This window comes from Anticarsia gemmatalis, chromosome 12, assembly GCF_050436995.1.
Source record: "Anticarsia gemmatalis isolate Benzon Research Colony breed Stoneville strain chromosome 12, ilAntGemm2 primary, whole genome shotgun sequence".
Taxonomy (NCBI): Eukaryota; Metazoa; Arthropoda; class Insecta; order Lepidoptera; family Erebidae; genus Anticarsia; species Anticarsia gemmatalis.
This window is the reverse complement of record NC_134756.1, coordinates 10794721-10866809: the sequence shown is the minus strand read 5'-3', so window position 1 is coordinate 10866809 and position 72089 is coordinate 10794721. Positions and strand designations below refer to the sequence as shown.

The window sequence follows — 72089 nt, the reverse complement described above, 5'->3', positions numbered from 1 at the left end:
TGAATAAATCTTTTGCTTTGTAAGAATTTGTGAAAGTGTCATAAAGCCAACCAAGAAATATTAGTGTCAGTAGTACCATCAGGAGGCAACTCAATGAGACTTTTGGGATAAACCTGTTCTTATGACGGATTTAAATTGACGAAATAACTAGAATTTGAATCTGAACAGTGCCCCCGCCAATGCTTATAAATCAGACAGAAACTATGTTTCGAGTGATTGATGCTAATTAAAGCTCATTTCGGCGTTGAACGTAAATCGTGCCCGATTTCAGTTCAGGCTCGCATATTTGGTCGATCTATTGTGAAATCATGCACAAACTAATTGCTGCATTCCACGTGCTTTGATGCACTAGATTGGGTTATATTTAGTGTACAGTATGCGATGTTTCAAGCATTGATTGAATTGCTTTTTCGATAGGTACTTTGTTCAATTTGGTATTGAGATAGTCTGGCACAAAATGCAGCGCAATTAATCATCAAACTTACAATAAATTCATTTTCACATTACTTTTCCACGCGACATGTAGATTTTTTTTGTATGCTACAATTTCGGCAAAGTTTTGTGTGTGTATATGACAGTGAACATACCAACCATTATAAAAAATTGTACAAAAACAACACCTTTGTTAAAGTTTTATTCACAGTTAGAATCAATCGCGAACTCAAATTAAAATGCTACATAAATTTTATATTTAAAATAATAATAGATATATTAATTAGCATCCCTTTGCTTGAACGTCAGAGTCAAATCACCTCTACCGATCATTCGTCGCGATGGTTCAATATAAGCTGTTAGTTCACCCTTCCCTTTTTCAAATGGAAACAAACTAGGGAATTCTTGTTCAAATGTCATATTATTCAAACTGTATTTGCCCTGAAACAAGTTACGGCTGGCATTAGAGTCTTACCATACCAAAATGTGGGACCTTCGATCAAGGCCATTATTATTAGTCGATGAACGATTGATCAAATCATTAGTAAATTATAATTAGTAAATAAAATAAAATAAAGTTACCGACTTGTTCTTCTTATCGTATGGTTAGTGGTCAACCTAGTGTCAAAGTTGTTCTAGTCGCCCGAAGGCTTTTTACATGGCTTAACCACTGTTATCGTAGTAGATAACAGCCGGGACCGACTTTTAACGTGCCCTCCGAAACACGGAGACGCCCATATCAAATACCACAATGCGGTCACCTATCTATGGAGTGACCGCGCCAAAGGTTGCTTAACCCACAGATCGTTTACCGACCGGTGAGCGCAACTGGCTATGGGCGCCTCACGTTACCGACTGAGTTTTATTTATTGGTTCATTCTATCGATCGATAGTCGATCAATTTGTGTGGTTACACCCTAACACATTTTATAAAGTAATGCGGTAAATCTTCCAAAATTCATATTTTTCGCAATAGTGGATATAAATACGAATTGTTACTTACTGGTGGTACGGGACATGTTTTGACTCCAGCATTTCTCACTATAACACCAATCAACGGATCTTTCAGTATCAAATCACAAAGTTTGAATTCCATCTCTATAAACGATCTTCTATACTCATTGTGTAACAACTGATAGAAAGTAACGTGCACCTAAAATAAAAAGTATTTTATCGCGTTATGATTTACTTTTGCATAGTAGAACTTTGTGTCAACCATTTTCTTCAGTCATTTTCTTTACTCAACCAACCAATGAACACATTTTTCTTAAGAGAGCAAATAAAAATTATTAATAATACACACATAACTTCAAAAAGTCAAGGGTTCGAGCCGTCGAAGAACTTATAACTTATACCACTCGGCTATCACTGCTTATTGCTTAGTGCACACTTGCTATTAAATGAATATAAAATTATTTGTCCAACTAATTATTTGTTTCTTTTTCTTCTTGTCGTATGGTTAGTGGTCAACGTTGTGTCAAAGTTGTTTAGGCCGCCCGGAGGCCTTTGACGTGACTTAACGACTGTTATCTTTGACTGTCGTAAGATGCAGGTTCGACGGCTTTACGTGTTCTCCGAGGCACGAATGTCCTCAATCTTCATTTCCTAACATTATTTCATTTCTGAGATTTTTTTTACAGAAAACTCAGACAAGAAGTCAGAAGCTTTCTGGTCCGACTCGGGTTTCGGAACTGAGGACTCTTGCGCGGCATTCGCATACACTACAGACTGCAGTTAATGATAGCACTATTCTAATAAAGTAAATAATGATTATACTCCTTACCGATACATTATTCCCCACATATTTTTTGAGGTTCAACGCTATATTAGCCATATAGTCACTTTTCCTTCCCGGCCGTCTCACTTGAAACACTATATCGCTTAACCAGTCTTTATCATAGTATGTTATTGAAGGTACACCCGGTATTACTTTCAATATTCTGAAACACTGGAAATTGGAAAATCTTGTTAGATGCCTGCAAACTGAACTGATACAAAAATATATTATCGACATGTTATATTTCCATTTATTTTATAGGCACAAAGCTTGTTTCTCTCACTAGCAGAAACATATTAATGTTTTTAAAAAATACGTCGCCATGTCTGAATAGATATCAAAATAGAATATTGACAGATCTGTTCAACGCGCCATCAGACATTTAACCATTGGTTGAGAAGCTAGCCGTCAGCAAGCAGATAGTTTATAGCCCAGATGTGAATTACACACATTAGCACAAAAGATATATATATTTCTAAATATAAATTGAAAATCTGTGAATCTTAATTCATTACTCAATATATTTCAATACTTTCAAAAAAACTAATATAAATTTAGTACATTCAGATATACATAACTTACATGAAAACCGCCAAAAATAAGTAATATTGCTGCAATAGTAAATAACCATTTCATATTTTACGTCCAAAAGATTTTAAACTGGTGATTAATAAAATAATATGAACTATAAAACAGTAACTGTAGGTTTGGAGCCCTTAAATACCTTCATCTATTCTATCACAAAGGCAATCGGTCAAGTCTCATTAAGCTAATTATAATGATCAATTGTGGAAAAAATAAAACACAATAATCGTCAATATACTACTATAAAAGTAGGTAAAATAATCGTATGAAATATCATTTAAAACATCAAGTTTATACTCCGGCAAATAGCTAGTAAAATTATAGATGTTTGTGTTCAAATATTTTATTGAAAAGGCTTAATTGCCCGGATATACTTTTTGGATAATGAACTAGTGTGGAAAAATTCTAATCATGTTTTTAATATATTTGATATACTAGCCTCAACCCGTTGCTATTACGAGTATATCACAATTCTATTAGAGGTACAATATAGCAACTATCGCCACTTAGCCTTATGAAAATACATGATTAAAGGAAAAGAAAATAAAAAAGATGCGCTATTTTTTAAAACGACGATTGATTTTAGTGTACGTTTACCGAATGTTCGATTTTACTTTTTCTTGTGTTTCTTGGTGTTTGAAAATATACTCAAATAGAAATAACAGGGAACATGCACATTTTTATCATCTTATCTCAATAATTCTCATTTTAATCTTCATTAAAGTAATGCCGTAGTTCCTGAGTCATTAACATGCTTCACGTTTGATTTATTGCATGTTCCCTATAAAGCACTTTGATAAGTTTGCCTTTTTATTAGAAACATAATTGTTACTATGGGGCTGACTTAAGCTGAAAGTTAAGGATTCTCATTAAACAATAATAAGCAAAACAAAAACTGAATTACAGTATCTTTACTTTTACTTCCATATCAACGATCTTATTAAAAACACTAAAAGCTTTTTCTTTTCTTCTCTATATTACTCTCTGCTTGAATGTTAATGTAATATCAAGCTTAAGAATGCATCTTTGTGAGGATTCTTCTAATACAGTAAACTCGCACTTTCCCTTCTCAAAAGGAAACATGCTCGGGAACTCCTTTTCAAACGTCAAGTTCACTAATTGATACCTGTCCTGAAATGCAATCCGATATATAAATAAAAAAGTATATGTTTTTAATATTTACAATAATGTTATATAACACCGATTGAACTTTTTTGTCCGTCTGTTGTTCTGTTTATTATGTCAAACGTAAACTTTATAACTATATAATCACTTTAAAATAGAATTTTACGCCAGTCACATGAATACTAAGAACAAATAGTGGAGTCATCATAAACGCAAGTGAAAACGTGGAACATACGTGTTTAGTATATAGTAAGTATATTCTTGCCTCTTCTATATTTTATTTAAACATTCAAATTCACTTTTCAAATCAAAGTTTTCTATCGTAACTAATAAGGTGGTCAAACCGATGACGGTGGCTTACCGGCTTCAATGGACAGCTATCGACTCCAACTTTTCTTGCTATACTACCAAGTAGCTGATCTTTAAGAATTAGGTCGCAAAGTTTGAAATGTAACTCTACAAAAGATCTCCTGTATTCATTGTGTAGATATTCAAAGAAAACATAGTGTATCTGTAAAATAGAACTTATCGCTGTAAGTCTCAGAATGGTTTCTATAAATAAATTAACAAGTCAAGCGCAATATAGTCTGTGCATTGAAAAATTCGTGAAAAACTTCAATATAAATATTTAAATAAATAATAATAAATATTTTTGGACAACTCACACACGGTCATTTGATTCCAAACTAAGCAGAGCTTGTACTATGGTAACCGAATAACTGATAAACATACTTATATACTTCTAAACATATACTTATATAGATAATTTGACAACCATTCTCGGAACAAATACTCGTGCTCATCACACAAAGATTTGTCCCGGGTAGGATTCGAACCCACCACACGCGGCGCTACGGTTGTTGCGGCGAGGTGACCGCTTAAACCACTGCGCCAAACGTGCAGTTAAAGTTAAAGTATTTATTTATTAATTGACTCCCAATAATCCGTTTGGACACTGCATTCGTCACATGTTTTCTACTACCAAAATAAAAAAAACATGTGCGCATGGTGCCATTTTTGCGTTGGAAATGTTTGCATTTTAAAGAAGTTTTAATCTCCACTTATTATGAAAAATTAACAATTATTCAATTTTTAGAGAAGTGATTTTTAAGCGAGAAAAATCATCCACCGGTTTTGTACAATACTAGGGTATAAAGCAGAGTCCAACTACTTACCGAAATATTATTGCCAGCATATTTTTTTGTAGTAAATGCGAAATTTGTAACATAATCAGACTGTCGTCTGTAGCGTCTTACTTGAAACGTAACATCGTCAATAAATTCTTTATCATAATATTTTATTGAAGGAACTCCCGGTATAACTTTTAATACTCTGAGACACTGCAATTTGAAGAAGACAACGTAAATATCTGGAAAAACTTGTTATTCGATTGTTCATAAAAAAATCTGCTCGTGCAAAATTTCTTAGATATTAAAATTATCTTGAAGACTTGATTCCCAAAAAGCATAGAAGCAAGGAAGGCAGCCTGTTGCAAAAAAATAACAGCCAAATCTCCTTATAGCAGTTTTTCAAGGGCGAAAACATGTTGTGTTCTTAATGTGGGGTAAGAACAAGAGAAAAATAAGAAAACGAATTGACAAATTGAATTCAGAAATAATTAGGATTAATCAATGACATGACGTGTAGTTATAAAAGTAGTACTCACATGTAAATTTACAAATAATAAAGTCAATAATAATGAAAGTAATAATTTCATATTTTATAGTTAAGGGCTATAAAACTGTTTATAGATTTCATAGATTACTGTTAAATAACCCAAGCTATATAAATTTTACCTTAAATAGAGATACAATATTTTATCATCAAGGCCATCAAAAGACCATTATGTGAATTAATTGTATTGAGAAACGATCAAAATAGTTTAATGTACGGATAAAATTGTAGAATTTAATTTATAGAATAAATATGTTTTGACATTCAACAACTAAGGAAAATCATACAGATTAATAGTCGTACGTCAAATACTACAAGGCTTTCAAATGAGTTCAACACTTAGAAATATCGAATTCTCCGTATATATTAACAATATATTATTAAATATTATTAACACGAGGGGAATCTGCATTAGCGTTAACTTTATGCAACAAACAGCACGTTCAATTATGCATTGTGATAAAATCTTGTACCTTTTGAGCAAGGAGTTCTTCAAGGCAGTCATTTCGTCCCCCAAGCATTTTTCAACTGAGTTCATTGGCAATCAGGTCACATCAAGAATAAATATGTAAATGTAATTATATTTATGTTTTCATATAATTGCAATATAATTTTTTGGACATATGTATATATATCTTTTTTCCTATTTAAAGACAACTCTTGCTGTAACAATTGCTCTTGTGTCGCAAGGAGTTTTATAAACATACATGCAACGGACACAAAGTACAACCAGATCCGAAACAACTCTTTATGGATCGCACAAATATATAATTTCCATGTGGGAATCGAACCTAGGACCTTTCGCCTCGCACCTGGCAATGGTAGTGGCGTGGCGACCTAAACCATTGCGCCACGGAGTAATGTCCTCTTGGCTTATATTTAACTTCTGTGGCCAGTTTCATTAAAACCAACTGTGAGGGACTTTGTTATAGTGTCCTTTTGAACTGCAGAGTAGTTTCGTAGAAACTAACGCATCAAGGGAATGTTTAAGAGAAATAGATTTAATTAATTTATATTATGTTATCAATTATCATAATATTATGTAACATTTTATGGGTTTTAATTTCCGTATAATATGTGATAAGAGTATCAATACAACCTTTAACTGCGTTAGCAATTATGGGGTCGGAAATAAAACATTTTATTTCATTAGAAATTGTTACAAATACACCACTTTTATTTATAAAACACTACAAATATTCTTAACATGTAAGGCAAATATATTTCAAGACTTTAACATTTAATTTGTACTATTATTTGTACACAATATATACATATTATATACTCCAGTCCCAAACCAAAGTATCATTCAAATAATTCTCTTTGTACAAATTTCATGGTAAGGTCGCCCTTGCCAACTAATTCACGTTTCTTTAAGTCTGCGTACACAGTAAGTTCACCCTTGCCATGCTCAAAAGGGAACAGATTCGGGAATGGTAGTTCTACTGACACATTATACAAGCGGTATTTTCCCTGAAAAATAAAAAAAATATTTAATTCATGGTAAAGATTACTACTTCTAAGGCACATTTGGGAGAATATGCGACTACCACGCAGAAGACCCAGGTTGGGATACTAGGACGGGTCAAAAAAGCCTGTTTTGAGGTTTTCTGTTAAAAACATCTCAGAGACTGCCTGGAGTTAGGAAGTTGAAGTCGTAGATCTCCGTGCCTCGGAGTGTACGTAAACATAGGGTCCTGCGCCTGACCACTCACTGATCGTATCGTTTAAGCTATCCCACCGGACTATGAGAGTAAGGTAATAAAGAGTGTCCCTGTGTATTATGTAGACACGTGAGTACTATGAACAAAATCCTGCATAGTTCGCTGGTTTCAATAAAACTGGCCACCGAAGCCAAATAGCTGCCAAGAAGACAATATTGTACGGTAAAAAAATAACGTACCAATGTGTACCATAACACGTAAAGTCGCAATTCAATTATAAGTAGCAATATGACAGAAATGTGGCACGTATTCTTAAAAAAGGTTATTGACCTACCGGCTTCACAGGACATGTGTTAAAACCCAGAAAATTTCTGGCCACGTTACCAAGTAATTGGTCTCTGAGAATAAGGTCACATAGTTTATGATTCATCTCAATAAACGATCTTCTATATTCGTTGTGCAGGTATTCGTAGAAAACCACATGGAACTGTAAAAAAAATCATATCAATCAGAGGCAAATAAATTTTACAGAATTTACCTATGTTATTTTTAATTATAAGAAATAATAATAATCTAACGAATGCCACTTCAGTGTCACTATCACATAGTACTAAGCGTTTTTTTGCCTATTATTAACCCACTGTTGGGCAAGGTTCTTCTTGCAAATAGAGGTTAAGTCTTAAGTAATTTATCATTTTTTCACTGCTAACTAAAATTTTATACTTAAATAAAAATGAAACGTAGATATTAAACCAACTTACCGATATATTATTCCCAGCATATACTTTGGAGGTGAATTCAAAGTTCACGACATAGTCAGATTTTCTTCCATAGCGTCTTACTTGAAATAATATATCATCAACATAATCTTTATTATAATATTCTACTGTAGGAACCCCAGGTATTATTTTCAACATCCTCAGGCACTGTAAGTACGTAAAAAATCTAATTGCATATTGAAAACAAATAGCTTTTACAAATTTTAAGAACAATTAAGTACGATTTTTTTATAATTTATTACAGGTAATACTTACATATGAGACTTCAAAAATCAAAACTAGTATCGAAATTTTAAACATAGTGGGCGTCATGGTTTTCACTTCCTAGTCAGGTACATTTATTTTAAAAGGAATGGGTAAATGTGAGCTACTTTGTCAAAAAATATGCCCAATTAAATACCGTAACGGATATCAATATCGATTTATCTAACAATAATATGTTCTAGTTAAATATGTTTAACAACCGATACAAAGCTAGCAAGTACTTAAGCTATTGTTACAATCATTTATATATATAAATACATGCAATTTGAATGTAGAGGTAAACACAAATAGATAAGCAATAAGTTATACCCTTAGCAAATAAGAATAATTTATTGTAACTTTCCTATCACATTAGTCATAGTGATTGTAATGATAGATGTAAGTGTATGATAGAAAAAAGTTTGAGTTATACATATGATCTGAGTAATGGATTGAAAAGAGTAAATATACTTGGAATTTGACGAAGTATTGTTAGATTTTCGTAATTTTAAGATAATTATAATATAAATTATATATGTTCTGCAATAACTGAAACTTTGAGAGTATGACCTATATTAGTGAGGGAACTATCATAATATACATCTTAAATACAATTATTTTTAGCATTAGCATATCCGTTTCATGATTCAGAAATATGTATAATTTATTTCAAAACAATAAAGTAGGTGATCATAGCTCATATTCTATTAAAAAGTAAAGCTCCAATCAACTTTAAAATTGTACGTATGTACCTAGTTGACTCAGATAATCATACTTTGTTATAATAATATGAATTATTTGTATAAAATGCTATCGGTCAATCTCTGTGAGTACTCCTACTACCACAGATAGTTATTTTTTCATATCAATTAAGATTACAATCGAAAATACAAAATGTTTCATACAAATACAGTATTGTTTACATTTAGAACCAATGCCCAATTATGTTAACGTTCGTTATAGCAATTTATTTATCATTATATACTTCAACAATGTATGTGGTTTGAACGAGAGAAAACAAATATTTTACATATTTTGTCAGTGATTTGTATAAAATTATTATGATGGCAAAAAAGTACTTTATACTCAAGTTTTCAATTTGCCAGTTACACCAATCTATTTTTGGACATAAACAATATTCCTATCCCCTCGTAAGCTAAAGCATTTGTTGTAGATGTTACAGTCATATTGTCCTAGATAGTTCGTTTTTGTTTAAAGTTAGAAAGCCAAAAAATATTTTTGTCGTTTATAAGTAATACAAGTCTTAGTCTCTCTTACCATTTATTTAGTCATAATTTGGTTCTACACCGTCTAATTATTAATATTATAGGTAAAAACATTTTTTATGTAAATAATGACAATAGAAAGAATTATAATTTGAGTAAAAAATCTTATCTCAGAGGTTTAAAAATATTGTGACATAAATAAGGGCCGAAATTTAACCTTGTGCCACTCCCAATATATTTGATGTTTCAAAGAATCTTAGTATGTTGACTTATCAAAAGCGGTACTATTATATCAAATATGGAGTTGATTTTGTATTAGCAACTTTGTTATCTATACAGTTATCGTTTTCAAGTTTAAATCTTTCAAGTTAAACGCTATCGAAGGCTTTGACGAGTTCACAAACCGACCGTACAGATTTATAGGGCGAGGAACTTCAATGACTAAAGATTTAAAATTATGTGAGACAGTAAAAGACACAATTGTAATAATGTTTATTGATACATAACACTTAATATTAATTCCCGAAAACCTGATAAATGCAAAACCGAATGTGAATCCTGAATATAATAATAACTGAATATTAAATTACCTCACTTTTTTTTGAAGGATTATAACAGAATACATTTTATTTGATAATTTTAAAAATAAATATTATCTAAAACTCAGATATATCACATGCATATTTTCATCTCTAATAAAAATATAATAATTTTATTATTATATTTCAGTTATGTACTTTATGTTTTAGGTTTTGAATGTTGGATTCTCAGCATTAAATCGCAAGTAGCTACCCATTCGTTTGCTGAATCGCTTCTTACTTTGCCAACAGCTTTAGCTTTTTCGAATGGAATGTCAAAGCCGAAATCTGAGGGTATTGTCATATTTGCCAACGTCATCTGACCCTGGAAATTATCATCATCTTCATATATTGTTGACAACATAATTATTATAACTTTAGCAAAATTTTATACACAGTACCGGTTGACAAGCTTGTACGTCTGTGTGAAAGTCGATCTTATTTGCACCATCAAGCAGAAGAGTACAAGATACTTGAACTAGTATATAGTATGTACATACATACATATGTCAAAAATGTAGAAAAAATAGTAACGTATTGTTATAGGGTAATACTTTCTACTTTTTCTTGAAACTTCAAGTTCTACTTGCAAAATTTCGTCAAAACTGGTTCACTGGTTTAATTATGCAAGCATGATATACAAACACACTTCCTGTTATATAAAGCGTAGATAATAGTCATACATACCGGTTGAATAGGACATTCAGTAAAACCTCTTTTGGTGAGGAGAGGACCAAATATTTTATCTTTTTTAATCAAGTCGCATAATTTGTAATGAAACTCAATGTAAGTTTTGATGTACTGGTTGTATTTGCTACTGTGCTCGAAGAGGGTCAAGTGAAACTGTTTGAAAAGAAAATATTATTATTAGGCGCATCTGTAGTATATGCAACTGCTGCAAAACTTGGGAGCTCAAATCACGGGGCGTGCCAAAAAAATATTCTCGAGCTATTCTCTAAAGTAAATTTTAAAGATAGCTGAGAGTTAGCTAACCAATGCTTTAAACCTCTATGCTTTAGAGAGCACAAGCCGACGGACTAAGCAACTTTCGTTACATATTATTGCTGTAGAAATATGCCATGGACTCTTCCATTATTTGCTATATAAATATAATGGGTTTAGTTGTTTCGCTATGATATTACGTATTTATCAATTACATTGTATGTCTTTTCTAGCTACTGATCTGTATTCTGTGTTCTACATCACACTTCCACGCAGAATCTTGATATATATTTTTTAATACTACTGATTCCGGTTATTATCAATGATATTGTCAACTTACCGATACATTATTTCCAAAGGGGACTTTAAGAATCCCCATCAAATTAAATACATAGTCTCCTCTCTTGCTAGATCTTCGGACAGCACACACAACGTTTTCAAGGAATTTATCGTTGACGTATGTCAGTGTTGTACGCTCCGGTATCAATTTTAAACACTGTAATAATAGTAGTTTAGAGGTGGTACCTCTTAGGCTGGAAGATAACATTTGGTTTCAGGTTCACGAATCTGAATCCCTAATCTAGAAACCTAATTCCGAAACCAAACGTTTGAAACCAGCCTTACGGTTAAATACCAAAAGATTCATGAGATTTTCTTATTAGAGAAATGTAATGACACTAAGTACAATATAAGTATGAATTACAGATATTTTGACAATGGCAAATCTTTCAAATGCTATTATCCCCAGACCTGACCTGATCCAATAATTTGGTCACGGGCTACTAAAGTCCCGAACATGCTTCAGGTTAAGATGATATTATGTTTGTTAGCGATTACGTCACCTATACCTATTGAAAAAAGTATTACTAAACTTTTTAAACTTCGTAAAAAGATACAAACTTACATTCAAATAACTGATACTGAAATATATTGTAAGCAGGCAGACAATTGTACTCGCGGCCATTTTAAACGAATGTTAAATATAGAATATAATATTTCGTTTAAATCATACTCATTAACATTTCATAAAAGATGTTTTGTGAGATAAATATAAATGATTGTTAACAATTGGTCTGAATATATCCATGTAAAGGCTCGTGCACACTGCGCGTACGAGTCATTTAAATAAAATTTACTAACCTTTGAATGTTTAAGTATCTACATTTACCTCGGAACAAAGAAAATTATTCAGATCGGGCGGATATTATCTATCTTAGTTGACAACTATTTGAAAGCCACTATGCGGTACCTTGTTTATGTTTGCACGAAACCAAATATTGCGGCGATACAGAGCGTTGAAAAGTCGCATGACGTCACATTCTAGAAAAAAATGTGTGACGTCATTAGCCCCCACTCCGTAACTTTTTTTTACACATGCTAATTTATATTATTCTTAGAAATGTGCCTAATATTTTTTAATTATTTATCTGACTGACAGAATTATTAGAATTTCTGTATTGTTTTACGTAGGAAACATATAAACTATTAAAGTTAAGTTCAGTGCAGCACTGAGAGGAAGAATTGGTAGTTAAATTCATTGTTGTTCTACTGAACTGGTTTCTATACCTATTATGATTGCACTAAACATAGTAGAATTTGATGATGCCGACACAACATTTCTAGAATTTAAATAAAACACAGACAAATTGATATCCTAATTTTATGCTAGAACACGATGGAAAGAATGTTTATGTTGCCAGGCGCTTTATGTAGAAACCGTTTATTAGGTTATAGGGAGAGTTACAATCTTCTACATATCGAATCATTTGACGTATATTGTTGTTTTTAAAATGAGTAAAATTCTTCTCTTTTAACTAATAATTCAAATAGGTATGCAATATATGTACAAACAAACTTTATTTTTGTTGATATCAGAAAAGCGATTAATAATACATTCAGTTTCTGGGTGTAATCTTTGAAAAGTTGCATATAATTTTAAAACAGCATATGCAGTTATGATGTACGTTTTGTGTAGACAAGATCTTTTTAAAGTATTCCCTGTCATTTCTCTCATCTACTTACGGCACGTTCATATCTGACGGAAAATGCGTCGCGTAAAGTTAAAACATAGAAATAGATATTAACACATTTAATGTATAATAGAATTAACGCGAACACGCATTTTACCTTAAAATGCCTAACGTTTCGGCGCAGGTTACACTCGCCGTGGTCGCAACCTTACACATTTAACCGATGATGCATTGGTGCTGAGCTCATACTAATTCGCCCGCCGCATTCTTTTTTCAGATGTGAACGTGCCCTAAGCAGATGTGAGAATTTACAGGGAATTCTTTAAAAAAAACTATTCTTGATAAAACGCATATGCTAAAATATACGCAACCGACTCTTATGCTTTATTCTTCTCCCGTACAACCTTAAATATGATTTCACAAGTAAGTATCAATTCGTTTGTTTTTTCAGTTCTCAGTTGACCTTCAGCTTTGCCTTTCTCGAATGGAATTTCAAAAGAGAAGTCTGCAGACATTGTCATATTTGAAACCTTTATAAAGCCCTGAAAAAAAATGTATTTATTATTTATCTTTTCGTGATAAAAGTTAGATTTTATCTTTAGAAGTACGAGATTTGGGCAGGAAATTCGTCATGAAGATGCTGACAAGGTTATGTTCGTAGGAAGTGCTAAGTTGTCTTAATAGGGTAAGATAGGTACATAATATATGTTATGATCGCGATGAAGAAAGCTTTAGAATGTATCTATGTAATGTGATATTAATGATGATGCTGTATCAGCCTGCCAAAGTTAAAACCACTTCCCGTGGGACTGATTTAAATTTTGATATTATTAGGCCATATAAACTGTTTTTTTATTTAAAAAAGACAACTCCGGCACTAAGAATTGAGATTGTGTCGCTGGGACATCAGACACAAAGTACAACTAGACTCGAAATAATTATTTGTAGATCGCACATAATATATAATTGTTGCGTATGGGAATCGAAACTACGACCTCCCATCGCAATCGTAGCGGCGTAGTGACTTAAATCACTGCTCCACGGAAGCAGTGAAGTAAACGTATAATATAAATCAGGGATTCCCAACCTTTTCTTAGTCCGGGACCACTTTATATTATTCTTGTTAGCAGGGGCCACTATGTAACTATGTTAAAAATAAAGTGTAATAATCATCCTGAAAATTTAAAATTTTAAAGTCATTTCATTCCAGTGGTCCGCGGACCACTGCCACTGGTTGGGAACCACTGATATAAATGTAAAATGTTAGAATCATTATATTTACCGCTGGTACAGGGCATTGTGTGAGTCCGTGATTTCTAAGGATAGCCCCAAACAGTTGGTCGTGGAAGATCATATCGCACAGCCTTAAGTGGAACTCGATAAAGGTCTTGACATACTGGTTGTATCTTGAACTGTGCTCGTAAACAATCACGTGAAACTGAAAAAATAAATAGATAATATACTCATCTTAATTCTACAATAATATTTTTGAAAAAGTTTATTTATTATCTATACCAATATTATAAATCTGAAGAATTTGTTTGTTTGATTGTTTGTTTGTTTGTTTGTTTGAACGCGCTAATCTCGGGAACTACTGGTCCGATTTGAAAAATTCGAACGACCAATAGGAGCATAGTACCAGTGAAAAATGTTACAAAAACGGGGAAAATTATGATTCTCTTATGTGATGCAAGCGAAGTTGCGCGGGTCAGCTAGTTTTTTAATATATTTGAAAAAGGGTAATACACTTGCAAAGTAAAGGAGAGTTTACAGAGAGTAGGTACAGAATGTTCGTTATTAATAATTTCAAACGTTTTGTGAACCTTTTTGTTATTATATACCTTTTATGTGCGTGTGTGTCACGTACATACATCCTCAATAACCATGAAATTTTGTTAACTAAAACTAAATTTTGGAACAAATTTAACCGTAGGCTCTAGATGGATTGAAAACAAAATTATATCTATTTAGTAGGTAGCACCTCGGTTGGTTACATTATGGAACAACTATTTCAGGAAGCATAGCTTCTAATCTGATATACAATTAGCAGACCTGGTCTACTAATTGTATATTAGATTATAATATAAAGATATAGAATTTAGAATATCAACTTACAGAAACATTATTTCCGAAAGGTACATTAATAGTGCCACACATATTGAACACATAGTCTCCTCGCTTGCTAGACCTTCGCACGTTGACAGCCGCGTCGCTGTAATACTTATTGTTTAAATAAGTTAAAGTCGCACGCTCTGGTATCATTTTGTAACACTGTAATTATAAAATATCATAATAATAATGTTATTAATGCCACCATATTCAGGATTCTCTGTCCTTGCACTCTCGCTTCTATATAAGATTAAGAACAGTGATACATGTGCATAAAGCTAAAGAGTATTAGAAATTGCAATAGGGATAATGATATGATAAGTAATATTTGAGTTTAGTTTCTTGCCGCTTCAATATGCAACGGTAGATTTAGTATTAAAACAAATTTTAAAAATATTTTTAAGAAAATCATAAAATAAATTTATAAAATCTTGAATTCCAATACAACGTTAATTGGTATGTTCAATAGGCTAATGGTTTTTGCTGGGAAATAAAGAATATTATCGAATTTTACACTTACGTTCAAACTGTTAAAACCCAAATATGCAATCAATAACCACAAAATAGTGTTCATGGCCATTTCAAACGGATGCTAGAGTCTATTAAAACTATTTGAAATATACATTTTCATTTATAATACTGGACTGGTACCAATAAATAAAGCAATGATATGATCTATTATAAAGGTAGATATAACCAATGAGTTTTATGTTACGTAATTTAGATGAGGGGTTATGAGTTTATATTTTTTGAATAATATAAATTAATATCATTAGACCTCTCGTCGTCGTTTGATTCCAAACTAGGCGGAGCTTATATTATGGTAACAATATGACTGATTAACTTACTTATGTACTACTAAACAGATGCTTCAATAGTAAAATTAACAACTGGGCTCAAAATAGATACTCATGCACATCACACAAATATTTGTCCTGGGTGGGATTTGAACCCACTACACACGGCGCTACGGACATTGCGGTAAGGTAACTACGTTAACTACAGTTTATTTTTACATTAGTAGTTTTATTACATATTGTTTATAACATCATGCCATCATGTGTACACGTAGCTGAATGGAACACACCTTGCGTTTCGCCAACGTTCTCATATATTTTTCTACCAAAAAGGTTCACACCGAACCACAAATTCTATTTGAACACTTTTTAACATCAACATAAACAATAACAATGACAATGAACATCAAAACTAAAAATGACAGCTTCAATAACAACAACAAAAGTTTTTCTATATTTCGGAAAATGCCCAAATGGTTCGGAAAATGGTTGAACGTGATCGAAAAGTGGGAGCAACGGCAATTTCTTGAATATTTTTTCTTCTGCATTCCTCTTGATACCGGTGCGTTGATTATAGCTATATTCGGCATAATCTATGGATCCTTTGGTGTGGCATTCGTGTGTTCATTTTCAATACATTTTAAGGAGTATGAAGCCGTTTACGTGAATAGATTGGACTTACTTATCTACTTACTTGCAGCGTTCGTTTCATTAATCGTAGTTTTTATATCAAGTCTACTTTTGCTAATCGGAGTGTTAAATGAAACCGAAGACCTTGTTTTTATATACATAAGGTGTGTTCTTAGTCACCTTTTTATTATATGGGTGGCTACATTATGTACTCTTATTTACTGTTTATCATTCGAAGCCTGTTTCCAAGGTGGAGGTGTTGGATACTCAATAGTGTCTTGTATAATATGTGTATATTATACATTATTCTGGATATATATAGCAGTGGTTGTGAACAGTTATTATATTGATTTTTATCGCTTTTAATTATATGTTGTTATCGGTGAGTTTGTTTATACTTTACTTTGCTTATACTTAATGGTGTCTTTATAACGGCCAGACCTTCGGCTAGACCGTTATATTCTGCCGTTTAGTGGTAGTTGATTTACCTATCCGGACTTCAGAGGGCACGACAAAAGTCTGTCCTGGATGTTGTCAATAAACATAACAACCTACAGCCTTAAGGCTTTCATGAGGCTTTAAAATGATTTAGACATGCATTAGAGATTCTTCTTCTATCCGAGGTAATAATTGATTTTCTAAACAGTGTTTTAAGCTGACGGATGACTTATATACTGTCTGACCATAACCCTGTGATATACCAGGACTTAAAATGTTCAGTAACAGCAGCAATAGTGCGGAGTGTCTAATAAAGTACAACCACTAAAATGAAAATAGGTGGAAATAAAAATTAATATTTATTACGTGAAATGTCGCTTTTTCGCTATTTCTTAATTTGTTCACGTCGACAAGTTTCTGAGTCCTTAAGGAATTCGACTTGAGAAAGAATATTTTTATTACCTGGTATTGTGTGGTATCAAATTATTCGTTACAAAAAATATATAAAGAAATTGTTTTGTATCTCTGGAGTCCATCTTTGTCAGTCTGTCAACAATTCTTAAATATCACTGATCAATTTAGGTTCGTGACAAATTTTAGAAACTTTTTCTTGTATAATCAAATAATATAAGTAATAACAATCGTTTGGAAAAGTACCCGGTGGCAACATGGCAATAAGATCGCCCTCTACATGGGACCGACATTTTTGATGGCGAAATGAAGATGTATTTCATATACTTCTGTCTACGCCTCCGGGTAAAACAGATGTGATATTATGTAGGTATATAAAAATAAATTTAACCCATTAATGTCCCACTGCTGGGCAAGGGTCTTCTCCTATAATGAGGGAGGGGTTCGGCCTTGAGTCCACCACGCTGGCTAATAGCGGGTTGGGGACTTTGCATGCCCTCAATAAATGTATTAAACAAATTTTAGGCATGCAAGGTTTCCTCACGATGTTTTCCTTCACCGTTGGAGCATGTGATAATTATTTCTAATACACACAACTTCGAAAAGTCATTGGTGTGTTGCCTCGGGTTCGAACCTGCGACCACTTGAGTGAGAGGTGTCAACCACTCGGCTATCACTGCTTCTAGGTATATAATATGAATAAATATAAAATAAGTGCCTTAGTTTGATACATAGGTTGAATAAACTGCTATTTGCTTTTTCCGATCTATGTTGGAACATTTTCAATAGTTGTAGTGATAGTAGCCTAAGGTTTGGCTTCATGTTTGCTATTTGGCAACGCTTACCTCTATCACATGGGACCAACATTATGACTGGTAAAACAGAGTGCATTCTTAATACACATCTGCTTACATCTTCTAGTAAAACACAGGTGAAATAATTTTAAATCGTCATCATTGACCTGTATTTTATTGATTGCAGATAATAAAAGTAAAAAGCAAGGACAACCAGAATAAGGGAGAAGTTAGGCCATGAGTCCATCACGCTAGCCAAGTACAATTTGGGGACTTTGCATATCTTCAAGATTGTTCCTAAATAACTCTTGTGGTGTTTAAGGTCACCACGCTCCCACCAGAGCATAGAGAGATCGTGGGTTCGATTCCCTCACGAAACAAATGTTTGTGCGATCCACAAATGGTTATTTCGGGTCTTTTGCTTTGCGTCCGTTGTTTGTAAATTTGTAAAAGTCCCTGCGACACAAGAGCAATTCTTAGTGCGGCAGTTGTCTTTTAAAAAAAAGAAAAAGAAGAAGAAATTATGTATAAGATGTATGCACAAATTTCCGAAACCCTTGCAGCTAGTCAGAAATAAATAAATAAACAAGTACTGTAGATTTAACTAAACCTTGTCTAGTAGCAACGCCTTGGCTAAATGCCCATGTTTCAGTGATATATCGCGACTACCGCCCGGTGTAAATGCAAGCCGGAACTTAAACTTACACCGGACTAGCGAGAACATTCAATGTTGTTGAGAACAAGACTTCGAGAATGTGTTTAATAGAAAATATACTCTCGTAACTATTAAAATTTCGCGTTTCATGTTTAGTTTTCGCGTTTTATGTTGGTTTAGGTCCCCACGCCGCTACCAATGCGTCTAGAGGTCGTAGGTTCGATTCCCACACGGGACAATTATTTGTACGACCCATAAATAAATAATTGTTTCGGGTCTAGTTGTACTTTGTGTCCGTTGTTTGTATGATTGTAAAAGTCTACGCGACACAAGAGCAATTCTTAATTCGGATGCTGTCTTAAAAAAGTAGTCACAGCCGAGTCACAGGCCGATTGGTATAAGTTGTCACCTCCCACTGTTGTTGACGATTTAAACTCGAAGCAACACATCGAATGCTTTTTGTGTATAAGAAATAATCATCACTTGCTTAAACGGTGAAGTTATATTGCAACGGGTCCTAAACGCCATTGAAAAATCGAGTATGTATTATAATAAAGCTAAATCAAGCGGGTCCCCTTTCAAACCTAGACCCAATAAAACAAGGTAAGTAAATAAACTTAAATCACAATAAACCTCTTCACAAGCGGTTTCATTGTTCAGCGGCTTATCCGAGCGTTCAAACAAAACCCATATGGACCGTTAAACACCTATCAAGCAAATCCTTTAGTATTAAAGTATCTCGCGATACTATAGACCGACAACGGCAACAACTTAATAGAGAACGTAGTATGCAAAGTTTACTGGTAGCAGACGTATTCAGAATTTAGAACATCAGTGACCCGAGTGAGTGTGTCATGGTGGTTGGAGAAACCGAATTATGAAGGTGGATCAACATTCGTCCGCCTCATAAACACGAAGTCCTGTCATTGCTGTTCCAGTCAGCCTGCGACCACAGCGAGTGCAACCTACGCCAAAACGTCAGACATTTTAAGTTAAAATGCGTGTTCGCGTTGATTCCCGTCTTATATTATATACTAGCTTTCTCGCGCAACTTTGCTTGCGTCAAGTAAGACAGAATGAGTCAAAGTTTTCTCCGTTTTTGTAACATTTTTTACTGGTACTCTGCTCCTATTGGTCGTAGCGTGATGGTATATAGCCTATAGCTTTGCTCGATAAATAGGCTATCTAACACTGAAAGAATTTTTAAAATCAGACCAGTAGTTTCTAAGATTAGCGCGTTCAAACAAGCAGCTTCTTTAGCTTTATAATATTAATAAGTATAGATAGTATAGATTAGACATAACATGCAACGCGACAGTTTAAAAGTTATGACCAGTGACCCGCTTATGCAGCAGACATTAGTTTGTTTCATACAGCTTCTTAATCTTGAATTACATGAAACTAATAACTTTTACAAAGAAGAGTCTAGAGAAAAAAAAATTTTATTACTCAGTAGGTACTATATTTTTGAAAATATCCAAAAAAAATCCGTCTTTTTCGAAACCATTCACTACCCTCCCATCAGACGTGTAATATGAAATTTACTCAATAAGCAAATCTCATATCATCACGGTGGCAGGCAATTTCCTACAATTTATATAAATTCAATCACTGATATTATCACTTAAGCCAATGTGTCTGGGGTACAGTCATGAGCAAAAGTAAGCATACACTGTCACATTTTCAATAGTACTATTTTTTGTATGAATATTACAGATCGATGATTGCTATTGGTCTGTAATAACTACACCAAGATTTTTAAATTACTATGTGGTCAATATAATGTGGTCATTTTACGCTTCTCGTTGACATAGACGCTGTCGAAAATATAGCATTGAATAGACATTTTTGTCGTTGACTGTATTATTTATTCGTTAGGTGTCCATAATTTTACATATTACTACTGAAACTTCTGTCTGGCTAGGTTGCGGTCTGCTCAGTTTAAAATTGCTGGTAAAATTTCATTAGCCGTATTTTTTATAGCTGTATGTTTTTGGCTTACAATAGTTGCTATTATCGTAAAATCATTCTTTGCATACCAACAACGGTATAATATTTTTATATAAAACTAGCGGACCCGACAGACATTGTCGTGTCTACACGTCTTTAATTTGAAAATTTTAAACTGTTTTTAATAATCTAAACCATTCTCGGATCCCCTTGAATACACACATAAAAATTCATCAAAATCGGTCCAGTCGTTTAAGAGAAGTTCAGTGACATACACACTTACAGAAGAATTATATACATAAAGATATGTGTAGCTCTGAATACCTAGAACTATGGACGATAGTGTTTAAGCTTCGATTGTCAGATCGGGCGAGGTGCTAACTGTTTACATTCAATAGTAGCTCGAAGTCCATCCCCTTTTGCGTGAGTCCCGTATTTTATTCCAAAAACTATTTACCAATAAACGGTTTCTATATTTTTTTTGTCTCCGTATGAACAACAGACAAATTAACGTTATACTAAAAGCTAGTTTGGATTTCCTGCAGTTCACTAATTAATTGTTGAACCCTCAATGAATATTATCATTGACATGAAATTCGTTTCCCTACTTCAAACAACATTTGTCATTAATATTATGAGTTTGCTAACACATTTATTCTTCTTATAAAAGACACTAGGAATTGCTCTTGTGTCGCGGGGACTTTTACAAATACACAAACAACGGACACCAAGCACAACCAGACCCAAAAAAAAATATTTCTGCTATTTACAAATAATTGTTTTGGGGTCTGGTTACTAAGTTGTATTATTTGTAGATAGCACAAATAAATTGTTTCGGGTAATAATATATTATTAATTCTATAAAAAAAAAACAAGAATACTGTACATGATTTATTTAAATGCCGTGGTTTATGTCATGTGTTTCTGAAGTTTGCTTACGATCACGCTGCACAATCTTCCGAGCATGGCTGGGGCCTCAACAAAACCTTCAATGTATGGATAACTATAACATCGTGGCACAATACAGCTGAAAGTCAACGAAAAAGATTAAATAATCTCTGTAATAAGCGCGGTCTTGGGTTCAATTCCCGGGTCAGGTATAGTATATAGTATATAGGCTTTTCTTATTTTTAGTAAAATATTTTCAATTTTAGCCAGGAGTAGCCCGGAGTTTGGTAACGTGCTTAGTATATAGCAAAAGCTCATCTCCATGTTAATGTATATGGCGAAATGTGGATACACGTTATACATACATATGGCTTCGAGTATAACGAGCGTTATATAATAATAAGTTTAAAAAATAAGTACTTACTGAATATAGAAAAAGCTAATATCGCGTACAACAAAGCTAGAACGAAATGCATAGTTGTAACTCCCACGCGAATAAAAAAGATACACCCGGTGAGACCGATTAGAGTATTTTGAGCAGCTATCAAGAGAATGAAAAACAAAGACATTTGTAGAGCCATGGGTTTTCTCTGCAACAAAAAAAGATGCATATTATTATCGGAGCTGCAAGCGTGAGAACTACGTAATATACGGTATTTTTAGGTTTTCGCACCCAAATGGTAAAAACGGAACCCAATTACTAAGCTTCACTGTCTGTCCGTCTGCCACCAGGCTGTATCTCATAAACCGTAATAGCTAGGAAGCTGAAATTTTGACAAATTATGTATTCCGTTGCCGTAATGAATAATATAAAATAAAAATATGGAGGGGGTCCCCAGGGAGTACAATGAACGTGTGTTTTTCGTATTTTTTGGGTACGAAATCCTTATTGCGCGAGTCAAACTAGGACTCTCTCCCCTCTCACTCGGACTAAAACCTCGAAACTGCCCTAGTGTTAATAATTCCTATAATCCCTTTTGACTATTAACTATCGGTAGACAGGCTCAAGTAGCAGTGGTGATTTTTGACCGACGGAATACATTTCGATGCATTGTATGTTGTATTTTTATAATTCTCAAATGAATCTTATGTAACTTTGTAGCCGTCTAGAAGTCCAAAACAAAAAGTTAAACATTAAGCAAGTTTGTTTTTTTAACAAAATCTGTCTTCAGAATAATGTCTCAAAAACTCCACAACTCTTTTTGATGAAAAACCTCAGTGATATTTTATGATAAGTCGGTGTATTGATATTGTATTGTTAACGATCTCATGCCTCGAGGCAAATTGGTGGCGTTCAAAGGAAACTAACACATATTTTCTTTTGTGACCTACAAGCCGCGGGCACCTACAAAAGGTGCTTTTATCATAAAATCGAAATCCTTTAAATGTCTTTTGCCGATATTCGAGTTCTATGACGAAAGTCACAAGGTTTTATTGTCAAAGCTTAGACGAATATTCGAGAAATCAATATGAAAGTTGATAACAAATTGTTACGAAGAAATTTGAAAGTGTTTTTTATTATATAGGTACTTGATTTTGATAAAATTATCACAATGGTAAATATGTTTTATTGTTTTAGCAGCAAAAAAAGGCAACAAAAGCAAAACAAGTTTATTCATTTTATAAGATTAATTGCCGTTGCAATCGATTTGAAAACGACTATAGACGTTGGCGAAATTTCGGTAGTAGTCTTATTACAATTTAATGGAATTAATATTATTATTACAAATTCTACGATGGAGTAGTCATATGCTTGAACCTAGTAACAAGGTCGGTGTTGCACAAATGACGTCTCTGTCATCTAACATCATTGATATTTCGCTCTTTGCGCAGAGGCTCTTTATTATAGTCCAACAACTTAGTAGAGAGACTTGTGTGTAAGGTTCGCGGCTGACGCATATGAACAAAATTCAGTATTTAGAATATCATTAATAAGCAGGCGTATTCTGATATTTTGAAAATACACAGTATACGCATAATATAACAGAATTATTAATTATAGTCTAGATTAATCATACAGATTCTCTTCTAAATTGTCTCTACTAACTGGCGCTAACCATACTTGGTTATACTTACTTCGAGAGCACCCATAAACAATAACACAGCAGTAAACAGTTGAAGCGGTATCACGACAAGGATCAAACCAACAATGATCGAAGCCACCGTGCCTTTGCTTACCGCCTTAGAAACGAAGTATAGTACCAGGTACAAGAATATCGACATCTGAAACAATAAATAGAGGAGCTCGTGGTTATAGTCGGTCTAATCGGTCTCTGAGGTTAAGCTACGTTTTCCGAGGTTGTTTTGTGGATGGGTGACCATCTTATACATGTCGAGTTCCTTCGTGTTTCGGTAGACACGTTAAATTTTGGGTCCAGGCTGTCATTTTTGAAGGTCTTTAACAGTCGTTACCAGTAGTCAAAAGCTTGAAGGCAACCAGTCTTACCGAGGGGTACTGTGGTATAACCAAGGTAACTGGGTTATGGAGGTCTGATAGGCAATCGCTCCATTAAAATCTTGGTATGCTAGATACCAGCTTCCGGTAACACTGGAAGTCGACTCTAACATATACCTACATAGTTAGAAGAAAAGCTAGGCTGATGAAACAATAAAGTATAGATGTATATTTGGTTACTTACAACACAATCGACAATTCATAACGTTATAAAATCTAAATAATACTTAAAATTTAATTATTTTCTCACTTTCACAAGTATGCCCTAACTAAATGAAGGAAGAGAGGATTGAGGTTAAGCTTTTATTCTACACTGGCCACGTTGAGATTTAGGACTTTCATCGCTGCAAGAACTGTATAGAACTATCAGGCTGTGGAGTTTCATCACGATGTTTTCTTCCACTGTTATAACAAGCGATAATTGTTTACACATAAGACCAAAAAGTCTTTGAAGTAGGAAGGGATAGATCAGAAACGAAGTAAATAAAGAAACTTACACATTTAAGCCAAGCAATGCAAATAACAGCGTCTCTTAATGATCTTATTTTAAGGCAAATTTCTTCAGGGCCTAAAGGCCTCAATTCTGCACATACATACATATTTTCAAAATGTATATTAATGTATTATATCATAATAAATTGATTGTTTCCTCTTCTTTATGTTATTTATCGATGATTTTTAATATCATTTATTTTTTACAAAGATTTGTGAGATTGTTATGATTTGTGACATAATGACAACCATAGATTATGCTATCTTCATAGATCCAAACAACAGAAGCATAGACTAAATAATACCAGCCTACAACTACTTATTAGCACAAAAGGTGAAATGCAAAGATAATTTAAAATTTAATCTCACGAAATTACTAACACAAGATGAAGGGTCATGTCATACTATTTCATTGAAAAACGCTGTCGCCAAACTCAGCCGATGACATTTAATACATCGAAAAATAAAAAGGAATACTCTTTTTTTAATTACTAATTAAAATGAGCAGCCATATTTCAATGACATTTGAGTCGTATTTTGCGCGAATACTTTGTACTTTAAGTCCGAATTCTGTCTACGTGTTTTTAGTACCATCTCTTAGGTTGATACTTGGGTAGGTCTAGCTAATCATACTTACATATAGCGCGCGTGCCACGCCCACATGCCCACTATTCTTGTGTTAGTTATTCCGTGGTTAATCTCATAAGAGGCTAAAAAGAAAATAGAAAAATAAACCAATTCTTTGAATTCAATTAAATATTTTTCTGTAGTAAAAACTGTACCGTCAGCTTATTTTATCACACAGTACTAATAAAAAGCAAAAGTTTCTATAGCGTTAGCAATTTGCATCGCTTAAAAACTCGCCACCTGGACTCTTGAACTAATTAAAGTTAAACCGAACTGAAACTTCTCAACTCGTACTTCGTGAGGCCAGTTGTGGTTTAAACAGAAAGCTTTATACAATAAACAGTCAAATAAACTCAAGTTTTTCGAAAACGGATTGGTATTTACTAAGCAAGTTGACTTTTATATTTAAAACTAGCTAACCCGGCGAACGTTGTTTTGCCATATATATTAAAGGAAAAAAAATAGTGTCACTTAGGGGGATGAATAATAGATGTTGGCCGATTCTCAGACCTACTCAATATGCTCACAAAATTTCATGAGAATCGGTCAAGCCGTTACGGAGGAGTATGGCAACGAAACTGTGACGCGAGAATTTTATATATTAGATTGGTATTTACTAAGCAATTTTGGCTACGTTTTTAACTAAAGCAATAATAATAAGGTATTGCCTTATTATTATTGCTTTAGTTAAAGTTAAAAGCTAAAATAATAGGTAAGGCCTATTTCTTAAATTTACCGCTTCTTATTTTCGAATTGCTGCCTATGTATGTAGAAGTCTGTTAATGCACTTACTCATCTTAGATAATTTAAATACACGGTATTTAAGCATTTGTTTAGAAGAAGTCTATGTATAGGTCTTCAACTTAGTCACACTCATAAAAAAATCTCGCCTTATGTAATTGTAAAGCTTTTCGGCTATATTATCATAGCCGAAAAGCTTTACAGGTAGAGGTTAAAATTTATGATATCTTAAGTATTATATAGGTATATAGAAACTTTCAATCTATTTAGCATTCCTACTAATATCGTAAATCGGTACAATTGTATGGATAGATACATAATGTAGCTTTCGTGAAAAAGTTATTGCATGGATTTTCGAACATTATGATTAAGAGAGAGAAGGGATAGATATTTGATATTTTTATATCTAAAGAGCAAAAATATAACACAAAAATTCTTAGCCTCCGACGCAAACGTTTCAATCACTAAGGTTATTTTTATTACAAGTACCCGAGCTCTGAGCCTATAATATTTTTACCACAATTTCGCTTTCCGTTCGGATGCTCTGAGCGCTTATGGGCTCCAATTTAATTTACGATATAGAGATGTAACAAACAGAAATAAATATGTTATTTGACCAGTAAATTTGTTTTAATGGCTCGATGTTTATAATTACATTGGTTCCTAAAGATTTCTATCAACTTAGTAAGAATACTGAAAGGATTAGATGCGAATTGATTCTTAGTACTGATGTCAACAAAATATCTCTGAAATTGCAAACATTGCGATTTCTTTTCGCAAAATAGTTTTACACACATATGGATGAAATGGAAGTAAAGCTTAAATAAATAAACTTGCAACTTTAATATTAATTAGAGAATTGGCAACACTGCTCCTTTTATTACGGGGAATAACGTCTCTGTATAATTCCACTCGCTCCATTGCACACTATCTTTGTTTACATTATATTTAAAAGGGCATGTACACATCCTGACCCAATTTCGGTCAGTCATAGAATCTACCTGTCAAAAATAATTACTTACATTACTCCATTCCTCCGCGCGGACTTTACTTCTACTTTACAAACAAACTCTTTAGCTTAGTATTAAGTTTTTGCAAACAGGACCGACTTCGACCGAATTCCATTTCTATTGATATTTTGATCCTGACGATCCCATATAAACGTTGTCCCAAAAATCAGAAACATAGTAAAAAAAGGTTTTTTAGTTTACTTGTTAAAATTTATGCGTGTATATATATTTAGTGATTCATTTTTATTTGTGTATGTAACTGGAGGTGACAGGAGAATAAAAAAGTGATAGATAAATAGCAGGTGAGGTAATTTTCTGATAGATTTGTGTCCGAAGTAAAAAACCTGAAGTCGTTCGTTCGTTCGGCTTTCGCTCGTAATACCTGTGACAATATTTCTAAAACCCGATGCTACATACGTCGTAATTATACACTAATAACTATTTCTATGAATGCTAGTATTTCATCTTAAAGCTTTATAAAAATATATCGTAAACACATATTGGTGCATACATTTATTGTTAAAAATTCCAAGATGAAACGAAGAAAGGGTCAATGATGCATGAATATATTTCTTTGGGGCTGGCGTTTAAAGGAAAAGACTCATAGGTAGTGGATAGAGCAAAGTTGCTGAGTCCAAAACCGTTAGACAGTGTATAATCTCTATAAAATTGTAGCATAATGATCCAATTCGTACATAGTTGCATAGTTGCAAAGTGTCTTTTTGATGACCTTTAAAAATATACTAGGCATCACCTGCAGTTTTACTCACAAATCTGACTGGGGTTTTTGAACGGGTGTAGAAAAAAAAAACAACGAAAATTAAGTGCAATATTTTTGGTGCTTAATAGTTAAACTTATCATTACTTAAGCCGCCTCCCACGAAAGTTAGTGATCGCTAGTAAATTATAAATAAATATGTATAACACGTTACTGTCTCACTGCTGGGAGGGGGGTTAGGCCTTCAGTCCACCACGCTGGTCAAGTTCGGGTTGGGGAATATATTATATATTAAGAATCGTGAAGGAAACCAAGCAGGCTTGAGAGTTCTAAAAGGGAGTTCTTAAACAAAGTCCAGACCTTAGCTAGCGTGGTTTTAAGGAACTATTCCTGATTCTGGAAGAGGTTCGTAGCTCACAGTGGGACAGTTATGCTTCGTTTCTATTATTTGTTAGTTTATTCCTAAAATATGGAATTCAATTATTTGATAAGTAGTAAAATTTGGCGTCCCTTGATTTAGACATGGAGAGTAACTCGGTCAAACATTTTTTTTGCCTCGATATTAGGTTCCAGTTTGAAATTAAGAAATCGCAAAGGCGTTCGAGTGATTTGAACAGCTTTACTCGGTTAAAGTCAAGTTCAGTTGAAAGTTGTCAAGATCTGGTAAACAACTGTATAGGTGCCATTACGGTGAGTCGTTAATACGACAGTCATAGATTAGATTCGAACTTGAAACCACAGGCACAAGACTAACCCCCGGTTTCTGAGGTACATTTAGCGGTAGTTTATCTATTCAATAGTGTTAAAACTCATATAAAAAAAACGCAATTATACAGATAAACTACCGTTAAATGTACTCAGAAACCTGGGGTAAGGCGGTCAAAGATGTTCTTGTTCTTCGGTCTCTGCCTACCCCTGCCCCGAAAATGCCGTGATATTATGTATGTATGTCGACAAGAATATCTTAACGCATACAGAGAGCCATTTTATTTTTATATATATACTTTTTATTGTTTACAATGCAATGAATGGATAGTAGGTTATCGTATCGTATAAAATAATTATAATATATGTAGCTTACGAAGCGTAATAAGTTCAAAAAGGTAATTAAGCAAGTATTTTATTGCTCAATTATTTATCTAGCTAGGTATTTCCCGTGATTTCTCTCAATAATATAGTAATAAATAAGATTTTTTATATACTTTTTGCATAAAAGTATGTATATTAAACCAAAACGAGATTGAAAAGTCATGTTTCTCAATACTTTCGTTTTAACCACTTACGGACGATTAGACTTAGGACGATTGTTAGAATTTTCTTCATTTATTTATACACAGTACAGGGCACTACAACATTTTCTTATAAAATGTCATTTACCCGTCCTAGAAGTTAAACACGGGGAGTGCACAAACCCACATTTCATATACCTGTATATTTTTTTAAAATGCTGACAATATGTAAAAATCTGAAAGTGTACCACTAATGTTATATTATATGGTACTTAACCTACAGGCTGTTTGCATGGCTACATTATTTTACGCATGTTATACCCTAAGATGTATGAAATATACCCACATTTCGCCATTAAGAATGTTAGTAAGTTAGTTAGCGAGTCTATTGTCATATCACGTTATCATACTCCGGGTTACTATTGAGATATATTCTGATATAAATCAGAAAATTCCAAAAGTCTTTTGCTCGATATCGAAGCCGAAACTTCATGTTTAGCAGTCAAAACACTACCACGGCACATAGGCAATGATAACAGGATGTTGATAAAACTTTGCCAGTTGCGAGAAAGGACACAGGATCATTGTATTAATTTATATTATCACTTGTATATAGTACATAACGTTATTTTTATCATTATAATAAGGCAACCTTTGACATTTGCTGATTAATAACTTACAGGATGTTTCTTTAAATATAATCTTGAGTAACTTCCATTCTTTACTATAACTTAGAGCAGTGGTAGCCGAATGGTTTAAATTGGTACCACCCATACAAGTTCACGGTTCGTACCCGAGGCAACACGCCAATGACTTTTAGAAGTTATGTGTTTTAGAAATAATAGTCACTTGTTCCAACGTTGAAAACATCGTGATGCCTGAGAGTTCTTTCGAACAGTTCTAGAGGGTAAGCAAACCCCCCAAAATAATAATCCGTAGAATATTTCTCAATAATAGCCCAGAGTTTGGTAACGTGCCCAGGATATAGCAAGAAGCTCGCCCCCTATTACACATTACACTATTAATGTTATATATTACACTATTCGCTATTAACATTCTTAATAGCGAAGTGTATTTTAAACACCTCTGTCTACGCCGTCGGGAATAATCAGCATGATTATTAGCAATACTATATAATATAATAATATGTACTTATAACCTATCCGCGCGGACAAATCCTCTGACCGCCTCCCTTGGCGCAGTGGTTTAGGTCACCACGCCGCTACCATTGCGTCGGGAGGTCGTGGGCTCGATTCCTACTCGGGCAATTATTCGTGCGATCCACAAATAATTGTTTCAGGTCTGGTTGTACTTTGTGTCCGTTTTTTGTATGTTTGTAAAAGTCGCCGCGACACAAGAGCAAATCTAAGAGCGGGAGTTGTCTTAAAAAAAAAGAAAGAAAGCCGCAAGCAGAAGTTAGTGCATTAGAAACTTTTAAGCACCATGTAGAACGCATATTGTCGATCTAAGTAAATATGAGATACATTGTTTGTATATAAAGGACAGCTCTAGTTACGCATGTTCATTTCAGTCTTGGGACTTACGAGTATATACTGCAGTCATGAAGTGCTTTTTCAAATTGATTTTTTTGATTGGTGAGTGTACCTTTTTTATTTTATTTCGTATTTATTATATACATTTATATATAAGCACTTGCCCTCGGCTCCGTCCGTGTGGTCTATAGTTATATTATAGTTATAGTAAAACTACACGCAAAAAATAGTATTTTAATGGTCTGTGTTTCTAGAACATAGCTTATATTCTGCCAAGTTTCATCAAAATGAATTCAATACTTTAGGCGTGATTGAGTAATAAACGTCCATGCTATTTCAGTGTTTTACTGATAATGTATTTATGTTATTAGTTTCTATATAAAAAAATATTGTTTGCCTACTACTGTATCAAATTGTTTATCTAAATAAATTCCATATTTTATGCAAACATTTGATAACTTCTTTCATATTCGCAATTCAACTAAAAAGTATAGAAAGACGCGCATAGTTGCATTATTTTTCACTCAGTCATTGCATAACCTCTGAAGAATTTCTTTTATTTCTGTTTTGCAGGTATTTTACCACTAACTTTAGCTCGTCGTGTTCAATTTTACCGAAAAGATTACACATACATTGAAGAATTCGACGCATTTTACAAATTACATTGGGATTTATTCGGGGCATCATGGAACTCGGCTTTCCTAGCGTGTGATGACGAGGAGGCTACTCTTTTCTACCCAAAAATAAAAGGCGAATGGAATCTTGTTAGAAATTTGACGAACAATATGGCTGAAACTCCTAACGTTACTGATATATTTGTCGGGCTACATGACGAGTTTGGTGTTGGAGAATTTGTGACAGTAGACGGTAAGTCTTTTTACTTAAATTCGTCATTAACATAATTTTTTCACCTTTTAGATTTATTTTATCATTTTCACTTATTTTTCTACTCTTTGCTATGGTATACTTAAGTAGCTTCTCTCCCGTTATACCTATAGGCAAAGGTGTTATAAACACACCCACGGTTTGCCGTTTACATTGTTAATTCCATGTAATAGAGAGCGAGTCTACTGTCAAACACTGTATGATATTAGTTTTCAAATATACGTAAATTAGGGGTTCCATTAGACCAGCATCATACAGCAGCCCAGACCACAAAGCCAGTCAAAATAATATATCTGATTTAAAATACGAATTTGTTTAAAGGGCATCCTACACCATCTCCATTATCGTTGGAGGAAACAGGTGGCCATTTAATGTTTCCAGGAGGTAACTGTGTGATGTTAAATATTGAGACTGGGATGTACCGAACGGGCTCTTGTGTTCGTGACCCTGATCACCCTTTACCGTTCGTCTGCAAGAAGGTCGAAACCGAGTTTTGCCCCACTGTTGATAGAGGTAAGTTATCTTCGTTTAAATTACAATTGTCTTTTACTTAAACCATCTCTATTCCTTTGGACTGTGCTAGTAAAAAATGTATCTTACTAGTTTAAATTCTCGAATAGTCTGAAAGAATATTCGAGAATTACCATGGCGTAACTATATCTGAAGTAACCACTGAATCCATGTGCTCAATATGCGTGTACCTATAAATAATACTAATCAGTCCTGTAAGTTTGCTTCCAAAAAGGTACATATACAGATACTCCACCGAAATAAATACTTACTTTTTAAAATTATGTATAATGAAAAATTGAGAGCTCAATTATTGTTCTCAGACTTAATTCAACATTTGAATCACAGGCCTGCACTGAGTAGAAGCTAATTCTAATACAAAATTACTTTTAGGTTACAAATACGTGAAGTCTTTAAAGAAATGTTACAAAGTCAATGAAAGACCAAAGATGTGGGACGAAGCTATGCGGACTTGTTACATGGAAGGGGGCATATTAACCGTAATACAAAATGAAGAAGAAGCAAACACAATCAGGAAAATGATGAAGGGCGACAGCCATTATTTCGTTGGCATTCGAAGGATATTATCTAGAGGAGAATATTACACAGTAAAAGGTGAGAGCATTTTGTCATTTTTAACCCTTTGGATAAATAAGTCCGCTTGTAATTATAGCCCGCGCAGAGGTGTTCAGTTGAATCAAAAAGTGATTCCCTTCGCCCGATCTCTCGACTCTCCAGATATATCGGATACATTGTACTTGTGTATTGTGCGCCTACACTTGGCCACCATAAAACTTTTATAACTTATTAGAGTAAAAGACCAAATTACACGCGACCGCTGCGCGTCTTCTACTTAATTATAAAACTTCTATTTGTTTTGTTTTCTACAGGTCAGCAACGAGACATGGTGTTTCAAAATGAAAGACGAGACCGATACAATGAAGCAGAAGAACAAAATGCTGACTGTGGCGCGATGTACAATACATACACAATGACAACTGACTGCGGAACTAGACTCCCCTTCATATGTGAAATGGAAGTCAAAGACTAATTATGTCAATATTGTTTAATTACCAGCAATAAAAATAGAACATACATTTTCTTTTTAACATGCAGTTTGATTATGATTTTATTTTTGTGGTCCACACAATTAATGAATATAAATAGTCCTATGAAACACCGAGGAAAGACGCCCTAGGCTATTTTTCCGTTACTGAGTGTGATAGACAACGCACAACCGAAACTACTGAGCTTAGAAAGTTGAAATTGTGTACGAAGATTCCTTAGAAAAACTATAGGGGAGCACTTAGAGGCTTTTTGGAAATAATTATATTAGAATATAGAAAGGGCAATTATAAACAACTCAGCGTCACTGGCGTACATTTAAAAAAAAAATTACTCTTTGGCATAGAATCGATAAAAAATTTCATACACCTCTGCCTACAGCTTTGGGTATAATAGGATTGATATTAAGTATGTATGTATGTATTAGGTCGGGGACAAAGTCTTTTCGCATTATAGCATGTATGAACTTGTCATAAAATCTCTTTGTCTTCAAGAATCACAAATGAGTCCACGATTCATTAGGTTTCTTTCGGTGAGCTCGTGAGGTACCGAAATATCGAGCGTTTTTGTATAGAGAAAAGATTTTATTACAAGTTCATACATATTCTAATGCGAAAAGACTTTTTCCCCGACCTAATATGATACACTGATAATATACCTATTTAAAAGAAAAATATACACAAATCAAATGAATTACCGAAATGTATGTTCTCGCAACACTTTTGAACAACTGAAGTAAAAATGATTATTCTATTTTTAATGTATGTGACTGTCGGGAGAAGGTTTCTATGGGATCAAAGTTCCCACGAGAATGAAATCAACGGATAAAAATTTAACTAAATTACTTAAACTAAACTTAGTCGGGCAGTCCTCTAGTATAATAAAATATTATGTCAATTCTACAGTCAAAAACAAGAGTACCCGCTATAAATTAACTGAAATGAATAAAATAAAATCTCTTCGAAGTCAACTTTTTAAAATTTCTCACTTAATTGAATACCAATCGTATCGAAAACTTTAATTTAGTGCCGAATATCATTAAAATAATTCAGTAATTGCTTTTTGGAAATTCAGTTTATTATTCGTTACTTACTTTCTATCAAAGCACCTTATGATTAATCAAACTTTTATTACAAGTTCTGGAACTTAATTGTAGCAGTTTTCACAAAATAGAAAAGTTTTAACCGATTTCAAAAAATAATCAGGTGTACAAATCAAAACGACTATTAATGAGTAATTGATTTTTACTCGTAAAATGTCGTTATAATAACTGAATTTACCACTGGCTCGGAAAGAGAGTAGAGCCTCATGAGCAAGAAACTCACGGCCACTCTTTTCAATCGCCAATAGATTTACAATGTGGTTGATACAATAACTGCTCATGCGAGGTGCTGCCAACAGTCAGCGATATAAACTAAACGTCGATTATGTGGTATTAGAAACATATTGTAATTATACCGAATGTTGGGAGCAACGACTAACGTGTGATAATAAGAATGTAGGCACTAGGGCAGCAAGTGAGCACATTCGTTGTGAAGAATAACATTAATAAAAAAGAAACTGAGAGATTTCATTGTTATCATCAAGTCACGTATCTATACTAATATTATAAAGCTGAAGAGTTTGTTTGTTTGTTTGTTTGTTTGTTTGTTTGTTTGTTTGTTTGTTTGTTTGAACGCGCTAATCTCGGGAACTACTGGTCCGATTTGAAAAATTCTTTCAGTGTTAGATAGCCCATTTATTGAGGAAGGTTATAGGCTATATATCATCACGCTACGACCAATAGGAGCAGAGTATCAGTGAAAAATGTTACAAAAACGGGGAAAATTATGATTCTCATGTGACGCAAGCGAAGTTGCGCGGGTCAGCTAGTAATGTATAATATGTATGCCTCACTAATTGGCCATATTTTATATTTAGACCGACTACTGAGTGTATATAATTTATGTAATCTGATAATTTTATGAAGAAAATATTTGCCTTTTCTACACAAATTTAATGTCAAGTAAAAATCAATGGCTATGCGGTTACTTTAGATATGTGTGAAGAAACTAACTTAAACGTTCAAGGTAAAATTAATGTTCCCTTTAATTCCTATATAGCCAGCCCTATTCTGTAATGTGAATTCTTAACCGTATTGTGTCAGTGCAGCCGACATCTTCTTGTTTAGTTACACGGGATCCTGCACTCTGAATAATGAGAAAACTTTCTGTATATTGTGTTGAACAAGTGCATGCATCAAGTGGGACGAACTCAGCTATAACTTGAAAACTACTAAGATTAGTAGCATTCAATCCTTCGTTACTTCTAATGTTGATGGTGAGAGTTCTACTTCGGCTGTCTTACTAATAAACGCTAAGCTCTGATTAGTTTCTTAAATAAAAAGACAACTCCCGCTCTAAGAATTGCTCTTGTGTCGCGGGGACTTTTACAAACATACAAACAACGGACACAAAGTACAACCAGACCCGAAACAATTATTTGTGGATCGCACAAATAATATAATTGCTCCGTGTGGGAATCGAACCCACGACCTCCCGATTGCAGTGGTATCGGCGTGGTGACCTAAACCACTGCGCCACGGAGGCAGTCAAGAGTTACAGTTACACATTGATTTTTATTTTTACTCATATACTAATGCGATGCTGGTTGAAAGTGAAAAACCATTGTGTAACTAATAAAGCTGTCCTAAAATATTGCTTTGACATATTTACTGTTATAAAACACTAGCTGACCCGCGCAACTTCGCTTGCGTCACGTAAGAGAAAATGGGTCATAATTTTCCCCGTTTTTGTAACATTTTTCGTTACTACTCCTCTCCTAATTGTCGTAGCGTGATGATATAGAGCCTATAGCCTTCCTCAATAAATGGGCTATCTAACAGTGTAAGATTTTTTTAAATCGGACCAGTAGTTCCTGAGATTAGCGCGTTCAAACAAACAAACAAACAAACAAACAAACAAACAAACAAACAAACAAACAATCAAACAATCAAACAATCAAACAATCAAACAATCAAACAAACAAACTCTTCAGCTTTATAATATTAGTATAGATAACATGTTCATTAATTATATCCTTGTCCTTGTATGGAAGCTAAGCATCCAAACCCGCGTTTGGCCATGATTCCGTCTCATTCATCCCCAGAGCAAAACCTTGCCCAAGCAGGTAGTAGTTTAATGAGTTTAGTCTAAAACTGACATATTTGAATATTATGAGTAATCAGTCCCAAAAGGTGATGATACTGATACTAGTTAGTGAGATCCTGCCCACATTTAGCCTTAAATAATCTTCATTAACCTAATTACAAGGGACCTACTTTACAACCAAGTTCACGCAATTCCTTCGATGATAATGATTGTTTTTGCTCAATATACTTTTACAGCAAAGATAAAGTTGACAAGCGAATTTCTTTGATTACCAAAACCAAGGCACAATGTTCTTCAGAAAGTCATTACAGCCTACGTTGACGTCATTATATAGACAAAAGACCACACGAGTCTACATAATGGGGACAGAAATAAAATTGTATTCGTTTCCGATAAGTGAATGTAAAGGATCATACACATTAGTTGTTTACAAAGGCCACACTTGATTAAGACGTCCAGACCATAATAATATTTCTTTTACAGATTGCTGGTAACCAAGAATTGCATGGATAATAAAAACAAAAGAAAACTCATTAATAAAAATCGAAAAGTATAATGTGTAATCTCAGTAGCTCGATTCTTTACTACTATCGACTACCGACTAGCTATAGAGAAATTTTACACGAAAATCTGTTTAGCGCCTCTAGCGAACTCCGTAAGAACTGGCAGTACATTTCAAAATGTCAAATCTCTACTGGACAGTACTGGTTAAACAAAATTGGGCTGCAGAACCCCCTGACTAGCATTTAATTCTTTTTTTTTTAATATATTCGCCTGATGGACAAAATGCCTGCATGATAATTATTTACCATGCGTGTGCAATTTGTTCACTTATATACAAGCACCTTAATAGTCGCGTTTTCGTACAATTCAGCAAAATACTCGTTGAATTTTCAAGTAGAATATTTTTATTGGAATCGTTATGACTACTTGTGCTCGAATTGGTAAGTGGAACAAGGAGAGTCGGCCGATTGAACAAGTATCGTAGCTGAGACGTGGAGCGCTAAGTGTAGAATAAACTTATGAACCTAAATATTCTTTTTTTTATAACCCATTACTGTCCCACTGGAAGCCAAGGGTCTCCTCCCAAACGAGGGGAAGGGGTTAGGCCTTGAGTCCACCACGCTGGCCAAGTGCGGGTTGGGGACTTTGCATGCCCTCAATAAATGTATCAAACAAGTTTTGGGCATGCCAGGTTTCCTCAAGATGTTTTCCTTCACCTTTAGGGCAAGTGATAATTAAAAATAAATATTTTATTTTTAATCGTCACATAGAAGTGAATAAGGTCATAATTTTCCCCGATTTTCTAACATTTTTCGTTGCTACTCCGCTCCTAATGGTCGTAGCGTAATGTTATATAGCCTATAGCCATCCTCGAAAAATGCGCTATCTAACACTGAAAGAATTTTTCAAATCGGACCAGTAGATCCTGAGATTAGCGCGTTCAAACAAAAAAACAAACAAACATTTCAGCTTTATAATATTAGTATAGAAGTATAGATTGGACAACTCACACACGGTCATATGATTACCCAAATAATAATGAAACATACTGCGAGCCGCGTTCGTTGGGTTCGAATACCACCCGGGATAGATCTTTGTGTGATGAGCTCGAGTATTTGTTCTGAGCCTGGAAGGTAATGTATCTATATAAGTATGTATTTAGAAGTAAAAAAGTATGTTTATCAGTTATCTAGTTACCACAGTACACTGCTTAGTTTGGAATCAAATGACCGTGTGTGAGTTGTCCGATGATATCTAATATATAAAATTCTCGCGTCACAGTGTTCGTTGCCATACTCCTCCGAAACGGCTTGATCGATTCTTATGAAATTTCGTGAGCATAATAATATTGAGTATGTCTGAGAATCGAATCGATCAACATCTACTTTTCATACCCCTAAGTAACACTATTTTTTTTAATTTATATGGCAAAACAACGTCTGCAGGCTCAGCTAGTTATTTATTTAAATTATGTCTGTCCAAATTTAATTCGGGACTCAAATAACTTAAGACTTCGGTTATAAGCACTCAATCAGTCTGAAAGCACAAAAGGCATGTCCAAAATTGAAATCTAATATCGATATATTACGCACTCCTCGTCATACCAATTTGATACAGAACCAATAATTTGATATTGTAATTTCACTCTGCATTAGCACCGTATCAATGACGATCGTGTTGCAGACAGTATCGAACAAAATAATTCAGGATTACTTCAAACTGCCTAGAAAGAGTCGACTTAAGAAAGAGGCTTATAATTCGAACATTTTTTTTGGGTTATTGTTGAATATAATTATTGTAATTTTTTTGTTGAATTCTTACTTACTTACTATATTTCTAGTATAATTGTAAATATTTTATTTTGGTTTAGTTTGGTATTTACCTCGTTAATATAAAATGATGTAGTCAGCTGAATAAAAAAAATTATATCTTTACTTAATATTTTTATTCGCGAATGATTTAATCATAAAATAAGAATAACTAGATAGATTTTAGATAAATTCCGAAACGGTTCTCGATATGTAAAGTATATTCAATAATTAAGGTCGGTATTTGAATGGGAAGTTAACAAGAATTCTCAAAAAGATCTTCGCTAATTCTAGGACGTTTTCAGGCAACTTTATAAGAATCATTTAAATTGAATGATAATGTAAACTTTCGCGTTGCCTGTTTAATATATAATAGAATACGGCAATTAACGCAAATATTCGTATAACCTGCGCCAAAACGTAAGGCATTCCGAGGTAAAATTGCTTGTTTGCGAATTCCCGTATTCTATGATATATTAAACATGATAAAGTATTTAAATTATCAAATGTCGTGTTTTAATAATCTACCTACAACACGAACGTCGAAGTTGATTGATGTTAACCGTTACCGAATATTAGGTTACCAACTTCAACTGAGTTAGATACTGATACCCAGTGATTATACAGAAGTTTCGGTACACCCTATCAAGGTATAGTAATACTAGTTGCTTAGAACTTCACTACGAAAAGGTTCTATTTACCCTCAACTGATTTTCGGAAGATGAGTTTCGTAGATTTGAAGTTGACGTTGTAGTTTCCTCGGATAACATGTTTTTACCCGACTGTGGCAGACAGAGGAGTGTAATGTGTTTTTTGTTGACTGATTTAGCGACGTTTTTTGGTGACATTGACTTGTGTAAATGTTATTGTTTCATAACTGCTGATTACGAGGTCTAGGGTTTGATTTGTTAATCATATAGTAATTAAAACTCTCATAGCTATATTAGAACAGTAATCAAAAATATCCATTTTACTATTCACGAAAAAAATATTCCTATGTGTTTTTCTGTTCATGGGTGGTTTGTATCCCAAATATTAGAGTTTACAAGAAAAAGCCCGTAAGAATACCTTTGTTATCCCTTGTAAAGGCGTGCCAGTCAACCGCATGCACATATTATGACATAAATATATATAAAAATGCAAAATATTACCCCATATCTTACAAAAAAGAATATTTGTAAAAGCTACAAAAAAAATAATCAATTTTTATTCACTATTGCTATATAAAAGAACACAGGCGCAATAAAATGAAACGCAACAACTTACAAATAACGCCTACTATAAAAGTCATCGCAAGCCGCGGCTGTGTTCTCGTTGCTATAAGAATTAACACAGGCGCAATTTTCAACCGTGTGTTTATTTAAGCCGAGACGGAGCTAGATGGCTGAGATAAGAGAGATGTAGAGAAGCCTCTAACTAACCTGGGTTAAGGCAATGACTCTTCATGCTAGCTTGCTATTAGGTGCACCCATTATTTGTGCTTTAGAGGATTGTATTTTAAATCAACATTATTTTTGGGTGAATTCTTTTAGAGCGAACGTTTACCACATTCAAACTGTTCTAAACTAGTATCTAAGTTTGTCAAGTATAATCTTTCATCCATTACTTTAAACACGATCCTGAATACCAAAGCGTCAAGAGGTCGTGGCTTCAATTCCCACACGGAGCAATTACTTGTGCGATCTACAAATAGTTGTTTCGGGACTGGTTGTATTTTGCTTGTACTTATATTTGAAAGTCCTTGCGACGCAAGAGCAATTCTTAGTGCGGGGTTGTCTTTTATAAAAAAAAACAGAAGATGCTCTAAATACTTTTTAATCCGGCCCAAAACATAGTCACCCTTCTCTCGTGTGACTACACACTAGCTATTATCTATTCCGTACACGTGGTCGTGTTTCATGAGTTAATACCTTCAGTGAGTGTGCCTCTCAGAGGAGTCGACGTGGTCGATTTAGTTAATCGGGTCGGCCCGGCCGTGGTCAGCTACGTATCTTTGCTAATAGCTAATAAATCTGTTATGCGATGAAGAAGGGTTCAGCCTGCATTACTTGGCTTTATGCTTGTTGATCTTACAATTGCGACCTATTTGGGCTCGTTTGTTTGTCGTGTGTTTAGTGATCTACCTAGTGTCAAAAGTTGTTCAAGCCGTCCTAAGGTCTTTGACATGGCTAAACGACTGTTATCTTACTGACAACTACCGGGATCGACTTTTTACGTGGCCTACTTTGGTAGAGTAATATTGTGCAGGAAGTTTAAGAGTCATAATTATGTTATAGGTATTATTTAACCTTGTAATCTTGATATTTTGAGCTGGTACTTAGTTCATACCATCTGGCCCAGCTAAAAAAGGAAGCCGAGTAATGAAATATATAAAAAAGAATTATTGCCTGTGTATTGATAGCATAATATAATTTGACGAAATTTAGGTTCTTAAACTGAAATACCATGACATGCTTGTCTGTTACTCACCATCACACTGCATAATTTCAATGAAATGGTTATATTATGTATATGTTTAATCGTAAAGGCCGCAATACATAAGTAAACGATGTTAATTGATACATTAATATAATATTGAACTATTAAAAACCGTTTACCGCGGATTTTATTCCAAATAGAGCTACTGACTCTAAAATCCGGGTTTCCAAATAGTTCGATCCGCCAGTATAACAAATTGGAATAAAAACATCCAAACAGTTCGACTATCGAACTTCTGGTAGGAATAGATGGAATAAACGTTAAAAACATTGACCGAAGTGGCTTGAAACAATTTTGGAAAATAAGTAATATTTACTTTACTTGAAAAAGTATTTATAAATACTTCCAAAAACATTTTAAATCTTTAACATTATGAATAAATGAGTGTCATCAAAATCTCATTACCAATGCACTCATACTCAAATGGACGCTATGGACGCAACGGACGCAAGTTTCGTAACGATTACGCGATCGTTTCCGTCCACAGTCCAATGTTATTGACATTGTAGCCGGACTACTTTCGCTGTCGACTGTACTCTTGGACAGGTAGTACAGAATTATGTAAGGCTCTATATCGCGTCTTTGTTAATGTTTAATTCTGTTGAATGTATTTATACATTACTAGCTGACGTTGTTTTGCCATGTAAATTAAAAAAAAGGAGTGTCACTTAGAGGTATGAAAAATAGATGTTGACCGATTCTCAGACCGGTACTTATATGCTTACAAAATTTCATGAGAATCGGTCAAGCCGTTTCGGAGGAGTACGGTATCTAACATTGTTTTGTTTTACCCCGTCACTGTCCCACTGCTGGGCAAGGGTCGGGTCTCCTCCCACACGAGGGAAGGGTTGGACCTTGTGTCCACCACACTTGCCAATTGCGGGTTGGGGACTATGGATGCCCTCAATAAATTTCTCTTGTTTTAATTGTGTTAGATTATAATTATATTCTTCGATTTAATATGTGATAATGTTATAAAAATGAAAGTATATCTAATGTCGCTGTCTAATATCTGTCTGGTACGATTTTGTGACAAAACGGCTGCATTAATTTGAATAAGATTGCGAAGAGTGAACAATACTTTTACTGTCCTTACTTACGTGTGACTTTTGTGTTAATATTCTGTCTGTCTGGGGCATTTTTGCTACTAAACTGTGCAACCGATTTAGATGAAATTTGCTATAAAGGTAGTTGATAGCCTCGGTCTGATAACGGCTACTTTTTTAATCCAAATCAATTCATTTTTTCAAAGTTAAATGATGCTAAACAATAATAACAAGCGTATAATACTAAAATACGCAGGTTACGAAAGACTGTAACAGTTTCGTAATAAAATGATACCGAATAAATCGCATCTTTTTGCTCATTTCGTATTATGTAAAAAATTTTTTCTTCAGCGTAAATAAATCACTATTGTGCAAGAGATTGTTCATCAACAATTTAATGTTCGTAAAATAAAGAGCTACATCTGTGAATGAATAATTTAATGAAATTTATTATTAAACTTGATATTTAATAATTATACAGCCTTCCTTTTCCTGAGCTAAAAACCTTTATATTTAAGTAAAATTCACTTTTATTACCTTTTATTAATGGTGTATGTGTACGAATTATAAACAACTAGCAGCCTCCCGCGACTTCGTCTGTGTCGACTTTAGGTTTATGTATTGTGTATAAAAGGTTTTCCCTTTTTACTCCCTTTGGGAGGGAATTTTCGGGAAATGCTCTCTCAGTGCTCCTTTACACTTCTTAAGGAATCTTCATACCAAATTTAAACTTCTACGCTCAGTAGTTTCGGCTGTCTGTGGTCCATCAGTCAGTCACTCAGTAACAGAAGAGTTTTATATATTATACATTTTTATTATTTATACATATTTATATTTGATTTGACATAGCATAACGACTGTTAACTTAATTGATAACAACATGGATACATTTTTTACGTGTCCTCCAAAATGTGGAATCGTTCAGTGCTATTACACCCAACCAACTTATTAATGGGATGACCACGTCTTAGGTTGCTTTGTTATATGCACTATTATATACACAATGATGGGTTGAATCCCACCCAGAACGTTATAGAATATTTGTGTGATGTATGAATTTAAAAGTATATATTACTAGCTGACCCGCGCAACTTCGTTTGCGTGTATCCCGCTACTTCGACAAATACAGTCAACGCACCAACACATATTGGATACTAATTTTCAATTCACAATAACTTCTCTTTCCCTTAACCGCGTTTAAAATATTAAAATGTTTTTTGGTTTCTGTGACTCTTCTTTGATCGCCCCCCCTATCAGTTTTTGGAAAAAATATTTAAGTAATGTACAGATTTTTTTTGTCTTATATGTATAGATCAAAGTCGTAGTACCTACGCACTACCGCCGACGCGCTATTTATAGGGACGCTGCCCCCGCCGCCGCGGCCGGCCCGTACCGTGCCGTAATACTAATATCGTGATATCTCCTAAACTATATGTCTAAATAACACACTGTAAACTGCAAAAATAATCTAAATTAAATGCTCGTGATGATGAACTTACTTATTTTGATAAGGATATATGTATTATTGGTTATATCACCAGTTAAACATCACCCAACGAATTAAATGTTTTTTTAATACAGAAAAGTAGTTTTTGTGACTGAAATAAAAAAGCTGGATATATGTCATCGCGGACTTTTTTGTAGAACTAATAAAGACCAATGTTTTTGCTATACATTGTTCTTACTTGTATCCAAGGGTATAAGCGGCGCACGCACAAATGCAATCTTCAATTAGATTTTTTTTCTGACTTCTTAGACATAAATCGCTATAACTCAGCTAATATAGTTTCAATGTATTTCAATTATATATAAAAACCTGTCGGAGAAAATACTCTTTCTATTAGTGAAAACCGCATCAAAATCCGTTGCGTTTGCGTTAAAGTTTTATGCATACGAAGGGACTACAGACAAAATGGGCGACTTTGTTTTATACTATGTAGTGATAAGTATAATGTTTATCAGTTTTTTGGTTACCATAGTACAAGCTCTGCTTAGCTTTGATGCAAATAAGTCTGAGCTGTCCAATGATATTTAAATGTAATACTAGCGGACTGGCTCAACTTTGTCCGGGTATAGTACAATTAAAATCTATTTATTCCATTTCCGTTAGAATTTTGATCGATTCCATACAAAACTTGTCCCGGCAGTTACAAACGTATTAAAAGAATTATCTAACTTAGTTCAGTTTTTTAAAAGTTATAGGCGTAGATTATATCCAATCACTATCTTTATCCATGATCCGAAACAGATAAAACCAGGGTCAACGATCTATACGTAAAAAGTGACAATCTTTTTTATACATTACGTTACATAAGTACCGGAAAAGAATGGCCTCGTTGCAACTTGTTTAATACAGTAATAATGTATGGAAGTAGTTTATTATAATTCGTGAAGGTAAACAAAAGGAACAAATAAATTGCGCACACATTTGTCGTGGTTTTAAATTTATATGTTGTTATTGCTAGGTGCATAAGAAGCATTCTGAATGCCTGAATATTGGTGTATTAGATAAATGCAGTACCACGTCTAGTCTTTCAAAAACTCTGTATACCAAATGTTTTCACATAAATTTGATTGTTTTAAATTCAATCTTAGGCATGTGAGATAACAATTATAAAAGTGATTGACCGATCAGGAAAATAACTTTGTTTTTTTGTGTATGTGTATGAACTATACACATACACACATAAACATAAACCTTGTTCCAATTGTGAAGAAAAATGAATTGTGATGAAACTTTGCATGCCTAAAAATTGTCTTACGCATTTCTTGAGGACATACAAGGTTCACAGCTGGCACATGACCAGCGTGGTGGACTTAAGGCCTAAACTCTCCCTCAATTCGGAGAAAGACTCTTACCCAGTTGTGGAACATTGATGGGTTAAACAAAATTACATCGAATACGTTGCTACATTTGACTGCTTAGTATTGTCATATGAGAGGAGAAAAATATTTTTGTCGATCCACAGATAGTTGTTTCTGGTCTGGTTGTACTTTGAATCCGTTGTTTGTAAAAGTCCTCGCGACACAATATGAATTCTTAGTGTGGAAGATGTCTTTTTATTAAATAATGAACAAATAATATAATTAGCAATCTGATCAATACTTCTAACTCTTCTTCTTCTGTCCAGTTTTGTCTTGAACCTGGCGACCTTAGTTTTTCTCCGGCGCCAAGTTAAGGTCCTCAATTGTGCAGGTTGTGGGACATAGAGGGCACTGGGGCAAATGCGCCATGGTTTGTGATGGGGCACCGCAGTCACAGCCATCTTGAATAACTGTTAAACACCACTTGCGCGTTGTATCTCGCCCGCCCAATACTAATACATAAATAAATCAATACAAATTTTATAAAAACTACAGTTTTAAAATACTTTGAACGAAATACTAAGATTCTCACTCACATTGAACATTTGACCCAGTTTGACATCCCGGTTCTTCGAAACGCATCACTGACTGACACAAAAAAAATAATGACGTCACAAACCTGCATGCGATGACATAATAACAAACATTAGCACAAACACTCACGGGTCATCGTGGCCATTGAGCCATTGAAGTTGGTGGTGGTAAAAGTACCTCAGTAGTGTGAACAACGCCGTAACGTGAAGTGAAGTGAACGGTGCCTAGTGGATATTCTGTTGCGGTACGTTTGAAAATCGAGCTATATATTTTTTTTATTTCACGTTCCTCTATTTCTGTGATTTTTTGGATATGCCAGTGTTGCGGTAGGCTGATGTTTTTGGTTTTTTTGCTATGTGGTTTTGATTTTCTTGTGTGCTTGTTTGTTCGAGGTCGTGTAAAGTTACTCACAAATTAATGTACTGTGGTTGGTACTAAAATACGATTTTAAAATAAAATTATTCACGGTTTGCTAGATCTATGCTAACACTTAATTTTGTCAGGTATGTTCTTCTATTCCTTTTTATATTGGAGTTCAATTTCTTGAGTTTTTATTGGATAGAATATAGCAGTTGTTATTCAAGGTCATAACGTGACATACTTATAATAAATGTATTTTTTTTATAAAGGATAGTGGTCGAGCTCTCTCGCATTGTATTTTTTAAAATCTTTACTTAGGTATGACATACCTAAGTAAAGTACAGTATTAATAGTTCGATGCGATTTTAGTTTTTCAGTTGTATTAAATTTATAATCGTACAAAATACATACATACATACACAGAATCACGAATTTTCACAGAAGGATAGGCAGAGATCAAAATGAAATGCGGGTAAAATATTTACACAGTATTAATGAGTCATGTAATCGATTACCGCAAAATAATTACCAAGACATAATCGTGTATGGGACCATTGAATTCAATGTAAAACCACAACGAATAATAAAATAAATTCGACAATTAGTTAACAACACTGAAACTATTTGGATTAATTTACTTCAATTAAATAATTACCGCAGTAAAGTAAATTGTATTTACAACAGAATCGATTTCACTAGCGTGTGAAGTATCATTCCCTACTTAATTTAGCCACTCACATTTTTGAAAAAGGAGCCCCTATATATTGATGTACTCTATGTCCAAAAAAGTGCGTTTGTAAAAGACCACGAAAATTAATAAATGTTTCGTCTGTAGCGCCTCTAGCGGGCGTCACAGAAACTATTTTGGCAGTACATTTTAAATGTCAAACTCTCGATACTCGATGGTTCCAGTTGTAGAGAATCGTGCTACTGCTATGAGCTCCTCGAATATAATTCCCACGCTAATATCCTACTTCAAAGGAAGGAAGAGATTTTTGTAGGATCCGGTTTAAAAACGGATGTATTTTAATATGGATATATTTAATATTTTTTATCCTACTTGCCTAGAGACAATGCATTTGTTTTGTGTTAGTTGGTGGTTGTGGTTTGCATATTAGAATTATTGTGGTTCTGTATTGTTGAGTCCGTGAAAAAATATATTTTTATTCGTATTTTTTTTTTAAATCTAATTAAATAAACATATTTAAGTCTTATAATATTTTTTATAGATAGGTATATGTATAATGTCTTCGTCTTGTGTATAATAATGGAAATGGAAAATTAAAATGAAAACTGTTAAATATTTGGGTTCTATGTCAGGCCTTTGCTCCTCTATGAAAAATGCACTGGCTTTCTATAATAAAATTATTTAAAATTAATTAGTTTTACTAATACTATTTATGAAATCAAGGTCCTGTGATAACGTCACCATTTTCTTGTGAAATGTGTTTATAAATAGCTCCAAGATTTATTAGTTATAATGAACTTTGAAATGTCAACCTTCGCCGTCAGCTATCATTAGTGTTGCAAATGCAGGCATTGCAACTTTATAACTAATCTAATGATTTTATTACTTGTATTGCAATGACGAAATGCTTGAATACTGAGTGTGTTTGGGGGTATAGGTGGCAGTTTCTTACAATTCAATTATTTATTTTGTTTGAAGAGATAATTATTGTAATTTTTTGCCCTCTCTTAATCTATTCGTAGATTCTCTTCCTCCTCTCATAGACCCTACCTTCCGAACTGGCGGTAAATTCACTTACTCTACGAAGACGAATATAATTACTCGTCCTAGGTAAATTAATAAATGACTTGATTATGATTTTGATTGATTATGATCTATATATTATGTATTTTACTCGTCTCATGCATTTCAGCTAAACATTTCTTGACCACTAAGCATAAATATTTCATACAACAAGTCACACATTGTTTTCTCCAATTCATACATCATACAATTCGATTTCCACCCCAACATTTCCTCTAACACCGAAAAAAACGAAAATAGAAACGATGAGTAACGGTATTGAGATATCGATATCATAGAATTTGAGAGGGTCCGTCAAATCAGACAAATCTATAATCCATAGGCTCAGTGACCGTATATAGGAGAATTCTCGGTAAGCCCTTTGATAAAGGATACTGTTCGAATCATTTTAGGTCAAGGATTTTCTTCCTCATGTGTCGTGGCCTTTTACGAAGTTATTTATCTTCAAGAACTTTGTATTTAGGGCGTGAATGGGACTTGAAGCTTGACTTATTGTCAACATAATAATATTATTATTGTGTTTCTTTGAATAAATATCTACTACCTATTACTAGATTCTAGAAGCACTAGCGGCTGCCAACGACTTCGTTCGCATGGACTTTACGATTCCCGTTTTTCCTCCTCCACTTCTATTAGTCACAAAGTGATTTTATACAGCGTATATCTACCATTTCTAAATTAATGGACTTTTCAACACATTTTTTTTTATTTGGACCTGTAGTTCCTGAGATTATTGCGGTCTAACAACAAACTGTGCATCTATTTGATGCTTGACTGGAATGTCGAAATAAATTAGTGATTAATAGCGAAGGTTTGTAATAATCAACAGTTTTTGTTCCGAATATTGCTTACCGACCATGAATTATATTTTTATTTTAACCTTACAGTTTTTGTTTATATTATTCCGGTTCAAGTAATTACTTCTTAAGGACTGTTATAACTTAGCGTGCATTTTCAAATTATGACTTTTCCGAGTAAATACCATTATTTGCATACGAAGCTTGCTCGTGTTGTTAATTGTTTTTAGATTTAATCTACCCTTGGTTTTTAAATACAGGAATGCTGTGGTAGAACATCAGATTAATTTATTACTAACAGCTTACCTCGGCTTCGCCCGAGATACGCCGGGTAAGCCTTATTAACTAAAACCTTCACGGGAAATCGCCCTATCTCTTAGTAAAAACAATTGGAAGATTTTGAGTTTTTTTTTTTATATTAGACATTTTATTATAATAAGTAATGATATAGTTTGGAAGCTGTCTTGTAGCAAGAAATTCAAAAATCATACACATTTTCTGACTCAACTGGCTTTAAGTTCTCTGCTTTTGATTTTTGTTTTTTGACATCTGCCGCACTAAAAATTACTTTTACAAACATACAAACAATGGACATAGAGTACAACCAGATCCGAAACAATGATTTGTGGATCGCACAAATAATAGTTCCGAGTGGAAATGGAATTCACGGCCTCCCAACGCAATGGTAGCTGCTAAACCACTGTACTATCCAGGCAGATTCGAATTTAAGTACAATCTGTAGTAGTATAACTAAAATATAAAAAGAAACGTTTAATATTACAACATGTTGGAAAGGTCAGGTGTGCAGATGTTGGGCAACATGTGTGACCTCTGCGAGAAGGCTCTCGGTTGCCGTACGTAACTGAGATGAAGATTGATACTGGGACATACATGTTTTAGTACAAGGCTTTTTGAAACTAGCTCTATTCCACAGTTTTACTTATGTTGCCTGAAGCTCCCATAGCCGTTTGCGCTCACCGGTCGGTAAACGATCTGTGAGTTAAGCAAATCTTGGCGTGGTCATTCTATAGATGGGTGACCGCATAGTGGTATTTGAACTCCGTTAACGTGCTTTGCAGGACACGTAAAAAGTTGGTCCCGGTTGTCAATTAAGATAACAGTCGTTAAGCCACATCAAAGGCCTGAGGGGCGGCTTGAACAACTTTGACACCACTAACTATTCGATAAGAAGAAGACTGGTGTTAATGGTGTTATAGCATGCTGTATCTGTTGTTTAGCAGCCCTTAGTGCGGTTATTTCATAGATGGGTGACCGCTTAGTCGTATTCAAACTGGGCGCCTTTATGCTTCGGAGGGCGCGTAAAAAGTCGGTCCCAATTGTTATCTACTAAGACAGTAGTCGTTTAGACATGTCAAAGGCCTTTCGGTGGCGGCTTGAGTAACTTTGACACTAGGTTAACTACGAACGGTACGATAAATATAAAAGTCAAATTTAAAGAAACTAGAAGCTCCTCATTATGAGAATAGATAAAATCAGACTTTCAGCATATTTTGTAAAGTTCATGAATTTTACTGTAGGTATGTAAAATTATTTTGATACAGATTATCTGTATGACAATAGTTTTTAATTTAATACCTATCTTGAAAGCGTACCTTCATCCTAAAATTATGATTAATTCAATTCATTTCTTCATTATGAACACAGTAACTAACTTATTCTTTAGCTGTAAGAAAAAAATGTACTCACTAAAATTAAATTGTTTTTCTTTATTATTTTTTCTGAAACCATAACCTCCAAGGCTATCATTTTAATAGGCTCCTTTCAAATATTTCACCTTTAAATAACACCTTATTTTTCCTCATTTACACAGACAAGGGAAATTAAATTAATTAACATTTTTAATTAGAAGCGACAAAATTTACTTTTCTTGTCTTTTTTTGAAGCTCGTAAGCCCTTCTCCCATTACGATACGCCCGCGCGACTCTAGTCTCGGAGACTAGTCGCCACGAAGTATCTCACATACATTTGTATGGAGACTACCAGTATCGTAATGTGAGAGTCTCCATACAAATGTATGTGAGATACTTCGTGGCGACTAGTCTCCGAGACTAGAGTCGCGCGGGCGTATCGTAATGGGAGAAGGGCTTTACTCTATATCCCAAGTGGTAGTGTCACAAAATCCAAGGTTCAATTCTCGGTTCGAGTACAGTTCAGAAGCGCGATTCCCATAAGAGGGTCCTATTGAGTATCGAGAGTTTGATATTTAAAATGTACGTAAAAAAATGTTCCTACGGGGTCCGCTACAAGCGCTGATCAGTAGCTCGATTCTCTACTATTATCGACTACCGAAAACCGGCTTGTCATCGAGACATTATGTATGAAAATCTGATCAGTACCTCTGACGGGCGTCGTAGTAATTATTCTGGCAGTACATTCTAAATGTCAAAATTTCGATACTCGATGGTAACGACAGAATCGCGCTACAGATCTTTATACAGAATTTTTCGGTAGCTAGGCAGTTGCCAATAGTCTAACTTTTCTGTTTGCTTAGTAGACGAACTTGTGAAGTTTTTATACAAGGCTAAATTCTCACCATATTGCACCCAACACCTAAACAGTTTCAAAATCTATCGCAACTTGCCTATTGTCGATCATTTTAGCGTCCATTGATTGCTCAACCCTAGGTTTGATGTTACAATGTATGTGTCAATCCGCAATGGTTTGCTACATGATTGATGAGTTACTTGCTTACTACAATTAATTGCCTGCGAGTTACGCTTCAACTATAACGAGTTAATAAAACCAATTATAGATTGTTCTTATTCGCATCTAAGCGTTTCTTTCTTATTAATTTTAAATATTATTTTGTATTACAAAATAAATCCGAATAAAGAAAAACTATAAATAAAATTAACACTCAAATTGAGTGTCTACTTAAATTTATGTCCATTAGACGCATCACAATTTAACGTCTGCAAAGAAAGATCTTTCCAATTCTAAACCTTATTCCCTTGAAATAAAACCTATGAATAAAATAAATTTCAGCATTTGTACATCACGTAACATAAATCCTCTTCGCCAATGCTGTGACATGAACATGTACTCATTGAACTACCTACCACTATAATGTTGCCAGTCGACACTATTTCATTGCACGCAAGCCATTGACGCTCAAGCATGAATGATAAATAAAAACGATTGTTTAAACAAGCAATGGATGGTGTTTTTTGCTGATGTTTCAGAGATTTATGTAAAAATATTCTCACGCGATACGGTCGAGGCTATGCCTTTCACTTTCAATACAGAGATTACTTGTCACGTACATGTTTTTATGTCATACAGAGTAATGTGAGGTTTAGAGACGATTGTTAACCATGGTTCAAAGTTCAACGAATCATGACAATGGGGTATAAGAAAACGTTATGTATGTTTACATTATTTTAAGACCTCTATTCTAAGATTTCTTGTTAGCTAAACAGCTTTGCTTTCTACTAAACGCTGTAGTAACAGCTAATACATCGTCTTGTAATATGCATAGTGGGTAAATCATGATTAGATATCAATTAACTGTGACATTCCTCTGACCTACACACACCCACACAGACACACAGTATCTAGGTACGTACATCACAAAACTGACAAAGTTTATTCGTTTGTTAAACATACAAACATATAAGTATACTGGCTGACTCGCGCAACTTCGCTTGCGTCCAATAAGAGAGAATGGGTGAAATTTTTCCCCGTTTTTGTAACATTTATTACTGGTACTCTGCTCCTTTTGGTCGTAGCGTGATGATATATAACCTATGTCCTTTCTCGGGTATCAAATTATCTCCATACCAAATTTCATACAAATTGGTTCATTAGTTTAGGCGTGATTGAGTAGCAGACAGACAAACAGAGTTACTTTCGCATTTATAATATTAGTATGGATACTACACATATTAGGTACCCAACTCACTAATCTAAAACTTCTAGATTTGTGTGTACTTATTTCAAATAGTTAATTATCACTTGTTTTAAAGGTGAAAAAAAAACATCGCGAAATACACTAAAAGTTCTTTAAAACAGTTCTTGAAGGGGCGCACAGTCCTCAACCTGCACATAGCTAACGGGGTAAACCCAAATCCTCCCTTATTCCGCGAAGAGTCTCTAGCCTAAAAAAGTAATAATTTATTTTTATTTTATTACATAGTTTTTTTGTATTATTGTATTTTAGCGTTTTTTTATTTCCAGCCGCTACTAATATGAAGGTCTTCTAATATGTTCCATTTGTAATGCAAGGAAACGAGAGCCTTGAATGGACCGTAGTATCATTCCAAAGTTTCCTAATTACGTCGTGGTTTGTCCATAACGCCAATGGCAAAGGTCTTTAAGTAATTTAGAACATTATAAGGAAATATGAACCTTAATTATGTAGTATTAGATTTGAATATTTAAAACTTGGTCGTCAGACAGCTAGTGTTAAAGCTGAAGAGTTTGTTTGTTTGTTTGAACGCGCTAATCTCAGGAACTACTGGTCCGATTTGAAAAATCTTTCACTGTTAGATAGCCAATTTATCGAGGAAGGCGATAGGCTTTATATCATCATGGTAGCGTGATGATATATAGCCTAAGTCGCAGGACTACTATGAGCAGAATACTAGTAAAAAATATAACAAAACTAGGAAAATTTTGACCCATTCTCTTAGGTGACGCAAGCGAAGTTGCGCGAGTCAGCTAGTAATTAATATTGAAAAATATTAGTAATGTGGTTAGTAACATGTTATGTCAAAGCTGAATGTGCTGCATAGTAGTATCTATCAAATTGACGTTCTCTAGTAGTTTACTAAGATACATTACACATCTGATGAGATCTGTAGCTCGATTCTCTACCACTATCGACTATCGATAACAGGCTAGCTATCGAGAAATTTTGTATAAAAATCTGATCAGTGCTTCTAACGGTCGTCGTGTAAACTATTTTGGCAGTACAGTTTAAACGTCAAACATTCGAAACTCAATAGTACCCACTGTAGAGAATCGCGCTACTGCATTCTTTCTCAAAGTCAAAATTTAATATCTCGTACTACACGAAGCGAATCGACGAAACCAATTTAAGATGTAAGCAAAATCTATACTAATATAATAAAGCTGAAGAGTTTGTTTGTTTGTTTGTTTGTTTGTTTGAACGCGCTAATCTCAGGAACTACTGGTCCGATTTGAAAAATTATTTCAGTGTTAGATAGCCCATTTATCGAGGAAGGCTATAGGCTATATATCATTACGCTACGATTTATAGGAGCAGAGTACCAGGAAAAAATGTTACAAAAACGGGGAAAAACTTCAACCATTCTCTCTTATATGACGCAAGCGAAGTTGCGCGGGTCAGCTAGTAAGTAATAAGTATTTTTTAACAACACACACGATCAACTGATTTCAAACTAAGCAGAGCAACTGATAAACATACTCATATATTTATTAAAGTCTGTGGAGGTCAAAATTAGACACACCCCCTTGTCTGTGGAGACGATTTTGTGGGTACGATCCGAAAATCCGATCCGTCCGATCCGATCGATAATCTATACTAATATAATAAAGCTGAAGAGTTTGTTTGTTTGTTTGTTTGTTTGAACGCGCTAATCTCAGGAACTACTGGTCCGATTTGAAAAATTATTTCAGTGTTAGATAGCCCATTTATCGAGGAAGGCTATAGGCTATATATCATTACGCTACGATTTATAGGAGCAGAGTACCAGGAAAAAATGTTACAAAAACGGGGAAAAACTTCAACCATTCTCTCTTATATGACGCAAGCGAAGTTGCGCGGGTCAGCTAGTAAGTAATAAGTATTTTTTAACAACACACACGATCAACTGATTTCAAACTAAGCAGAGCAACTGATAAACATACTCATATATTTATTAAAGTCTGTGGAGGTCAAAATTAGACACACCCCCTTGTCTGTGGAGACGATTTTGTGGGTACGATCCGAAAATCCGATCCGTCCGATCCGATCGATAATTACGATATTTAAATTACGTGTAGCTCCCGGTCGCTGCACAGATGCGGCATTTGCAACACCGCCCGGGAGCCGGTCGCTCCACAGACGAGGGGTTAATACATACTTAAACAGATAGATCCATTTACAACCAGGCTCTGATAGGTTGAGCGCTAAGGCGATCGTTAGCAGTGTCGATTGACCGCTACGATCATCAATCAGCGGTCAACGGCTCGTCGCACCACTGAACTAACTCCAATCTACTTCTAATTAGCTACTTACAACGTTTTGGGGATAGTTGTTTAGAAATGGGATTAAGAGAGAAAAAAACTGTTATGCTGATCTAATATTGTTATATCTTACTACTAAATACTGGTTTCTAGTAGATGTCTAAGTAAAATAGAATAATGTAGAGGCAAAATTATATTTTATTTTCATTAACTAGTTGCAAGTAATGATTATTTTTCTGAATAAATAGGTAGTAATAAAGTTGACAAGATTTTACAGCGGAAAATCCGTAAATAAAAGACTCCTTTGGTTTGAGCAAATTTCTATCATGAAATCATCTTGTAATATCCTTGAACCACTAGTTATTGCGTAATAGTATTGCTATAGTAGTAAAACTAATTAAAAACATAAATATTTAAACATAATTTACATCAATAACTGTTCGGCAATTTCAATAATCTACTTACAAAGGATAAAACGGACATGTTTGTCTAACCGACTAATAATCTATTATTCCGTCGGTGATTGAAAATTTCTATTAAATCAATACCCTTTCGGCCCGGGAAATTGGTTTACTTTCTTACGAATTAATTATAAGAGGTCGCTAGACCTACCGCTTTAGTAAAACAATATTAGATAATTTGATTCGAAGCACGGATGCTAATATAAACTTAATCAAAAATAATTTAAGTTTTTCAGTCACTTTAATTTTAATTGCGTTTTAAAGTTGGTTACAAAAATTTACAACTGAGAAACAGTGATAAGTCTAACCACGAAGTATTACGTATCACTGTGACAACAACAAATCTACTAAACAACGCTATGTGACATGTACTTAAAACTAAATAGATTTTAAATTAATTGTACATTCTCTAAGATTGTACTTCAAAACAGTTTAACTCTTAATTCTATAGACAAATCCACACGTCTCTATGCTTCATAATAACTTATTTATTCCCAAACTTCGAGTCTGCAGATCCACTTAACATTCATATACTATCTTATGCATACAACTTAAATATTAAAGTCCTTTTTCGTGAGTTCACGGCCTGCTGTCACGACGTAAGACGACAAATGGTATTTAAATATATGGAGACTTGTAAACAACAGACTGGCCACTTTATGTTGCGAACAGTGCGATTCAACGATAGAGTTTTAAACAAAAACCAACCGCGAAGAGATTAAAAGCATTTTTAACTTTAAATTACGTCTTTCTGGTCCATTTCTCTATCATTTCTGCACAATTGCGTACAAATGGGAAACGAAGTCGTAGTATAAATTGGAAACAAATTTTCTCATACTAATACAGTAACATATAGTAAGGCTACAAACCAACTAAGCGTCAAGATCAAACTTAAATTTAAGTTTTGAATACAACTAGTCAGATTTTAATACCTTAGGCCATGACTGCAGTTCAAAAGATTCTGTACGTAATCGTCTTAAGAAAAATGTTGATCGCAATGCCCTTGACCGTTTGGTTAAAATTCCTGGTGCTTAGCTGTGCAGCTATTGAAACAGATATCCGGCTGACTCATTGATTACTTAACCATTGAAACAGAAGACTGATGAAATTTGTCTGCTTACTAAAATATTAATTTAAATACTATAACTGTCGTTAATTCATTCTTGTCTAACTGACTTACTGTTTCGCTATAGAGCTAGGTACAATAAGAATATGACAATATATACAGTATATACAGTACAATATGTTCAGTAAGTATATGACATTATGTGTTACCTACGGACTTATGTATGAGATTCCACATCAAGGTTTTGAACCTTTTCTTGGCCAAATTTTGCTCTATTTTTCGGTATTACAAATATTCAGTTATATTTTTTTATTTTTGCATGCAACACTCACATTGTCCTAAAATAAGTATTTATTCAGCAACACCCGTGTAACTTAAAGTTGCCAGTCTATCAACACGAGTGTTTGCATAAATTCACGATGTATTTCTAATTCATACATTTCGAAGCGAAAGTGATTAAGCCTAACAAGCCTGAGACCTCTCATGTTCTAAATGATATATGACTTGAATCCTATTTATTTTGTATTGAAGAGACTCATAAATCAATAGTGTTAATCAAAATCAAGCTTCGAATGCTTTATTAAGTGTTCTAGTGATGAATTTGTATGCGTTTCATGCTGTATTTAATTTATTGTGTAAATCAGGCACGGGTGTATTATTGTATAGTAATTCGCATGTGCATTTATTTATTAGATATCCAATAAATGTATAAAAATGTATTTTACTTGTACGTAGTGAACAACATTCGATTCGTACATACTTAAAAGGCGTTAAATTGCTTGAAAATGTTTTGAATTTGCCCATTAAACTATGCCATCAATTTGCGATTGACGTGCTAAATTACTACTCATAAACTGTTGTAAGACATTTTGTTTAAACTTTAATTTATTCATGAATCACAGTCGTTTACATAGACACAATATTTCACCTACATTTTTACTACTAAAACGTCTTAAAAACTTGTTATGACGTAACCAAATCTAGACTAAAAATCGTCCTCAATCCATGCATTACAAAATCGTGTATTTTTCCTAAAGACTCGTTTTTAACAATATTATAAAGTGAAATGAAGATGTGACGTAATTTCCGGTCAGTTGTGCAATAAACTCCGGCTTGAGTCAATGAATCACCCTGTTTATAGACGATAAACATACTCTCCTTTATAGTTTAGGTGAACACGGTCAAGATATGGGATTATTTTAGAGGATACGACACGGGAACTGTAACGTGACGATTTATTTGGAATTTGTTATGTGTTAAATTTCAATTGTGGGTTTTGAAATAGTAATAAAATAATATTTTTATGTAATTTTATCTAATTACAAGGACGTAACATATCGGAACTGTCATAGTAGGATTGTCGATGACCGATGCAACTTGCATCATCACGTAAAGCAACATAAAATTCGCGGTTGTGCTAATTTTAGACAATGATAATGCATAACAAAAGCAAAAGGTTGTAGCATCCTTGTACATGCCCTCTGAAACAAATAGACACCTACAAAACATTTACAAATTAAAGTGCAAGCGGCAAAAACATCAAATAACCGTCCCAACAACTTAAGCCTTTAAACTCTCAATAATTCAAAATTTGTCGTATCGTTACCGTATCGTGTCGTCCAAAAACCCATAAACTAATGTCCCGACATATTCGGCATAACCTGACATAATGTTGGAGCTTTACTATCATGTTGATACTACAGTACTTAGTTATTACACCCTATAACCTGCTTCCCTTTCACGTGACAGTTTATAGGTTACCTATTCACAACGGCTTACCTTTGAATGTTATTCACGTTTATCTATGTGTATATATGTGAAGGAGATTAGTGGATAAGTTTTGTTGATCTGGGCCTGTCTATTGAGAGGTTAAGTTTGAGATTTGAATAGACTGTTTTAGTACAATTGCTTAGTTTTAGGATCCGTGTGAAAGAACAAGACTTACTTTATGCCTCTAGATTCAAGATATTTAGATAATGTTAAAGAAATTTTTATTACCATAATTTGAGACCTTGTTATGTAATTATGTAGGAGTTGTGACCTTCTACATTTAAATTCAAGGACTTTTATTTGGATTTAAAATTAGTATGTTTTAGCTTGCAGCCGTTCTTGGAAACACAAAAAATATACCTAAATACCATCATTTCTAAATGTAGCAGCTTTCAATCTACAAATCAAACAAAGCATTACCGAAACTTTAATCTCCGATTCATTGAATATAAACCTCAACACTCATAAGGCTTAAATATAAGAAAATAATGCCAATCAACAACATTTGGTCGCGAAACCGTAACACAATCCGGTTAGGATGTACATAACAATATAGAAAATTTAAGTAAGCGAATAGACGGTCAAACGGAAGCAATAAAAAGAAAATATTGGGCATGATACCTTACAATACAGGATCACTAACAAACGAATATCAACCCTAACACCAGCACAATACGGTTGAATTTACTGTAGCGGTTTTTAAGAAGACATAAACATTGGTATAACCGAATACTGTATATTCATAGCAAGGAGCCATTCGTCAAATACCGTCAACAAACAAAATATCGTCAAGGAGGAACTAGGAAAGTCGATACTTTTGTCATCAGTTACATAAATAGTAGGCTTCGGTAATTTTTCCTGCAAGCTACTTGAAGATTGGCAACTATCTTGTTACAAAAAATTGTATTTTGCTCATGATCAGTATCTTAACTCTACTTATTAAAATTTCATAGTAAGATTTTTTTATTAGTCTAGATACAAATTTTCATGATGCAGAGAATCGAATACTCTCCATATCATGAAAATTTGATGTTGCTTGTTGTAAGCAGCGTTTCATTTTGGACTCAACTTTCTTAAGTTGGCTCCTGGAACCAATTACTTAACAGTAGTACCTGGATATTGACAAAAAATTGTTTGAAATGTGACAAAATACACTGAATATCAAATTCGACGCGTACAATTTCTATTAAATTCTATTTATATGTCCATATTAGTTAAAAACTATCGTAAAACATTTCAACTAGTCAGTAGTTTAAATTTTGTCATAATTCTCGTAATAAACCAGCTAGTAAAAGCAAAAGGCAAAAGTGAACAAACTTAGAGGAACGCATAAAGGTTTAGATGCGACATAAATTTCTATGGATCAAGCGAGTACTAGATTGAAAGGATTTGTCTTATTTCACATATATTAGCCTTAGGAGCCTAAAAGACAAAATACGACATGTTTTATTTTGTTCTGGCGACCAAGTGCTGATGCGGATCGTGAGGTACCGGCTTCGATTTCTTGGAATAGTTTTGATTTATATTCCTGGTTAAAGAAATATTTCTGTAAGAAAATTATTTGTAACCACTTCTGGTATTTTCGTTTAATGGATACGGTGACTAAATAATAAGTAAAAGGCATTCTTCACACAGGATATATTTAGGTATTGATAAAACTCTACCATGATTCGAAGTGCGTCCTGGCAGAGTAAGAAAAACGCTGTATATTAGGAAATCTGATATTAAAATATGATAGAGTCTTTTTGCTATTCGTAATGCAAGTTTTATAGATGAATATTTTTTAATCTTTCACAAACAAAATGACGGGGTGATGACTACTCTTTACATCATACGTATTATATGTATAAAGACTGAATTAACACACTTTGATATTTTGCCTCAAAGGCCCACGCAGAGTCGTGGGCAGAAGCCCATAGTAACTCAAATTTGAAATAACCTAATGAAGTACTTCATACGCAAACATTGAGCAGTATTTCACTAAATGTTACCCTTCTCGCTCGAAACACAGCGATTATTGTTATCTCACATGAATCACGCGCAAACTGTTTTTCCAGCCCATTGTTTTCATATGTAAATCTACGAAGGATCGCGGTACTTTAACAAAATATCAAATGTACTAGAGAATTTTGATTCTATCCCTTCAGTTCCGGGGTAATATTGGATGAGATATATTTGGAACTGTTGTTATAACATTTGCTCATAGAATCTAACGCCTTGTTGGCTAAGCTTGAAATACGCTTCCTGTGACGCAACCTATAAGATTTATATCTTCTTTTGTTTCATCTGTACAATATACATACAATATACGAAACGTACAATATACGACAATTTAATAGAGAGTCTTGACAGGTATTTTTTCTAGATTATAAATTAGCATTCTACAATGTACAATTCTTATGCAGCTTTCTTATTTTAAGGACTAAAATTAAAATTGTTGTCCACTATTTAAGGTCATCAATGTAATCTTTAAACGTGATTTTAAACACAAACCATTATTTTGAGTAGGCAACATGTCTTTGTAATCAGATTTTTTTTTTCGTAGAAATTAAAACACAGCCTTTTCGCAGTAGATATTTAGAAATGTTAACAATTATAAATTTAATTCTTAATTACCTACTCAAGTTCCATTATTACGATCTCGAAATAATAAATGAAAACTAATCGCTTTGTAGTTAATTTGCGTAATCTATCCGAGCCTAACCTTTGAAGGTTTCTTTATTAGAGTAGCAATAATTATATCAAATTAAATCCTTGATACAGCTATTTATCAAATAAATTGCCTTAACTTGGAAGAACAAAGGACGAAATAAGTCAAAAGTAACATTTTCTAAACTAAATTTACTTTTAGAATTTATCATGAACATGTGTGTTGTTCTCAGTGTGAGATACATAATTTTAAAGTAAATAAACTGTGCTTAACTGCACAACTTTTGCCGGTAGACGGATGCCGTCTTTGTTCGCAAAACAAAAATTCGCATTACACACAACATTTTGAATTTATCAAGGATAAAGCGCGTTACTTTTTCCGAGTTCTTTTACCAGATCTATGTTTATTTGCTTCATGTTTTTTTTTTTGTAACTTGTTTGAAATGAACTCAAACAAATTACAAAAAAGACATGAAATCGCACATTTTCGATTAAGTTTTAAATCAATACTTAGTTAACTATATTTTTTCTTACATGTTTGTATCTATTAAAACTGTCTTGTAATTCAAGCATTATTCTACTGCTGATCACATAGGCTACGTTGAAATTTTCAAATGATGATTGAAATTGGTGATTGTAAATTAACTTCTATTAAAGGGATGTATAGATGAATGCCGACAAGGTTAACCTCTATTTAATGGCATTAAAAAAAGAAAGAAGAAAAAAAGAACCCATGTCATATTTTCACTAAAACAGACCGTTAGCAACAGTTCTACTAGAACAACACAAAATATAACCCGGCCATATCAAAACATCTTCATTCTAGTTGATATTCGATACTATGTAGGTCATCTCCCATGCCTCTTTGTTTTATTTATTTGTATCGCAAATACGATCGTGTCCGCAACGAGAGGAAACAAAATATTTGTTGACACAGGTGATGTTGAAATAAAGAACATTTTCACTATGGTATTGAGACATCTATTATTTAGTAAATGTGTGAATTTTTATGTAGTTTTTTATTATGTGTTAGTTTGTTCGTTTCACGTTTTGTTCTTATTATACTTTTCTTGGTATCGTTTTTAGTTGTTGAACATAAAATAGATTTCTTGTTGCACATCGCCACATTGAAAAAAGAAAATTGATCCAATACACGTTAAAGTTAATTATTTAGAACAGAATGAATTAACATCAAAGAAAAACATACTTTATAAACTCAAATATAACGCAATAAAAATACATGCGTCTAATTTCATCGCATTAACATCGACTAGATCACAATCGCTTAGAACAAGCGCTTATTCTTCAAAAGTGACAGTTCATGTACCGTGACATCATAATACACTTTCTAAATTCCATCATAATTGCTCTATGTAATCTTTTGACATTAAGTCTAATTGAAAATCCCATCGTTATATCAGGCTGTAAAATAATTACGTTAATAGTAGACATTAATAAAAATAATCGCCTATTTTTCATGACATGATATAGTATGATTTTTTTACTATCACTCACTCAAACGGTGAAGGAAACATCATGATGAAACCTTGCATGCCTTAAAATTATTAAGCGCGTTTCGTTCCCAACCTGCACTTGATTTTCTTAATCTTATTTGTCTTTTACTTATCCCGCAGCATGTTTTTCTGTCTTAAACATGTTTAAGGGATTCAACTGATATTTCTACAATTGGCCGTCTGCCACAACCTCCACTCTTCTTGTATATAAAAATCCATATAAAACTCGCCTGTTGCAACGTTTATTCTAAAGCGTGAATATAAAATCATAGCCATAAATATTAGATAATAGTACACACACAGTGTTTCATAGTGACGGGTCTACGTACCGTGACGTCACAAACACTTTCTATGTCCCACCTTAATTACTCTCATGTTACGCTCACTTGTAACGTAACCTTGAATTTCTATGGTATAATAAACGTAATCGTTGCATCAAATCTTCAACTTTTATTGCATTACTTTTACTGTTCTTTATTCTGTGATGTTAATAGCGAACGCGTACAGCATCGCTTGCTTTAATGATTGAGTGATAATAAAAAAAATGCTGTAGTTAGATGATTTATGGAAAAAAGTATGTACCTGATGTTTGATCCTGGATCTTCAAGTATCTTTGCGATAGATTTCATTAAAATCGGTTCAGCAATTCAGCTCTGAAGGTAGATAATAAACGGTCCGTTTGGGGAACGCTTTTTTACCTCATTACTATCTCATTGCTGAGCAAGATTCTCCTCATAAACAAACACGACGAACCAAAAATTACAACTTTTGATATTACGAATCAAGGTCTTTAAGTCGTGCCCAAAATATTCTACTCGCGTATTCCACACATACATGTACTGTGACGTCATAAAACACTTTCTACCATCGTGTACTCGTTAGCATTCAGTGACGCAACTCACTCACTTGCTAATTGCGCTCCGTAAGTAATGGACTTAAGAATAGTTTGGAATGTCGTTTTATTTTAATTTTTAGCGTTTAATAAATGTATGTGTGTAAGTACATGCATACGTATGACATCCTACCTGTTATACTCGAATACGTAGGATGAGGTGTATGAAATATACTCCTGTTTTCCCTTTTACAATGATAGACCCATGAAATAGGGGCGATAAAACGACCCTATAAAATTATAGGTATATACAGACTAACGGACATACTAGTGCATACTACGCTACTTTAGAAAATCGATTGATACATTCCAGTTAAAGATTTTTTAGTAACTTTAGATATTCATTCATAGTATGAAGGTAACTGTTTGGCGTGGTATGAATTAAAAAGTTAACTGATTGAAATTTGACATCCAATATAAAAAAGTTCCCACTAGTTATCTTAAACAGGTAGTAACTATCTTATACATCTCAATACTAACTAGGCGTATCTTAACTTAGTTTCCCTTTAAGCTTCCTGTATTATAACCAGATTAACAGGAAAGCAACGAGTTTGAGACAAAGGCCAATGAACGCACCAATGCAACTGAAAGTGCGGAACAAATGTTCAATACACAAGGTAACATTATAAATATAGTAAAATAACCAATTATTGTGAATGTGAAACAAATATTAAAAGGTGTTAATCTTGTTTTTTCTATTACATATTATAGCTATATATGAAACTAGCCTAGGTGACTCGCGCAACTTCGCTTGCGTCCAATAAGAGCGAATGGGTGAAATTTTTCCCCGTTTTTGTAACATTTTTTACTGTTACTCTCTTATTGGTCTTAGCGTGGTGATATATAGCCTATAGCCTTCCTCGATAAATGGGCTATCTAACACTGAAAGAATTTTTCAAATCGGACCAGTAGTTCCTGAGATTAGCGCGTTCAAACAAACAAACTCTTCAGCTTTATAATATAAGTATAGATAAGTATAGATAACCAATTACTTTGAGTATTAAACGAATATTAAAAGGGTTTTATTTTATTTTGGATCGAATCGATCAGAATTCAAATTCGATCGATTCCTTCGAGAGATCCGAGTACCCTTCTATTACAAATTATAGCTACCGGAACTAATGACACTGTTTGATTCTCTAAATCCACCTTTTGATCATACGCCAGTTTGATACGAATACAAATAAGTTAGTTTTAGAGTAGCAGCAATTTTGATTTGAATCTTTAAAAAACGCAATACTCGTACCGCAATTCTGTACTACTATCGAGTACCGATAACCGGCTAGCTATCGAAAAAATATTATGATAATCCGTTCAGCGCTTCTAGCGGGCGTCGCAGAAACAATTTTGGCAGTACATTTCAATTGTAGTGAATCCTGGTACCAGTGTCTTTCATCTTTAATTTCGTAACATCTAACTTAGATTAATTTAAACTTAAGTAAAAAAACACCATCAAAAAGATTTTGAGAAAATAATTCTGACAATGGGAGCCAAATTGAGCTTCAATGGTTTACCTTGAAAACATTTTTGAGGTAATTTCTGCAAAAAATATGTAATAGACAGCTCAAGAAAAAAGCTTGCTACGACGAATCTAGATTAAACTAATAAAGCCTTATTATGTAAACCACCTATATTCTAAGAAACTGGAGAAAATTTTTGGAACTATTTGACGGAGATACCGGCAAATTGAACGATTAGGTAAACTAAGGAAGATTGATAGAAATTAAATACCTGTTCGGGATTAATTTCCACGAACCGTAACGTAATAACGAATTCTGTATACTAAAAAAATCAAACTATAAATTAAAAGTTATATATTTTTGAGGTAAGATCTGCAATACTTTAAAATTTGTATTTTGTTTCGAGTTTAGAAACATAACATCCTGCACAAACTATTAATAGCGACAAATCTATACTAATATTATAAAGCTGAAGAGTTTGTTTGTTTGATTGTTTGTTGTACTAGATAATTTAGCACGAAAGCTGAACTTACAGCCTAGTCTTAGAAGCATAATAGCGTAAAAATATTACACGAACTCAACCTCAACCTATTTTAATCCCGAAATTGCGCGACATCAAAAATCCTCGCTATCCGTAGTAAGCTTCGTATTCACAGATTTGATTCGAATTTGTATGGCGTTTGGTTAAATATTCATAGGCCATACGGATTGGATACACCCACCGGTACTCTGAGGGCACGTTTTGTTTATTTGTGTTGGTAATAGCAGACACCATATGCGATGTTTCCAATAAAGTAATGTTTAAATTGCTAGTATAACTGTTGATTTATTTTGCATTTTAATCTGGGTAGTGTGGCTACAATTTGTTTCATTTTCCGAGGAGAAAAAAGACAAAATAGTGCAAAAGAGGTGTCTGTTAGGCTTGTGTCACCACACTACAACGATTGAGTGTGTGCATTGTGGTTTAGATTTTTGCACGAAATAATTGCGTGATTCACAAATACCTACTTCGACTAGTTGTTTATGTCCGTTGCCGGTATGTTTGTTAAACTCTCCGATACACATATTGCGAATGCCTTTATTAGAATTATATAGTAGAGGACTGGCCCGACTTCGCTCAGGTATAATACAATTTTATCCAATTTAGTTAAGTCATTAAAAAGTTTTACACATACATACATTTCTAGGATTAATTTTTATTTATGTAGATTATTTTAAAGTATAATTAAGATCATGCTTCCAGTCTGGTCAATAATAAGAAGTACTAAACACAGGCTCAAACCCGGAAATGCTCAGTTCAGTATTAAGTACATATTTAACAGCTGTCCCCTTCCGAGATCACTTACCCGCGCGCTAGTTCAGTTAACCACTTACTCAACACCTCATCTATCTAAGTCACGCTTGCAACCTAATCTAGACGTTTCAATATAATTACCGTCTGAAATAAATGTGAACCGAAATACGTTTGGTAAATAAATAGTAATTACTGAATGCTAATATCTTAATTAAATGGTAGATTTTTGAATTAGGTCTATTTGAGTACTAGTACTTAACTTACAGATTTTAGGTAAAATAACTAGGCTCTAATGTCAAATAAGTATTTTTATTCCAATACTAGACATTCCTGTAAATTTCTATCATAATTATATTTTCCTTCTGATGTTGTACGATATCGTCCATCTACAGACTGAGTGAAATGTAACATGATAACTTAGAACGTTTGACGTCGTCCTTGCCGTGGTGATAGACACACTGGTACGCGCGGGAAACGTAGTTTTGATTCTAATACTAATAAAACATTTTATTACCTATATCGTAACGACACCCCTGTTGAGTCCCCGGCATACAGCCAGGCTTCCGTGTAATCAACAAGTAAATAACAATCCTGGGATTTAAGTACTCTGCACAGTTTGCCTGGCAATAGTGAGAAAAATACTTAAGTGGAAAAGTGTTAGCAAATAATATCCACTCAGAAAAAAATAACTACAAGTAGGAATATCAGAAAAACCAAAGCCAAAAAATCCTTGTTATTCATTCTAGACAAAGTCGACGAGAGATGATTATACTACTTTTATATACTTTAAGCCTATTAAGAGTCCAAGTTCCGATTTACAGAATCGTCCTCCCGACGATCTTTTATCTCAACGTACAATCGCTGAATGTAATTTGAAACTGGATCTTAAACCTAGAGGGACTTACTTCGAAACTTATTTTAATTCTCCTCCACTGTAAGGTGTTAGGATTTTAATGAAATTGACTGAAGTTATAATACAGGTAGGTAATAGAAAAGAGGAATCAAAAAATGAAGAACGTAAAGTGTATATATACAGTTTTCAATATACGTTCCTGTACGATAAATATAACATACTGCAATATTTTAGTTTAATTGATAGATCAAACTAAACATCATCCATCAACATCATTTACCGCGATTTACATACATCATGCTAAAAAATAACAATCCTTAACTATTTAAAAAAAATGTTATTGAAATACCATGCCATTATGAGATTTGGAAACCAAATCTAAAATCGGAGTAAATTCAAAGAACTCGCAAGTTTGACCTATTTGCATAATCCCTTAGTCCCTTGACCAAGAGATGGTGTTATAAATAACATGATTGGAATTTCGGAATCATAGTAATTTGAAGTTTGGTCGTAGTACTACAGATAAAAGATATCTATACTTACTAAAATTACATGCGAAAGTCTGCCTGTCCGACTGCTACGCTTTCACAGCTAAATCGCTGCACCGATTATGAAAAATAATTGCATGTAGATAGTTGCAGACGGAAGGTCAACCACAGGCACAACAATTATCACCCGAGTTTAGCCACAGACACAAGCTAGCGCAATAACTCTTAGTATAGACATACCTATTAATATATAAATAACAGAAATTGCATGTAACAAATAATCTATCCGCTGAACTGAATGTTTACTATTTGGGAGGAAAAGTGGCGTCTATCAATAAAATACTAACAAGCCATTTAGGGATAGTTACATAAAATAAAAGTTCGCTATTCATTTTAAGACGAGAGTCTCAAGAACTCCTCATCTCAATCAAAAACTAATTCGATACATCCCCAACAGTTCATCCAACCGTTACTTATAAAGATCATAACATTTTTTCTCTCGCGGCACAGATGTGAGTGGGCCGACTTAAGAGTGATCCGAAGTCGAAAGTTTGAAACGATAACAACTTCCCGATATCTTTGCGCTCCCTCCCAACTTGGGGAATTACGATTATGGTGCTGTTATGTAACTCAAACTGTAATTACAGAGATAACTCCGCCGCTGCTTATACAGTTACTCGTACTTTCACACTGTTTTTTTCCCTTCGGAAGGAAGTATTCGCACATGCAAATGTTTTCGACTATCTTCATATTCAACGCATATCCCTCACCGTGTTTTTATTATATCAAACAAATAATTTACCTTTGACGTTCTCTGATAGCGAAATATGTCATTTAGATACGCTTTTGCAACTGTGTACAGAAATAGTAACAAGATAAATACACGAAATATTTCGTAAGCATTTAACATCGCTTGCAAAATGTGCAAAGATTTCCAATTTGCAGCGAATTTCCATGCTTATATTTGTTTTTACGATGAAAATGCTGAAGCAATACATATAATCTAAAACTCAATTCAGTTCACTTGTAATTGGAGCACGTAATTGCTGTCCTATCGTATTTTCACAACAAAAAACACTGACCTATCTACTATCAAAGTTAATGCCGATATTTGATCCCAAAACGTCTAACGCATTTTTTTCCCTCAGAGCCTTTTTTCAGTCGACATTACTCGCTGAAATTTAAAACGATTTCGTCTAATTTCTTCCTTATTTTTGTTGCAGAAAATGAAGCTTCTTTGGTGCTGCCTTTTAGCGGCCCTTGTGGCAGTCTCGCAGGCCGCGGTCGACGTGGAAAAGACTGTCAAACAAGTCCAAAGTATACTTCAAGCAAATCAGTTGTTGCCGAGATTGACACGGGATGAAATCTTGCAATTATTACACGACATTAGATCCGAAGATGCAAAGTCTTCGTCATCATCCTCATCGTCAAAGGAGTCTAAAGAAGAAGTAAAGAAAGAGATTATACAGTCACCGTATAGCACTATCGAAAACGAGATAACTCCTCAAGAACCGAACATGAGAGACAATATAGTTGCTGATGATAAGGATGTAAGTGTTTCAACATTGGCACCCAACAATATTGTTGAAACGACTACGAAAAGTAGTGAACCCACCCTCATGGTTGTACTACCTTATACTCCACGAGATGGGTCATCACTTCAAGAACTGTATACAAGGCCACCGCGGGTTGAGGTAGTGCACGTTTCAAGCACAACACCAAAACCTAAAGTAGCAAATACTATCCCTAAATTCCAGACTAATTTGAAAGATGATACACAACTGCCAGCACAACTGATAGACAACTTTCCTGCGGAATTGCAAGCTTTTCTTGACGCCCACGGTCTGAAAGGCAAACCAGGACAGGATCATTTCCTTTTACCGCTTGATGGATTTAAACCTTTGCCCCCAGCAAAAGTAGTAGATGGTACAGTTCAATTACCTGAAAACCTACTACTAACTTATGATTTAATATCACCTGAAAGTGATTCTAGAACTAAGAACGATGGTACTTATTCTTTGTCACCAAACAATTTCTTATATGAACCTCTCAGACCTGAAGTTCCTTATGAACTAGATACTTCATCGTCAGAAACGAAGGAGATCAGCCTTCCTTATGACATGCCAGTAAGGAAAACTAAATCAGTACCGGCAAACTTGGATCCAATTGACTATGATTCAGTGAAAGTGATTCCTTTAAAGAAAGGAGTGAACCCCATAAATGAACCGGTGAATGTAAGTAATGAGCAGAGTAAAAGACAAGCTTCTGAAGAAACGACTACAGAGAAAGCAGAAACCACTGCAGCACCTACTACCACAACTACTGAAGAACCTAAAACGAATGCTGCAAGTGACTTAGCATCGGCAGATACGGATTCTGGAGCGTCCATCGCCGATCTTGAAGATTCCTTTGGAGGAGCAATCCCCTCAAAACCGGGAGACTCAGAATTACCGCCTCCTAGGAAAAACGGTTTCTACTGGATGCTCGATTGGAACAGCTTTTTAGAAGTAGGAGATGGTGATACGAAAGTGAACATTCGCTTGGAACCCAAACTGGGTGACCCTCAAATGTTCCTGCCGGTAACGGTTCCGTGAGTGAAAATTGTAAATTGAATTTTATTTATGAGTTCTAGTCTTTTGGTTAGTGTTAGCAGGCCAAGTGTTTAATATAATTGGTTTATACAAGGTGTGTGGTGTAGACGGCTGTTCCAAGAATGCAAACTGAAGCATGGACTTTCAAGTTTCGCAAACTTAGTAACACCTATTATGAATTACCTAATACGAAATTCCACTTCGATTATCCGAAGAACTGGTGCAAAAAAGCCGGTTACTAGAGCTATGGTAATTTACAACGCTCGTTTGAAACTCATCTTCGCAATATTTCACGGTGTAATGAATCAATGGTATGTGTACAATGCATGATTGTCGTTCGAAATTGTGAGAGTGAGTGAATGTGGCGATAAATAATGTGGGGGTTTAATTGTAATGTAATTTCTAAGAAGCCATTTTGTAGATTTTATAAATTAAATACTTATTTAATTTCTGTATATTTTATTTTTCCTGGTCACTGCAATGCATTTGTATGTGTAGGTATTTTGCAATTTAATTGTTATGATAAGATAACTGTTTATACTGTTTAGAAAACGTCAGGCAGACACCAGAAAAAAATAATAACTATTGAACTAGTAAGTTAGTAAAGAGATCTCATTGATATAATTCCAAAATAATAATACGTATTAAGCCACAGCAAGCAGCCATTTAGCCGTTTTAGAATCGATTCTATATGAAATTAATGTTTAAAACATTTAATTGAACCTTTATAATCTCATCGACGTAACACTTGCTCTACAATCCATCACATAACTTTCACCGCTCTGCCTCTAATCAATTACATCTTACAACCTCATAACAATTCATTGCCTCGACATTTGTAAAGCAAAATGACTGTGATAATGATCTGACATAATTATGTAATAAAATACCAAAGGGCGCAGTTACTCAGCCCTGACAATTGGGCAGTTCAACGTTAATTTGTCGTATAATCTTTATTGTTACCAAGTTGAGATGCATTAAAAAAGAAAATTGTTATGAGGCTAAATTAAGTTGGTTAGTAGTAACAGGATCTTTTGGGCAATGTTTTTGTTTACTCACATGGAAGTACGTAACGAATGTAAATAAGTATTGTAAAAACACTAGCATTACATACAATCCCTATGAAGTGTATCTTTAAGAGATTTTTGATACTCATGAATTATTATAGAAATAATAGCATATTATAATATTATATTCACTGAATACGATATCACTTTAATTGTCTATCGTCCATAGATGATAGATTCGTGTTAGATACGCAGTTTTCTAACAAAACAACTTCACTGAATTCTTTTTAGGCCTTATTCATTACGTTAGGATATCCATGTACCGTAATAGATGACCAAAAAAGTGACGGATTGGACGCCAAATGACCGACGTTGAAATCGAGGCCGACCACGACGCAGATGGCACCACGATCTCACCGATTTGAAGGCCTAGGTGGATGGAAGGATGTATAAATGTCAGCTACTCTTTCAAGGAAAAAATATTGAATTAATTTTTATTTAGTTTATGCAGGATAGGAAAAAAATATGGACTATACAAGTAAAGTACAGAATACAAAGATGAGACTTTAATTCACTGGAATGAAACATGTTTTAAATAAACAATACAATTATGATTACTATACCTCGGTACTAACTCTTATTAACGGAGTATCGTACTTACTTCTAGTAGTTTCTTTCGTGGCCTTTTTTTCACCCTGCATACTTTACAATGAACACATTGCATAACTACACCCCGCAATATTTTCTATTTATCTAACATTCTTAATAACGATGTTCCAATTTTTTCTTCAGTCCAATTTAGGTCGCTCCAATTCCCACCAATTCCGATATATAAATATTTTCGATGAAATAGAACGTTGTCGGCAAACATAGTTAGTACGGGCTCACGGAAGCCGGACATTGCAAAAAAGAAACGTGAAAAGCAACATTTGGTTGACAGACTCACAAACGGAGCCGAACGATGCCTGTTCCGACAACACAGTCATGACAGGGTTTTAATTTACTAAAAATCGAGTTATAAAAACGCTATATGTATTGCGGTAGTATTTTTCACGCAATTTTTTCCTTCATTTTCATTTATATGAATTTTTTGGTCGATTTTTGTTAATGGATTTGTAATTAAGGTTCATTAATGCGTAACTTAACTATACAGTTAATATGGCTCTGGCAAAAAAGGAATTTACTGCAAGCAAGTATTATGTAAAAATAAAAAAATATTGCAAATCAAAGCGATGAATATAAAGTCAGGTTAGTTGTAGTAACGTTTTCCGCAGACGGCGACTTACCAATGAACACAATAATAACTTTTTATATCATTATTGACCCCGATCCGTATCTCAAAATACATACCGGAAACAGGCTGCCTTATGACAAGAGAGCGAAAAAAAAATAATTTAAATCCTTTACCACTTTAGACTATAAATAAATAAGGAATCCTCCCATAACTAATGTGTAAATAACTTCTGGAAACTTTATTGTTGTTTTACTTAAATCCGTTTAGTTATCCACGAGCCATGGTAACACCGCCCTAGCGACTAGAAAATACAGGACGTTTCCGAAATGTTTATTTTTATAGATAAATATTACAACTTTGAGAATTGTAGAACTTTTAGAATATGAGACTGCCGACCACAAGGCTCCAGTTTTGATCCCAGGCCAAGTGCATTAG

At 34.1% G+C, this 72089-nt stretch overlaps 3 protein-coding genes across 4 annotated transcripts; 2 read left to right on the top strand and 1 right to left on the bottom strand.

Moving 5' to 3' along the window:
- Positions 1 to 21691: 21691 nt before the first annotated feature.
- LOC142976948 (uncharacterized) lies at positions 21692 to 24721 on the bottom strand. Its single transcript, XM_076120570.1, has 4 exons — positions 24620 to 24721; positions 23744 to 23890; positions 22092 to 22257; positions 21692 to 21806 (listed from the first exon to the last, which is right to left on the bottom strand). Exons 1-4 carry the CDS (start codon positions 24719 to 24721, stop codon positions 21721 to 21723), a joined length of 501 nt encoding a protein of 166 aa, XP_075976685.1. The 3' UTR covers positions 21692 to 21720.
- Positions 24722 to 30477: 5756 nt separating this feature from the next.
- On the top strand, positions 30478 to 32923 carry LOC142977059 (uncharacterized). 2 transcript variants are annotated; one of them, XM_076120748.1, is made up of 5 exons: positions 30478 to 30534; positions 31006 to 31299; positions 31678 to 31830; positions 32221 to 32442; positions 32718 to 32923. In XM_076120748.1, exons 1-5 carry the CDS (start codon positions 30501 to 30503, stop codon positions 32876 to 32878), a joined length of 864 nt encoding a protein of 287 aa, XP_075976863.1. In that variant the 5' UTR covers positions 30478 to 30500; the 3' UTR covers positions 32879 to 32923. The 2 variants fall into 2 exon arrangements, with proteins under 2 accessions (XP_075976863.1, XP_075976862.1); XM_076120747.1 differs by having other exon boundaries at positions 31639 to 31830.
- Positions 32924 to 45394: 12471 nt separating this feature from the next.
- Positions 45395 to 69862, top strand: LOC142977201 (uncharacterized). Its single transcript, XM_076120957.1, has 2 exons — positions 45395 to 45520; positions 68046 to 69862. Exon 2 carries the CDS (start codon positions 68049 to 68051, stop codon positions 69414 to 69416), a length of 1368 nt encoding a protein of 455 aa, XP_075977072.1. The 5' UTR covers positions 45395 to 45520; positions 68046 to 68048; the 3' UTR covers positions 69417 to 69862.
- The last annotated feature ends 2227 nt before the right edge of the window (positions 69863 to 72089 follow it).

What these genes read in the sequence shown, in the direction of transcription:
- LOC142976948 (XM_076120570.1), bottom strand. Translation starts at nt 24,721, where the DNA reads ATGTATGTATGTGCAGAATTGAGGCCTTTAGGCCCTGAAGAAATTTGC. An exon ending in TGTTTATGGGTGCTCTCGAA is followed by an intron (nt 22,258 to 23,743) that starts GTAAGTATAACC and finishes TTTTTGTTGCAG; the next exon opens with AGAAAACCCATGGCTCTACA. An exon ending in ATTAGCTTTTTCTATATTCA is followed by an intron (nt 21,807 to 22,091) that starts GTAAGTACTTAT and finishes GTTGACTTTCAG; the next exon opens with CTGTATTGTGCCACGATGTT.
- LOC142977059 (XM_076120747.1), top strand. Translation starts at nt 30,501, where the DNA reads ATGAAGTGCTTTTTCAAATTGATTTTTTTGATTG. An exon ending in AGAATTTGTGACAGTAGACG is followed by an intron (nt 31,300 to 31,638) that starts GTAAGTCTTTTT and finishes ATTTGTTTAAAG; the next exon opens with GGCATCCTACACCATCTCCA. An exon ending in AGAATATTACACAGTAAAAG is followed by an intron (nt 32,443 to 32,717) that starts GTGAGAGCATTT and finishes TGTTTTCTACAG; the next exon opens with GTCAGCAACGAGACATGGTG.
- LOC142977201 (XM_076120957.1), top strand. Translation starts at nt 68,049, where the DNA reads ATGAAGCTTCTTTGGTGCTGCCTTTTAGCGGCCCTTGTGGCAGTCTCG.